Source organism: Varroa destructor, unplaced genomic scaffold, assembly GCF_002443255.2.
Source record: "Varroa destructor unplaced genomic scaffold, Vdes_3.0 BEIS01000003.1, whole genome shotgun sequence".
Lineage (NCBI taxonomy): Eukaryota > Metazoa > Arthropoda > Arachnida > Mesostigmata > Varroidae > Varroa > Varroa destructor.
Genome location: NW_019211456.1, coordinates 36,892,586 through 36,964,674, shown reverse-complemented (window position 1 = coordinate 36,964,674; position 72,089 = coordinate 36,892,586). Strand labels below are relative to the sequence as shown.

Sequence of the window (72,089 nt, the reverse complement as noted above, 5' to 3'; positions counted from 1 at the left end):
ATGGGGGAATACGCCATCACAGCAAAGTCGGGAGAATAGGCTCGTCCAGCTGGCCTCGCTGGACGACGAGCGTGCTCGAGGGAATGGGTAAACGATGCCGAGAAATGCGCCTACGGTAACCTGCAAGCTTTAGGATCAGCCTAAGTCAACAACTGCACCTGGATGGACCCTGTCTGTGATGCAAAGGTCCAGTGAAAAAGCTGCATTTATGTAGATTACGTAGAAAAAATTCTATATTATTCAGTGAAAGTGGGTGGCCGACCCCTAATTCTGTCTATGCATAACCTTTCGTAATAACCTATATTTTATCATAGATCTATATCACATGTTCATATGCTAGCATAACAAATGAATGAACAAGGATCACACAGACTAACAGGAAACATGGGACATTTTTGATATAAACAACAAATTCTTAGCCACTAGAGTTTTTACTAGGGATCTACGAAGCACGACCGAGTTCCAGCATGCATTATTATTGGCCGCTTACCTTTTTGCAATAACTTTTACACTTCGAGTAAGGTTCTAAGTATACATTTTGGTTCTCCTTTGTTTCTATTTTAGGCATCATGTCTAATTTATTTACATGCGGCACCACTAAGTGCTATCAAAGTCCCTCAAAACGGCGGCGTCTATACGTGTGACCCGCTGACCTAGGTTGTCGCTAGGCCAGTGGACCGATTGCCAGGTGCATAGGGGTCCTAGTTTTCCGGTCGACGTCGTGCCTCATTTCGTTTAAAGGACCAACGCGCGACCATCTAACTGACAAAAGGGGAGCTTAGCAGATATCGTGTAACGCACAAAATCTCGATGAACTGGGTAGTTCCAGGCTGCTTAGTCTACGCCAAAAGAAAGCAGTCTTCCAGGTCGCTGCCTGCTGTCTGACGCCACCGTCGGGCGCGACGTGCTTCGCGACGTATCCTATATACTAAGTTCATTTTAGTCAGGCACAGGAAATACTCACGAACCACTACGAGGAGCCTGAACGGTTGGTTTGGAAGAGCGTCCGCATGGCTTTTGACTAGGTTGTCTGTTCGGTCTTGCGTCGTGAGACGGATCTGTTTGGCCAATCGACTATAGTAGTGCCACCAAGTCAGATTCGTGAGCAGAATTCGTGTATTTGCACCGAAAGGCTGTCTTTCTGCAGCTATCTTCGTCCGGTTGCGCAGTATAGCGCCAATTGCGTTATGACTGTTTTCGACAATGGCAATAAAAAGGAATGATAATAGCGACCAAAAAAGTGCCTATATAGATATACAACTATAGAGTGAAAAGCGTGTGGTGATAACTCAACGGGAAGTGTTTAGCCCAATTCTAATAACGCTTTATGTAACAAATCGTGAAATATCCAAACGGGTAAATGTTACACGTAATATGTGTAAACAGCTTTCATTTTTGCTAAAAATCAATGCTGCAAACCAGAGCATAAGTAAATACCAGTCATATTCTATTGTGAAATTGTATTTCCGCTACTAGTTCTATTAAAAACAATATCAGAAAGAACCACTTTGAGAACGAGGCTCACCGTCTCGTGATAGAATAAATACGATGTACGCTTTATAACGTACCACAAACAACCGAGAAGAGCTTCCTCCTTACGATTGTACCATAAGCGATTTTCTGTAAACTCATACTGTCAGCAAGGACGACAAACTGCGGCAGAAGGTTTCGTTCGCCCATTTGTTAACATTAATACCGCTATCGATCGTGTTGATGCCGATACCTCGGCGGGCGTTTCAGCGGATGACTCCAGAAGGCAAAGCGGGAAGGATTACCTGGTGTCCAATGTTCTTTTCAGGCCCATGAAAATATTTCAGACTTATTGTTAGACTTGGAATAATCGTGTGGTCAAACAGCTCGAAACAACCGCCATTACCACTCCCGCGGTCGACTGGAAGGCGGTACGTCATAACATAAAATAATCTGAAGTCACAAATGGCACGGTGTGTTGACGCCAACAGACAGGGGCGACGGTATACAATAAATAAGCGATGGCATTTAATTTCGTAGGGGGATTATGGATTAGCTTAAATGGGGGGTATGATGGTACAATACACAAAGGGATTTACTTAGCTCTTAACAGGCAGAGTGCGTGCCATGTGAGATGTTATGCTTTTCCCAGTAGGAAGCACCAGTACAGATTGCTTTTTTTGGAAACATTGGTGATAAGTGAAAGGCTCCCCCTAGGCGATTCTCGCTAGCGTCAAGCCTATCATGCTATAATAGTTCGAGATAATGTTTAGATAGCATTATTAGTAGACAATCTAAACGTTGACGCTAATTATTTAATCATGTACGTAATGTAACTTGAAATATGTAAAAAAAAAAAAGCAAAGCTCTAAGCTATCTTTGATGGAGCGCTTCAAGATAACTGAGTCGCCAACAGCCTTAACCATCGCGTCATTTAAGGTCTGTTAACCTGTTCATTGATCGGACGTAGTTGGATGACTTGTACATAACAGTGTCTTGTTCGAAAGCTTTGAGCGACAACACCAGCTTGAATGGAAATCGCGCTCAAAAAAAGGGTTGCCGCCCATCATACTGCAAAATGCCATGGTAACAAACAAGGACAATTTACCTCCTCGGCTCCTTGCCTCCTGTAAAGTTTTGCGATCTAGACTCTCCTTTACTTATTTAAGGTGACAGCAACGTAGCGACGATGTATGAGCGAGATTACTATATTTTGGTCTAAGTCCAGTTTTCAGACAGAGACAAGCTGTCATTTGGATTGTTGAATTGACGTCGTTTGCGCGTCATTTAATTAGTGGTTTAGCTACATAAGTCGCCAGAACTGTGGCGTTGTCGTTCCTAATGTCAGTCGGTCGGTTCGCGCCCTATCCGGCTCCATAGTAAATTTGTGTTAGATGAGCACAAAATAATGAAATATATTCATTAGTTTACGAAGCATACCCACCTCGCGTTGGCTATTTTACATCTTTTTTACGTACCGTCGTAGCGTATCATTGTCATCGCCTTGAGAAAATGCCGCTTTCAAACGATCGTCTTCTCGCCTTCAATGGCGTCACTTCGTCGGATCGTTCCCAAGTTGGAGCGGACGCCAACGGCAATACATGCACTGTCAAGGGGCAATCGAGCATTGACAATTATGGTCATACAGAGCGACTAGCCACAGCCTCCAGGTAAGCTTAATCATCATTGCTGTTGGCAGAATCACATGGCACAACCGCTTTTCTCTGATGACCGGGACTGCTCATGCTGCGATTGTTCGCTGACTGAATGACGCGTCGACTAACGACGCTGACGCTGTTACAGGACGAAACCCGCCCTCCGAGGTGTTTATGTGATAAGGTGCGGAAAAGCCCTCTGCCGATCGTGGGTCAAACGAGACGTATGTTGTGGACGGTATCTGTGAGCACACATCCTGGTTCTGTAATATGTAATGCGGGTGTGACGCTAAGTGGCATCGGTTGAAGATATCATCTTTTGGAGAGGTCGATTATGTATAGCTCTTACAAGGTAATCGGGTGCCTTGATCCAACGGGGGTAGTTGGTACAGATGGCCCTTTAATACCTCTCCGCAGTAATTGAGTTTTCATTTGTTCATCCGCGATGCGCTCTGGGATGATAAGATGGTTACGTGTGTTAAATGGTATAGCACACCGATAAGGTGATATCGCGTTCGAGAGTTCCGATTCAACTTCATTTTCCCTTGGTGGAATATGGAACACTACTTATTAGCTATGTCTTATATCAGTAGGCTGCAAGTGAACCTATCCGCTGCGCACCCTCTACCGTCGTGGTAGTTTCCGATCGCCAACACTGATGACTGCTCATAGGACGGAGAACTTATTTTAAAGGTGGCTAGGAATTTAGTACGCAAGTTCCCAAAGTGTAGGGATCAAGCCTACGTAATATCCTACCATTGCCAGTACCTAGTAATGGATGTGGATATTTATCGAGTTTATAAAATGGTAAAGATGCGGGATTGATGTGCGTGAATCGTGCAAGGTATAAGCTCCCTATAAGCGTGAATACTACGTTGCGTTTCGTCCACGATACGGTTCGCGGAGATTCCGTAAGTTGTACGCGAACTGGCGGTGCAATTGCAACTTTGTACCTAATCAAGTTCATCATTTAATTTACTAGTTATAGACTGATGATCTGCTACCGTTACAGAAATAGCTAAATGTTTGCTCCTAGTGAATAGTTTCCTATGATCAGCGTTACTACAAGGAGAACAAGATTCCCGACAATGACGTGATCGTTGGCGTCGGTAAGCTATCGGCTCTTTTTATACAAACTATTCTAATGCAGCGCAGAGCAATTAATTGTTTTTTTTTTTAAGCCCAACGTATATAGCATCTATACTAGACGAATTTGCCCTATGCTCCCTAAAAGTAAAGCTTCCAAAACAGAACAAACGCAGAGACGTTCAGAGTTCTTCGAAACTAAAAAAAAAAAACCTGCGTATATCGGCTGTTATCCTACGTGGCAAAGTCTATGACTTAGGCGCATTATATTGGTAATCAGGTTTGATCAGTTTCTATTAACTTGTAAGCAACTTGTTTCTCATCCGTGCACGAGCTCGCTGCATGAGCTTTTTGCATGTACGGTTGTTCTTTTTATTGTCGCTACCTGTTTTGTTGTTGACGCTGGTGGTAAGGATGAAAATCTTAATTAATCTATCTACGGTACCGAGTGTTCTTGGTTGTTCATCGATTATTTATCGCGACTTCGAAACGACCACGAACTCCATTGATTCACCTGTGCTCTTACAGCCGCCTGTTCGTACCTGCCGCTGCAGCCACTATTTCAGTACTCTTACTATTTCAGTTGTTTCTGCCATTACACCGATGATCCCTGCAACATGTTTCTTACCACGTTTTCGATTCACTCGACTGCGAGCTACAAACGGACTCACTACGTTAGCAAAGTTACTTGTGTTAGCGGCCGTATTGGCAGAGGTGCCGGACCGTTGGCGTCACGCGTCGTGCCCTATGTGTGATAAACGCCTTTTCCGTGTATAGCTGTCGGAGCACGCGCGTTTGCCGAAATGAGTTACAACCATTAGAATCATCATGATTACCGCCGTCATCATCGTCGACGATAGCGACAACAACACCGTCGTCGTCGGATACGTACCTATACACGAATCCAAATATATAGTGGAAAGTTAAAGAGCAAGAGAATCGGGGGAGCATATTGGGAAGAGGAGTGGATTGCAGCCGATTGGATAAATGAGCGAGCACGTCTGCCTGTTCATCGTTGCCTATGAAGTTTGGCCAATCGACGATAACGGTGGAATCGTTGACGAATCAACAATTATATACACTATACAACTCAATCATTTGTTTTCAATCCGCGCTTGATTGCGTACGACGTCAGTTATATTGGAAAAAAAAAAGAGAACAGATAGAAAACATATAGGGAGAGAGATAAAGGGGGGAGTCACGTAAAATTATTATAGAAACGAGCGTAAAACATGATGTGATGAGGGACAAATTTACTTCTCCTTAGAATTGGGACTATGTTGTGTCACTAGAAGTTTCCCATCTAAAGTTCATCAACTTGGCCACAAATTCTGTTCTCGCTTATAAAAGCTAACAAATAACGCACGCTCAACGACTAGTATAGCACTATTATTCTATTGATTCCTGGGTAATGTTTATAGCTTTCCAATAGAGAATACTATATATATTGATCGATATTAACGTATTCAGAGTATAGCTGTTCGCTATGATTTGGTTAAAATCAATACAAGTCTTGATCACAAACTAGCCACAGGCGACAAGATCGTTTGTTAGTTAACCAGCCGGCTGTGATTAAATGCTGTTCTTTGTCTGACGCAGAAACAAAAAAATTTAGAAAAAATATACCTGGCGTAATCATTTCAACGGGAACTCATACCATCGAAGGTTTCTCTCGCAGACACCATGTCTTTTTTGCTAATGTTTTTTCTTTGATACGTTACGTAACACTGACTTCGTAGCTTCCAGACCGAGCATAGGCACCCCATCATTTCCAGCGAACGCCGTTTCTCTATTACGAAACTGGGTAGCATTGGGGGTCTGCCCGACATCGAACAGACCGGCAAAGACATCTGGCCAAATATATTGTGGAAACTAGTTGAATTATTGTTCGTTTCAAAACCGCTTTTATTTAAGAAACGCTGAAAGCGTCCTCGTATTTGAGGAAAAACAGCTCTTGGCCTTCCCTGAAATGCCAGCGTAAAAATAAAAAATTACACGTAAGTACAGGTATCTCGGATCCATTACGACCCTCACGCTGACACCGTTCTTTAACTTAGGGAAAAATGTTTTTTTGTTTTTTTTTTATTAAACGATCTATTGCAGTCGTATCACTGTAATTTTTTATGTTTGCAGTTTTCCCTGAGGTATGAACTGTGCGCTCTCCCAGGACCATGAAGCCATTCGGTGAATCTTGTTTTCGCTTTTGCGTCGGTACAAAAGATCGCCGCTATTTTTTTCCCAGTTGTCCATCTAATCCGTTATAATCACGATGCAAATTAATACAAAACCGAACATATTGTTTGTTGTTTTTTTTTACCTGATTCTTTAAACTTGTGATCTACTCGCTAGGCTTGTTTGAACAGTTGTTTCAGGCGACGCTAGCAAAAAAACAACGATAGAAATGTCATCAATTGTCTCTCGATTGATTTAAGCTGATCTTACTGATACTGCTAATAAAACTAACGGTGATATTCGACATGTTAGATATCGCTCCAAAAAGTATAGAAAAAAGAACATTTCTATACTGATTTTCACGCGAGCACTGCGTTCCGCCCTGGCCCCGTCATCGGCACCGAAACGAGCTCGACGACCAGTACGAACGTTGCATAGACGTCCAACTAAAATTGAACGCTGACCAAAATCTTTTAATAGGCGGAAGTTTAGCGTCGTAAAATCGTCACTCTTTTTATTTTTAACCAACACTGACGACTGGCGCTACTGTTGCTATAGCCGATAGACGACGCTACCTGATTGGAGGCACACAACAGCTTAACTAGTCTTCGTACAATGGCGCGTATTCTCTGCGCTACCCCCGAAGTGTCAGGGCTGTCTTTCAGCAGAGTTTTGCTTTTATGTCATTTATTGCTTTCTACGAAGCATAGAGGCCGTCAACACACCGAGCAAAGGACAACTACGGTACATTGTGCGTGGGGCAAATGTCACCTTAATTACCTAAGGGTCTTCATTTAAGATAGCAGAAAATGCTCAAATTATTTCAATCCATTGAGAGACTCTGCTTTACTCTGTATAATAATAATAATACACAGTAGAGAAAAAAAACGGTCACATCTGTCATAAAGCACAGCTAAATATCAACAACAGCCCTTATCTAATATTTGCTTATAATACAAGCAGCGTATCTATGCAGCAATGAAGTTTGTGCATATACACTGTTTGTACTGTCTTGCGTACACGACTTCAAAGAAACCGTAGTTAAAATGGGTGAATCTCAACTTCAAACGCCGCGTGCTTTTCATACGAAGTTGCGGCCCTGGAAAACCTCGTTTGGGCTTTTCCATGCCATTGCAATAGTCGAGCAGGGATCTTACGAAGGGTTTTCTCTTTGTTGAGCCGCTAAGTCGTGGCCCCGTGTCCCCGGACGAAATTCGAAGTCTAGCTCCGTCTACATTGTTTTTGGTTGAGTCTATTCATCAGTGTGACGTTCGTTAACTGCTGCGCACAACCGGTTTTGTCTGTGGGACGTTCTACAGATGGGTTTGCCACCATTGTTGTAGTCTTTCGTTTTAATTTATTGCGATACTGTTCGAAATGGGCCAATTTCGACCAGAAAAATGCTGCAGTCTAAGCTTGTCACTCGTCTGGCACAAGCTCACTGCTCTCAAAGAAAGACAGACTTATGTCGCTCGCTGAGTGTGCGATCCGGAGGAGACACTGAGGAGAACTAGTCTTTGAACACGGGTACAGTGAGTAGCTGCCCGCCGTGCTGGGCAGACAAAATCTAAATACATTACCACTATATCCTATACATAGGCAGATGTGTAATAACGTTTATTCTGCGCGGGCACACCTGCTAAGTAAATCAATAAGAAGGAGCTGGAAAATCTGCATTAAGAGCCAAGTCAGGAACCTAATGTTTGTTTGTCTGTCTGGAATCTTTCCTTCTCTACCTATATATTGTACAATTCCTTGCTACGAGTTCTAGCCAAACCATTGTACGCCGCGAAGAAAGTAGATTATCAATAATCTACTATATTATTCAGACAGCCATCACACAGAAATCTCGTCGTTTGTAGAGTAACGTATTAGTTTAGTTCATCACGGAAACATACTGATCTGAGCGTCAGCTACTGTTACGTCCGCATGGGCTCCGTTCCCATCGACCGTCCGACCGACCAACCACAACCATTCAATGCAATCAGCAGCAGCAGACGACGTTGATAGACGTCGTTGTAATGTGCAAGGGTTCCGGCATCGTCTCCCGGACGCGCAGGTTCAGAACCTATTGGCGCAGCTAAGGACATGCCGCCACCGCTGCCGATGCGTAGTAGCGTGTCCATTACCGTCAATGGCGTTGTTATCGCTTCACCAACCAATTAATGGTAGAGCGCTAGCGACGCTGGTACAGGCAGCCACAAGGTCTAAAATAGGAAATCTATCTGGGCTCTCATCAGAACTGCTGCCGCCACCGCCACCGCCGTCGCCGCTGCTCTTAACAACAATCTGCTAGTACGACTACCTGTGCTCTGGCTACCTGTCCAAAGTCCATTGCCGCACCACTCCAAGAGATCGTTTCTCTCTCGTCGTTGCTCTATTGGTGTCTCTGTCTTTCCTATCGCTTGTTAGCCTTATGATTTCATGAAGCAGAACGGCCTTCTTGCCAGAATGACATTGACGCCGCTGCATACGAAGAAGGAGCCTTTGTGCTGGCCGTGTTTATGCTAGTAATGTTAACTGTGACCATGAAACTCATTCAACAGTACGGACGACCGATGACGGATGGTGATACTCGTAATGATAGTGGTAACATCAGCGGATTTTTAGCGATCGAAAGGCTGATCGCCCGCTTTGGCAGCGCGCGTTCCTTCGCACGTGCGCACAGGCCGACGAATGGCGCGCGGGACCAGGACACCACAACCGTTAACAACAACAATGACGCCAGCAATAGGAGTAGTAGTTGTAGCAGCGATTATAGCGGCGGAAGTCGAAGACTCGCATATAGCTATGCACGTACGTGCCAATCGTGCAACACTTTCTAAAAGATAAGGAACAACCACGAGCTGAAGAGTCAGTAGCATCGACACCAACAGCGGCGGTATCTCTGGCGGTTATGGGAGCAGCAGCCGTGGCAACAACTAATCCGCCATGCTGATAGTGATGATCATGAAGATGAAAGGACGTTGCTGGCGGAGGCGGTGTGGGCAGTCAATCCGAATTATTAGCATTGCCTTACCGCCACAACCATCACCCCCCGCTGTTTAGCGTTGTGATAGCAACAACGCCGACAGCAATCGCTTCAACGTAATGATCACTAAGAGTAATATCAATAGCGTCAAAGTAAAAGTGTATTGTACACGACAGATACATACACAGCCGCGGCTCCGCTGTGCTTTCTCCCGACCGGTAAATACTATTATTCTACGTCAAACACTCCTATCTATCGCTTCGCGCAAGCTCTATTAGTGCGAATTGAAACGACACAGCGACAACGAATCTAAGGCCGAAGGGCCTGACGGCGACAGGGAGCCTGCAAGCACTGGGCGCCAAAAAATCCGCTACATAGCCGAGTGTTGTACAACTATTTTGTGTGTATGATGATTTTGACCCGTACAGCGTCTCCTTGAATTGGTATGCTGTTCTATTGATGTTATTAAACTCTAATAATAGGTTGCATCGTATTAGATTGAAAATACATGAGACAAACGCATTCGCTAGTCTGTGGGTTGCGTAGAAGACTTCCTGACTCGTTGAGGCCGTTTTCCTGAGACCTTTAGCCGCTACGCGTACACGAGATATGAATCTAGTCAAACAAAGAGTTATACATCATAGTATTCCTGTAGACCATATCTGCTAGAGTTAGGTTATCGCTATTGTTGCGTTTCTTAACGCGATAGCACCATGTTAATAATTACTATGTACTTACTAAACTAGATAATCTGCCTGCTTATGTATTATGGTTACCATACAGATGTACTACGGAGTAGAGCAGAATAAACCTCTTGTATTAGCTGCAGAGAAATCAATGGCACCTGGGGGAGCTTTTCGCTACATTGTCTAGCGTAGAAACAAGAAGTACAGAAGCAAAAAAAAAAACACATTATGGGGTGTGCAATCGAACCATTTTCAGCTTCCGTCCCCTCGACAGTGACAAACGACCGAGTTCAGCGCGTACAAACGGGAAGCTAATTTACACCTTTTCTTTGATATAATACTTGTATCGCAGCTGTTTTAGGGCAACGTTCAATATGTTCGAGATAATTAGCCGTACTCACTTAGATTGTATGTCAGTAGATACTGTTACCGTAGAAACTATAAAAACACGAGATTTGCCGAAATCAACCTGACAATGGAAATCAATTCACCCCCCACTAGCCCAGCAGTTGTAGGACAAATAAAGTCGATTAATTATCTTATTAAGTGCTTATATAAAGTGAGAGGTCGATTTTTACTGATTTTTTTTCCGATACTTATACCTTTTTCCATGAGTGTCTTCCATGTACCTCAGCCGAGCGATAAAACTCGTTGATCAATTGGGCGAACTAAGCGCCGGCATCTACGAGGAACTGAAATGAAGCGAGCTCAAGATGAACAGTGCGCACATTAAGAACGAAGCTAAATTGATGTCCACTCAGCAAACGTTCTTTCTGGCGTCCGGCCTAGGTAGGCCATCGTCAACCCACACTTTCTCAGCCACCCACCAGCATACGTGCCTTTTCGCCAGTTTACCATAGTGACACTGAAACTAAAGTCTGCGGTATCGGGGTCCAAGCCCATTCGGTTGCAACTGAATGGCTGAACAGCTTGCATTCATAAGACGCCTCTGTTGTTATGACAGACATCATCTTCTTCGTCAATACCTTGGTCGACTGTTATTAGAGATAGTGTTGTTGTCCAGTACCCGTTCGTCGCCGCTGCTACTCATTGCATCATAATGCGTCTGCGCACGCCTTCGGGCGTCAGCGGCACCTCAGCAGCCACTGGCGAGCCCGGAGAGGAACTTCGATTAAAGCAGCAACAACCGACGCAGCGATCCCCGACACGAGGGATGTCCATCGGCCTCTTTGCTGTTTGCCATTGGCTCTAGAGGATAATGGAGCAAAATGAACATAAAGAAAGATCAGGATGCATTTCCTTTGTGTTTATCTGTCCGTCAGCCAGATGTTTCGTCTAAGCGTCCCTACGTCTATGGATCGACGGTTTTCTCTATCGCTCCTTTATTCATCCTTTCGTTTTGCGGCCGTCGTTCGCCGCGCTCTTAGCTTGCTTATGAGTGCGGCTCTACGCGACTGTCAGGGTGTGCATTGCTCTTTTTGCGCACTTGAGACACGCACTGACTACAACACGGATAGCCGGAATAACGGAAGCAGCCAGAATCGATCAACTGGTACGGGAACGATCTGGCAGTCAGGTCTTGACAAAAACAGCCGGTGGTAAAAATAACAGCTGCTTAAGATATGGCTTTGCTAATACTTTGTTACCATGGTAGCCGTCAATAGGCTAAGCGGCCTTTGGGACGCAGCGCTCTACCCCCGACCTAATGTTCCACAATCATTTTGACATATATAATTCGTTCCAATCTTACACCGGGGGGGGGGAGGGGGGGTCCGCAGACAGCAGTTGCGCTAGCGCTGATGGCGGCCTCATTCCTTATTTATTTCTTCCCAAAACCTTCGATCCCCTGTAGATCATTGGTGATTGAATGACATTTTCGCAGAGAATTAGAAAGGACAGTTTTTGGCAGCGGCAGCAGCAGCAGCAGCACGAGTAAACAAGAGGAGTTCACAGCTGGGCCAAAGCTGCCATCCCTGCGCCCGATGTTATTGGGTTGTCTTTAGTCAAGTTCGAATCGAGACAAGGCAGCTTGTGACGTTTACTAACTTAATTGGTTGTTATTCCACGACTTTTGTTAGATGTAGTCTACGAAGAGGGATCGTCATCTAGGAACTACAGAAACGCGGCTTGACGGCCCTTCGCAGTGGTGATGGCTATACCGATGACAGTTCTGCCGTTGGTTTTGATGACACCGGCGTTGCTGTTACATCCAGTCGTGGATAGTGGTGGCATTCAACGTAAGACGAACTACGAGAATGAAGTATACACCTGTCGATAGAAATGAGCTTTTACCCGACAGCCCGCCTTCGTCCATTCTGCTGGGATGCAGCGTCGATTTCCAGTTACGTTTTGCGTTTTGTTCACTCACATATATCGTATTTCTGGAACATCATATTGTATGGGGCACGCAGTTCAGAGAGATCGGCCACGAAAACGAGAGCTGCTTTAGGGCTTCAGCAACGCCTCAGTGACAACCGGTCAACCACTTGGTACCGTTGTAACAGAAATGCACAATAGAAACAGTAGTAAGTCCAGCAGCAGCAATAGTAACAACAAGTTTGGCCTGGCAGCATGCCGCGAAGGCTAAACAGATCGCAGCGTCAAAGGATAGCGTCGATAAAAGCGACGTAGAAGATTAATGCGATCATCACCTGAAGCTAAGGGAGCAACAACAGTATGAGACTCGCGAAATGTACGTGAGTTACGGCGCGATTTGGACGTCTATAGGTTTTCTCTTGCCGTGATGGATGTCGCTGAATTGATGAAATCTTCGGTCGTCGTCTTGCGCGCGTGCCAGTGGCCGCCGATTGACATTGCGCCACGTCAACATCAGTGCCGTACTTATATAGCCGTCCATCATTGCAGTAAGTGGTGCTATCGATATCGTTAGCAGTTGCTAGGTGATCTCATGGCGTCAAACGAATGCACGACCTTTCATCGTCTTGAGTAAACAATGATAAACCTACGCATTGATAGGTTCACCAGTCAATCGCCAATCGACCCAGTCGTGTCTTGGTCATCATCAACGTCGTGGCTAAGCCAACTTAATCGAAATCGAACGCTCCCAATGGCCACTCATCACGGAAACTTTCAAACGAGAAAGACAGATCCCGGTGCTTATGACGCGTCAGCAAATCAACGTTTTACAGAACTCTTCTGTCGGCATTCTTTTCTCTGCTGTTAATAGCTTCTACTGATTCAGTCTACTACCAGAGGTGTCAATAGAGCAACATGTAGCATAACTGTTTACGTTTACATATTGCACACGATATCACAATTATCGCGGAAATCAGCGATCGTAGTCGTCATGTCTGACCCATTCCGAACAATCATTCGTGTTGCAGCTTCTTCAGTAGGAAATCGCTTAGCCATATTATAAAAGGCCATTGATATAGCTAACTGTTACACATAAGTATTTATCTTAACGCTACTACAACAACTGTTGCATGAAGATGCTGATTGCTCACGGCGACTACTGTTACGGTAGCTTTTCATAGCGATGGTGACTCTAGCACGATGAAAGAGACGGCGGTGAAGTATGAAGGGGAAGGGGGCAACGGCCAGCAATGGGCGGCACCATTTGAAGGTGTTTTACTTCGTTTACTCAGTCAGTTAGTCACCTAGCCAGTCGGCCTGTGTTGGCTTCATTGAAAACCATGGGTTTCCGGTGATCTCCCGGTCACCCAGCCGGTGGGTAGCATACTTGCTACTTATCTTCACGTTTAAACGGAGGTGGTGCCAACGTCGAACCAGCTAGCAGCCATTGAGGGTGCTGCGTGAAGAAGACCGACACCCTTTACGACGACCGCAACTGTTGCTTTCATTGGTGCTGCTCGTGTTCGAGGCGCCATCGCTGATTGTCGTCATCATCATCGACGATACTTGTTTAACAACAACAAAGGCGGTAGAAGCGACGACACACTAACACACCGAGGATCAGGATTGGCCAGCGGACGCACACCCGCAGGCCACAGTAACAATAGAATCGAGGGCGAGACAAGAGGCGGTAGCAAATGTCCTGTCATAGTGGACAGCAGAAGCCTATTGACTACCGCCGCGGCAAGCACTGCCAACTGCGGGCGGATGCTGATACTGCTAGTCTCATTCTAATCGTCGTCTGCGTCGCTTGGATATAGTTATCTATTATATTGGCCTTCGGTCGTGACGGGCGCATCCCCACTCAGCATCAGGAATCGATCAGCACAATTCTATCTCCCCCTTCCCCCAGTAACACGGTTGAACATTAAATCCTTCTATTGACGGTAACAGGAACGATGACAGGAATGGTGCGACGGCAATGGTGACGGCAATCGGTGTTCCCCTCGGGAACGCGCGAATTAGGACAAGCACATAAACTTGCCCGCAGACCTGCCTGTTGCTGTCGATCGGAACTGTCTGCAGGCGGATTAGGAAAAGATGGACTTACTGAAGGCAAAATGTGGGGGGTAAAGTTCGTTCCGTACGAAGAGCGTGGGCCAATGAGACATGGACAACAACCTATACGAAGCGAAGCGGATGTCGCTAGGTTTTGCGAAGGGAACCATAAAAGAAACTGTAGAGGGAAAATAGCTTTATGTTCGGGCGTGAAGTTGCGAAGATCATTACGCTAGAGGTACAGAACGCAGCAACATTATGACCGAGCTAGAATGGTCCTCGTTTACGACGACTATATATTGCGGTAGCACATTACAAGTTTCGATAGTTTATTACCTTTAAATCGACATGAGTCAAGGACAACTATATCGTAACAAAATACGAATCGCGGACGTATTACCATTAATGCTAACGTGAAAAAAGTTTAGCTGATCAAAACAGAGAAGCGTACGTTTAACAATCGCGTAGTCGATAGATATTCATTATCTCGAATGAAGTCACAATTCAGCCGCGTATCTAAGCAGGTACAGCTGAAAAATTAACTCGTACATCAGACGGCTTGAATTCTATCAGATCACAACTTCACTAGATGGGTAAAGGTTGGCTTAAAACAAAATAGAAAACAACCGTATGGGATAGCGGAGAAAAATTTATTTACCAATTAAAAAAGATCCCGTATCGACATCGTACTTCCCTCTGCCTCTATTGATTACATCTTGTATACGATAAATGACCAAGTTTGCACAAATAGGAATAAATATGGGTAAAACAAATCAGCGTAGCGTTATCTTATTACACAGAATTGGTATCAATCTTCTGGGAAAAGGCCTTTAGCCCTCCCCATCATCAATTTGTCAGTTATACATACTCACACATACCATATATTCGATTTGGGGGGCTATGATTTTAGTTAGAAAACCGCTGCAGGTACAGCGCTGCTACCCTAAGCCGGTAATGAACAGAATATAGCAAACCGGTGTTATAGGGGTGATTCTCACACGACCGACCGTTAGCTGTATGTCTTCTACTTTAGGCGCGACTGCACGTCGACGGCCTTCGTCCGTTGACGAAGGCGGCCTGCTTTTTCATTTAGAACTTGAAACGTATCTGTCTATACATACACGGTACATGCATTTAAGGCCGACGACAACTTTGTCGTTGTAATCGTTGCACGTAGTGCACACCCGCGACTATCGAATGAAACGAAACTATTATCACACACTGAAAGCTTAATTGATCCGCTGACAGGTCTGATCGCCGTTAACCTTAGGCAATCGTTTTTACCGTACGCACAAAAATGTTTCCGTCTGAGATTCTCTCTGTTCCGAAGAACGGTCACAACAATCCTGATCGCTGCTATCACTACAATGAACGTAACCTAATTACTATTGTCATCTCAAGCGAAAGTGAACTAGAAATATAGATCGACAGACGTAAATGAATGGATAAATAGATTAACGAGCGCGCCGGCTGAGCGTTAATTAAGCGTTGTCGCTTGCTGTGGCGGCGGCCACGTCAGCGTCAAAGGAACGACGCGGAGCTGGCAAAGTTCTGATCAGCGACACGAATGAATTATGTATATATTGTTAATAGTCATCGTTACATTTTGACGCTGCATTGGCGTCGAAGGGAGCTTTTATGGCAGCGTCATACCGTACGACGACACCGTCAATAAGACGGAAACACGCATTTGGATAACTCGTGCGCTCCAAGTATAGAAAAAGTCAAGCTTTTTCTTGCCTCATCTTTAGAATCGTGGATCGGCTTTACGCCGACAATAGTCATATGAAGACTACACCTATTAGGGGACTGAACGTGCCTATTGTTCGTACTACAGATCGTCAAACCAACGCCTATTAGTCAGCCGGCCTTTTCGCTATATCAAAAAGTAATGGCTTAAACTAACTGTAACTGTACATATGGCGAAACTCGGTACCAAGAAAAATACCGTTAGATGAAGAACGACGCCGACTGACTGATATCTCTTATCGATATTTCATATTATACATATAATGCTACATTATTGTTATCCGTCGGATAAGCCCATAAAAAATAATAACAACAAGAACATACCAACGGGACCCGGAGCAATCAATTGACTTATCTTCTACAACTGACAGCCACACACACACACACACACACAAACACAAACACCCTCTCTCCCTCCTTTTATTCTGCCTTTTATGCCTGACTCTAGGGGCGCGTTAGTCGACCCCAATGTTCAACGCCATGGTGCTATTCTATTTCGCCTGAACATAGACCTTCATTGTCCTGTCTGTCACCCGCACTTCACGTCTGCCTTCCCAAAGCTCGTTTGTAGCTTCTGAACGAGAAAAAAACGTGGCCAGCCGGATAGATGCGGATGGATGAGTGGTCGCAGTTGTGCTGATGAGTAGTGGAGGGAACGAACCGACTGACCAAGCTGACGGACGCCGCTACTGCTTGAAATTACTTACCGACTTCGACGATCACGGCAACGGTCACTGGTCGCGTCGACGCGAGCATCCATATCCCGTAACCCGTACCCGGTTAGACTGAATGATGCCCGAACGCGGTGCGGTATCCGCGGCGGCTCGATCGTATGGCAACGGCTGCAGCGGGCGTTGGTGAGCAACCGAGACCGATTTACCTGTTTCAGTCGACGGGAGATCTGCGCTAGCTGGTTCGGACTAGTCGAGATTTAAGTTAGACTGACAATCCACTGGCAACCGAGTGACGAGTCGAAATGGAAGCCGGCATGCGAGATCGTATCGGGGCCGTAACGAATGTAGACCCTATCTTAGCTGCTCGCTCGTTTGGTTAATTAGTCTGTTGCCGCAGTCTGTTCGATGATGGCGTCTTTTTCTTCTGTATCTTTGTCGTCGGCTGCTCTTGTTTCGAGCCCCATCTTTCCGAAGTCTGAAATCCCATCGCGACCTTTTCTGTCAGGGCAGTTGCCTCGTGGATGAACTGAGCCAGACATGAGTTGAACAGCTGGAATTTCCGTAAGCGACTTTTCAACAAAAAAATATCGATATGTAACCCGCAGCTGACATTCGTTTTTGGTGCCTTTTCTCGTACAAGCTCAAACTAGGCGCTAGAGTGAACGGCGCCATAAAAATCTCTCGTGCTCATTTTTGAAAAATGCAAGGTCTAGCTCAAGCACGAATTAACTATGATTTGTATGATCATATAGAACTTCCGCAAAACACTTTCGGCCGAATAGGCGATGGCATAATGACTTGCAGTTAGGAGGTTCTTTACCTACATCAATGCCGTTCGACGGTTTTAAACGTTAAGATTCCACTAGAAGTGTAGTATCGGATGTATGTGACCGAGAGTCAAAGTGTACTCAAAACATATAGAGTAACAGGGCGGAACATCGACAAACCATTGAACGTTTTCCACAGATCTTCGTACGCCCCGGCTTTTGATCTCAATAACTAGTAAGCCACATGGTAGATGCCCTACCAGGTGTAGCAGACAATCAATATTCTTTGTAGATGTAATTTTATATAAGCCTAGTATACTTGGATAATGAAAATCTTCTTGTCAGCAATCAAGCGCCAGATTGAGCGTCTGTCAGAACAGCTGTGCTTCTTTTTGCCTGTGTCAAACGTCATTGGTAACGCCCATTGTATCTTATAAAATATTTTGATGAATTTTAAAGTTCACCAATCACATCTATCTGCTTATGCGTCATACTCAAATAAGGGTTCTTCCCTTCGGATCAGGCCTCGTTACGCTACACAGATCAATTTAATACGTAGGTCATCGAAATCGACAGTTTCGCTTTTCATTCCATATTTCAAACATTTGCTGGTTAAAACATGCCACCCTACCATAGTTGTCATGTATAGTTCTTTTTAATGTTATCATGAATGTGCTTAGGCAGTTCGTAGTACCTTCTCACTCGTTTTTTCTTCGTATTTTTCTTACTCGCACTCGTAGGCGAGAATATGTTTCAAGACAGAGCCAAACAATTGGAGAAATGTCCGCAAGATATACGTGCTCGATTTGTTGAACCCTGTAACATATGACACGTAATACAAAAAGTACGTCAGTGATATTACATGATGGTCCTGCCTTATGATCGTTGGATGATCCCTGCTGGCAACAAACTTGCTAGCTTCAAATCGTTCTGTACGCTATCGAAAAAAAACCTATGCTATAGTTGCAAAGCACGAGGGCACACTACAAACAATTACTGAAGTGTACGATGGCAAAAAACCGTGCGCCCGAAGAGATCAACGATAATATTGAATATCATTGTTATATAGAGAAATAATACACTAACGACAGCGGTTGCCGCCCTATTCTCACAGGAATTACTTCTTCAACAACAAGAGCAGTGAAACAACGACGACGAACCAGAATGTAACACGGTTGCCCAAACCCCAGCGGCGTCGTCTAACCCAACGCTTTTCCATCCTCCAAAAAAAATCTTGAATCAGTTGTACACAAACAGGTTTTTTTCACTGCTTGTATCTCACATGACATCTCTTGCATGGTAAGGGTAGTATTGGTGCTGGCGCGTATTGCGACGGCACTGATATCACAACAACGCTAACCGTATCGGCGAGCTAGACAAATATATATATATATATAGTGCTAAGTGCAGCAACGGCAGTTCTAGCCGATATAGTAGAGATTCAGACGGTGTGCGAAGTAGGAGGATTTCTGAAGGTGAAGAAGCGAGTGATACTATTACGGCTGCTTGGCTGGCTGGCAATGCCGTGTGTCCGGGGCCCGGTTTGTTTCTACTGCATTTCCAGCAGCTAGTCGGGCTTGACTGGTCACCTTTATTGCTTATATACATATATATATATATAAAAGCAAGAGAAAGAGATCAAGCAAAGAATAAGTCGAAGGACCTATCGACTATGTTTGTACAATATATATATATATATACACCATAAGACCACATCTCCGTGTGCGTGTCTATCTGTATATGTCTTGTCTGCGTTACGCCGCGGCTCGATAGTATCTTCATGATATCCGGCGTTATCGCTGACGAACATCTTCACGCATCTCTAGATCTTTTCGCCGCCGATGAGCTCTTCTTCTTCCACTCGTTTTCCCCTGGCTTTTTTTTCGTCGATGCTCACCTTCTAAGTTCTATCTTCTTATTTTCCTTTAATATATATATATATAACTTTTTTTGCGTGTACACGTCGGCGTCAAGGGAGATCCGCGCAAATAAAGACACTCACACACGAACAAAGATGTTCCGAAGCACCTACACATTTGCATTTAGTGAAATTCCAAATGTTCGACGGTTGTGCTTGAGGTCCGAGCTAGGTCATATCTGTAACGTCAAGGTGTTGTCGCCAAGCTTCTTAAGCTAAATGTAGAATCCACATTTGGAACTGGATATATATATATATATATACAGGTTGGAGTGTAAGCTGCGGGTAGAGGAAAATTGGCTGGCATGCGAGTCTGAAAATGCACGCGACATTTCGAACATACCTGACCTGATAGGCAGGCGTGCGAGCAGACGTCATTCGCAACAGATCAGGCCAACACTTGCTGACCACTTAGAGACCAAAGCTATAATTTGCTTTTCGTTAAGAAAGTAAGCAAGATAACTGCTACATACAACATTCTCTGCTGCTATTACTACCGTGTCGTAGGTGAACATGATGACGATGACCCAGGCCAGCACAAATTCTAATTGGTCAGCCGGCTAGTCAGTTGCCGCTGTGGCATCCGAGGTTAGAATGTCACCTTTACTGAACATTTGCATGATGCCCTCGTAGTTCTCACCCTTCGAGCATTTGGACGATAGGCAACAGGCCGTCGACCAAATCGCTTCGACCCGCCCCTTCTGCAAGAGCCGGTCGGCTCACGTAATCGTGTCTACTGCGGAGATCACAACAGGTTCTTTCCTTGACGGACATCTGCCTCGTCAACTTCGATATCTGAAGAATGAACATTAAGAGGAGCAAAGATAGAAAGCGAGCGAGCGAGCGAGTGAGCGAACGAACGAACTGCATAGAATAAACTGAACACAAGCTTCAGCCTTCAGCTCCTACTCTAGATGATCCTCTCCGAACTAACCTAGGCCGGTTTGCGTCTGCTATGAGGTTCAACTTCCATCATGAGTACCGACAAGTAAAATACGTAAGTAAGTCCATTTTGAAATTGCCGATTTCAGTATCTTTTTTCTAATATCTTTAGGCGTTGTATGGTCTGCATGTGGATCCATATATGCGTATATATGTCTACGGTAAGCGTGTGTCTTGTGATTACAACCATAACAAGGACGGGCACGAGGTCAGCAGTCTTGCTTTTCTCCAAGCCTGCGTTTATGTAGCCAGCACAGTCCTGTTCCAGGAGTTCGGTCTGAGAGGACCAGCGACCGATACGACGATGGCTGTGGATAATCAGTCAATCTGCATTTTCTGGTGTTAGCTTTTCTCCATTATTCCCCTTCTGTCGCTTCGGTGTGGGCAGCGACAAAAATCGGGAGTCAGGCGCGAGCAGCCGTCAACGTTCAGCGGACGACGGACAGCAGTCTGTCGATACTATTTCGAATTAGGTTGAATCATCAGTACTTGTCCTAATCATCACAGGGATACGCGTAGTTGAAACTAAACACCCGCCGCCGTGTAATTGGCTACAGCAGATATCGATGAGAGTCAAGTCTGACGGTCCGCTTTCTGGTGATGTACCGTCATGTTGTATCTACCTGTCTTCTCTTCTACGGAGCCACGACCTAATGGTTACCGACTGTACGAACGCGGTGCTATTGATTTTGCCAGGCACCAATGTGACCAGCAAACGAGTATTTGATAGAGGACCTGCTTCAGATATACCATTGCTAAGCAAGATTTCTATTTGGCATGATTTGCTAAACTATGACTTTTTTTTTTGCTTTCAGAGCAGCAATATGTATAATTGGAGATATCTTAGCTGACCAGCCTTTGGTTCACTCGGTAATCACACAAAGTGCCTATTCTCTAGATGATAACTAATAAGCTCGAAGAGAACTGTATGTGCGTGTGTGGCTAAATTAAAGTTTTTTATACCCAACTTTAAATGCGGAGAGTAAGAAAATTGGCGAAAAAAAGAGCCGGATTATTACTCTTGAAACTCTGAATCGAAGCCAACAGCTTGGTTTTTCTGTATTGTACTTATTAATTTCGCAGCCAGTCGTTTACCGCTGTGGCTACGTACGACTCTGGCGGACCAGCCTGAATACTAACTAGAAACGTTTAACAAAATATACAGGTTTATTCTTCTTCTATAGATCTATTCTTCAATTAGATACTGTCAGTCGCTAGTATCGAAAACAAGTTCGTGGCATCGGAGCTACGAACGTATGTGCGGGTGGTCATTTATCTGTCTGCCATCACGACGCCGGAAGCGACGTGGAATCACTAAAAATAAAAATTGGCCAATGCTAAGTAGCTTCAAATGAGTAAGTGTGCTTTACCTGTACGTTACCTAAGTGAAGCTTTTACTTTGAGTTCCCTTTGAAAACTGGGTATGTGTTCGAACGTCACTTGTTGTAAATGATGAGACACGAACCCTAACTGTCTGTATGAAAGTCGTCTGATACATGATAGTTCGGTCTAACATATCCTGAACGCCCTAAGACCGGCCAGTATTTTTGGTTCAGACTTATGTTCGACGTACCCTAGAAGGATGATTACGGAATTCACTAGCTGATTAATTAACATTTTGTTTGGCCAATCTCTTTATCATCTTCTAAATAGATGTCTGAAAATCGACAATCTCGTCACAGTATAGACGCGTGTATCTTGCTAAGACAAAATATTCTGTTCAATACAATGAAGCCGCTCTAGTTTCTTGCAGCAGAAACAGTTCCGCCACCGTTTCTGCCGTGAGAGCGAGTCATGGATCAGTTATTGCGGCGCGGCAAACTCTTGACTAGTGGTGAAGAATCTCTCTTTGTATTAGCGCTACAATCTCATGCATATGTTCAAAGACAACTGAATTTAAAGTTCGCTAGTTAGGACATCATGTCATCCCTTACCGGCCTACTGATTATTCGCTTTAATCCATTGATGTGGTAATTTCCGTCATTATTTCTTATTGTGGCAACTTTCGGCTCACCTGGCCGCGAATAGGCCAGCCAATACCGGCAAAGAAGAACGAAGTGTCTGAAAAAAAGCAGGCGCAAGTGCTAAATTCACCGACCGACCGACCGACCGACCGACCGACCGACCGACCGACCGACCGACCGACCGACCGACCGACCGACCGACCGACCGACGGACCGACCGACCGACCGACCGACCGACCGACCGACCGACCGACCGACCGACCGACCGACCGACCGACCGACCGACCGACCGACCGACCGACCGACCGACCGACCGACCGACCGACCGACCGACCGACCGACCGACCGACCGACCGACCGACCGACCGACCGACCGACCGACCGACCGACCGACCGCGACCGACCGACCGACCGACCGACCGACCGACCGACCGACCGACCGACCGACCGACCGACCGACCGCGACCGACCGACCGACCGACCGACCGACCGACCGACCGACCGACCGACCGACCGACCGACCGACCGACCGACCGACCGACCGCCCGACCGACCGACCGACCGACCGACCGACCGACCGACCGACCGACCGACCGACCGACCGACCGACCGACCGACCGACCGACCGACCGACCGACCGACCGACCGACCGACCGACCGACCGACCGACCGACCGACCGACCGACCGACCGACCGACCGACCGACCGACCGACCGACCGACCGACCGACCGACCGACCGACCGACCGACCGACCGACCGACCGACCGACCGACCGACCGACCGACCGACCGACCGACCGACCGACCGACCGACCGACCGACCGACCGACCGACCGACCGACCGACCGACCGACCGACCGACCGACCGACCGACCGACCGACCGACCGACCGACCGACCGACCGACCGACCGACCGACCGACCGACCGACCGACCGACCGACCGACCGACCGACCGACCGACCGACCGACCGACCGACCGACCGACCGACCGACCGACCGACCGACCGACCGACCGACCGACCGACCGACCGACCGACCGACCGACCGACCGACCGACCGACCGACCGACCCGACCGACCGACCGACCGACCGACCGACCGACCGACCGACCGACCGACCGACCGACCGACCGACCGACCGACCGACCGACCGACCGACCGACCGACCGACCGACCGACCGACCGACCGACCGACCGACCGACCGACCGACCGACCGACCGACCGACCGACCGACCGACCGACCGACCGACCGCTGTGCTTCAACAAAAGTGCACAAAACAGAAAGAAAGATGTATCATAGCCATGAGCTATAATGCAAGGGTAACGGCGGCAGCTGAGCGAAGTAGTACGTATCTTTAGTGTGTGATAGCTTTACGCGTTATTGTATAAGCCATAACGGTGGCACATTAGCGAAGCCGCAACGAGAGGGGAGACGGAAAGAAAAATCAAGATGAAAAAGATATGAGACAAACGTCCAGGCCGTTGTAATGCTAGAACTCTCTTCCTCTCTCTGCATGGTTCTGACGTAATGCAATGTGGCGGCGCTGCGGCCGTTGACTACGACGATCTTGTTGTTGATGCTGCCTGCGATGGCGGTGGCGGTGGCGGTGGCGCTGGCGCCGGCGATGGCGATGGGAATGCCAATTAAAAGAACCAATTTACCGCGCTCTGCGTCGTCAGCATAGGGAGAAGATATCACACACTGTTCGTTTTCGTCGTCTTCGGCGTCGTTGTCGTCCTATAGTTGCGGCTACGGCTGTGCTGGTGATAAACGCCGATCGTTGGACCTGTAACGTCACAATCGTCAACGGTGTAACATGAACAGTCGTACGATTTCGGCTCGCTACGAGTGGTTGATTGTTTAAGTAGTTGCTTGATCGGTCCTGTCTGTTACTATTTAAGGTAACTGTGACGGTTCGTCCTGGCGAACGGCCGAGGCTGGATGGGGCAGCGAGTTGAAGAAAGACAATAGGACAAACACAACAATAGTTGTATTTCTCATATGTGTATTTAGACAAACACATACGTACCGTGAGTGCTATCTTCATCATAGACAAAAATATTGCTATCAGCACCAACAACATATGAATACAAGACAATTTCTCTAGCATCATATCGAATGCCATCTGGTTCGGTGGAAGTAGAAAGACTAAAAATTGTACCCATCATTAATATTATCGATTCACTTGGAGTGAAAGCGAGCGGGGGGGGGGGCAGGCGAATGATCGGGTGGGCATGTCCTCGCAATAATACAATAATAACGTCAATACCCCTGCTGACGGCTCCTCAATGATTCAGCAGACCCAACAGCTGCGGTGTTGCCTCTGGTTTCGACCCGGCCGGTAGATTCTCTGGGTTATATATCCACGTGTACTCATATGCATTTCTATTGTGAAACGTTTCCTAACTGACTGGCAGGCTGGCTGAGCAGCTGACCGCGGCACATTCCCCACTCCTATAATTAGAAAAGAAGATTATTGTTACAATGTTATAGTAGCGTTTGAAATCAGTTAGACCGGGGATGCTACCGTTCAACCATACAAATCCCCAAAACACCCAAATCCACAAATAGTACGTTCGTAGACGGTCTGTCTGTTGGTCGGTCACATACACGATGCGTAAAGCATTACAGCCAACGCAGCAAAGATAATGTAATAAAATCATCCGAACTAAACCAAGGCTTTCACATGAACGAACGAATGGAACGTCTACCGACTGATAGTGTAATACCAACAGAGCGTCAGTGATAGCAACATGAATAACAAGAGGCTGTATATATTTCTCTGGTTTGGTATCGGTTAAGAGTAGTGACGGTGCTCCGAAGACCTGATCTGAACTGGTAGGTCAGGACGGACGGCATAGACATGTTGCGAAGGGCAAGGAAGTTTCTATGGCTGCTAGCGTATTCGACTATTAATCTCTCTGAATTAACGCATTTTCAAGCGAATCGTTTCCCATCTTATTTAGTCTCGTCTTCATTAGCTTTGAGGTCCAGCTCATCATCTACTTCATAAGTTGCACAAGTTAGTCTGATTCCAGCGCACGATTCGTTTTGATAATTAGCGACAAAACAGGAACGTAACATACATGCTGTAAAAGTATAATTCTGTTTCTCATTTTAACGTCATATTGCTTCTGTTTGATTGGTTTTCAACAGAGATTGTGGTAACCATAAAGTTGTTACGTCTGTTCCGTGAAAATGATAGAATCTATCTATAGGGTAGCTGTCTTTGATTTATTTCAGACAATGAACCCCAACCGTATGGGCAAATAACTCTGATATATTCGCCATAATATGTACGTATATAAAGGGGGAAGGATGCATTTCTCGTCTTCCGTAATTTAATTTTGGCCTGCTGTGCTAGGTTCGCACAATCTAGTGCGACTGTTAGATTCATAAATTAAGTTCAGAAGTTCGGCCTAATTATCGTATCGATATATTATTATATAATTTGTGAGTATTGTTCATTGGCATATCAAATGAAATGCTTCGAGTTTTACATCCAGATCACGTTAGACGTTACACAGCGCGCGCATTCTCTGCCCGTATAAGTTGTTCCGGCGAGTGTGTATTCATCAAATACGTGGACCTTTTTCAATGACGTCATTAGAAAAAGGGTGGCGTCTTAAAAGTTGCTTGGCCTCCATTGAGGAAAATCGGGTTGAGACATGTGAAAGTTGTATCTGTTTAACTAGAGTCCAACGGATTATCACTACACCAGGTGTTTAATATTCTGTTTCCGTAGCATGATCAATCGCATTAACCAGTGTCTTGTCTGGCCGCTGTCCTGTACCCTGCCATGTCATGCTTACTGCTTTACGAGCTTTGCATTATCTAGTCGAACCAAAGGAACCCAGTGACGTACAGGGTGCAATGGCCGACACATATGATGACTTCGTCATCAACAACGTGAGAACGATGAGGATAACATCAGCCACTTAAAACAGCCGGATCATGCTCTGCCGCTCTTTGCTCTACAGTTAACGAGAGAGGCGGGCAATAGTCGGATAGGCCAGTAACTAGATGGTAGCAGGACCGGCCCTTGCGTAGTGTTGGGAACACAAGCCGTTAGACACACGAACCTCTCTGCTGCTAAGCCCACTATCTGCTTGTATACCTATAGCATTCGGTGTACCCCAAGTTTCATTGACTCTACTTGGCTCATCCTCCAGTATTACTATCAACAGCGACCTACATATCAAGCTAATCGTTGATCATGTCCCAGTTGCTGCTCACTCCTGCCCCATACAATATCATAAATGAGAAAACAGAATGCTTAACGTCTCAGTATCGTTAAACACTGGACCGTTATTCTACCTCGACTCCAATAGTTTTCCTTCTTGGATACGTTTTCTCTCGCTCGGTTTCCTTCGTCCCCATTTCCCCCCATATTGTGTTCATACAACATATTGTGTTCGAGTTAGCGACTTCCTCGGACTGTAGACTCCAGAAGCAGCCGTTCTATCTTACTTGTATCTGTTTTTTTTTTTATTATCCCTAAGTTATAGATTCATCTTGTCGACGTTCGACGGGTTCGAACAGGTCGATCAACGAATTGCTATTACAATAGCGTCGGACAGTTGTTTCTTCTAGCTATTAACACTATGGTCGATTGTAGTTGCTACCGCTGTTGCCAGCTGCGGCGACTACTAGCGTAAATTAGCTAGAGAGCCATGTCAGAGCGTCCGCGAGGTAGCATAGCGACAGCCTTGCTTAAGCTATGCTTTAATAGAAATAGACAGATGAATGGGTTTGACTCAGCAAGCATTGCGAGTGTCGCATATATCGGCGTGTGATGTTTACAGCCACGATAGCGGTGGCGACCGCTGTTGGCGGTTTGTGCACAATGAAAGTGACCTCTCAGTCACGCGTCGTCCAAGGTCGCGTCATCTACACTGCGCTAGTCAGTATTGTGCGGTATGGCGTGTTACGACAACTGCGCCCTCTGCCGTGGCGATTGGCCGTTGTGCGGGCGTCGACGGGTTTCGCTTCTGTAGGTATTGTCGCCGTCATGACTGCTGCCCCTGTTGGAATTTCTGCCGTTGTTGTCATCGTCTTCTATTTGTAATTACGAAATCGATAGGCAGGCAGGCAGGCAGACTGACTGACTGGTACCGGTAAGCTGGGATCGGTAGCTGCTACATTGGATCGCTGAGCACTAGACTCGATTCGTGTGATGGTGCAGTATACAATTTATCCGGCATGTACATTGACTGTTATATGTGAATTGTATACAGGTTTTGTAGGCTTGTATAGGACCGACGCATGACATAACAGAACTCGTTGGCTTACAGCGGACAGAATAGGAAAAATGCGCGCCTCACGAAGACGACCACGAACGCGGCCTAAGGAATCGCGACACAGTGTCGTTGCAAAATAGTACTTGCATTTATTAGCTAGCAGCTATAAAAAAAAAAAAAAAAAAAAAAAAAAAAAAAAGCTATATGATGCGTTTTACGTTGATCGGGCACCGTTTCTATTTTGACAGTACATAATTCTATTTCGTACTGTTGGCCAATGGTTGCATGCTTAAACTTGATCAAATATTTGTTGTATACATAACCCATCCGCTTGTTTTACAGTTGCAGCGTCTGTAAGCTGTAAAAACGTCTCGTCTTCGTTGAAATTTAGAGATATAAACAGCGGCAGCAGCAGCAGCAGCAGCAGCAGCAGCAGCAATGGATCGTCACCACCATTATCGACCGCAATCGAAGTCTCCAAATTGGTCATCGTAATCTTTCTGAGCTACTGCCGTTGCTAGTGCGGCTATAGTTACGGCTGCTGCTGCAGGTTCATCTATGTAAAAACTTTCAGGCGGTACCGCGTTGAAAAGTTACGCGACCAGCAATGGTAAGTTAAGGGCTGTTGTTGTTATTGAGCTAACCGCCAAGGTCCCACACTCACAGACACCTGTCTCGAACGTTGGATGATGTGCGACGTCGGTCGCCGCTTTTTGCCTGTCTAACTTCTTCGGGTACAACATGGATATATAAGCACACGGCAGAACTTGTTTGTCGCCTTGTCGCCCGCGGCTAAGTTTCGCTAGCCCAAAATTTGTTCTTTCTGTCGGCGCGCTAATGTCGGTTCTTCCCCGAACTACGGCGCTTGTCAGCGTAATGGGCCCGAATGGGTTAAAGAAGTGGCCACCTCCCGAAAGTACCAAAAAGTATTATTTTCTGCCAGGCGGGACAGCACAGAACGACAAAGTGGCATCTGATTCGGCGACTCGGTTCCGAAGACCGAATTCAACCTGCGACCTACCCGTGAGAAGGACCAATAATCAGGGGGTTTGGTTGGATACACGTAACATCATCATAATACGCACAAAATTAAGTAAGATAGCGAATGGGAGACGTATAGTATACGGTGGAGATGATCTGGAACCTCGTTGGCCTGCCTGCCTGTCTGTCTGTACGGACTATCGTTTCTATATCTACATGGACAGCGCTGGGTGATTTTTGAAGTTCCGAAGAGACCGAACCCTTCTGATCAGTGTGGCGACCCGGCATTATAATGTGGTCACGGAAACGCTTCGCAGAAGGTCGCAGTGTGGCCTTTTTACAGGCACTTAAAGCCAAATCGCCACAGCCAAACAATTGGTGACGTGATGCTGTTGTTTGGTTCGTCTAGCTTCGTTCGCTGAGAATCCGATGAAATCTAAATATACGATGGCGGCAAGCGGTATAACTCGTATCTGACCTAGGGTATGTTCACGATAATGTGTATTTATCCGTGCAGTATCGGATTCGTAAACAGAGTCGATATGATGATACATCTTTTAGATATGAGCGTAAATTCGAAGAACACAGAGTTTGCTGCAATGGCCTAATTCCTAACGAAACACGAAGCAAACATAGATTTAGATCCATGCAAGAGCCTTGTTGAAAATTTAAAAGGCAAAGCCATTTTCTTATTCTACAAAAAAATAGTTATCTCCATTGCCTACAACGAACCGAAATAACATTAATTAGCAGATTAAGTAGTATCAAGGTCAATTCAATCGTGATGTAAGACTCTGCGGATCACAAAGATTTATTAAGTGAATCGACGAACGCCTATATCGACTGAAGTAATATGTACATTATTAATCGTTTTTCTTAATTTAGTACTTCAAAGCTAATGAGGTAGACAAACTGGTATACACACATACACTCTAACGATTTCGTCGTCTTTACCTTTGCTTGATTTTAAATATAATAAGAAGATATTAGATATTAACAAAGTATCATATTATTTAATCGGTTGAATGCTTGGGCAACCATCGACGCTTCATTTCAGTTTGACATCTACGTATAATTTTAGGCGTTAATTATCTAGTGCAGTACGCCACGGTCACATGACTGCTATTTTCCGGAACACATACATATATGTATATATAGCTACTGTGAAAATGACAGTAGCTCATCAGCACCGCTATTTGCCGAACGGGCAGACGCTCTGACTATTTACCTTAACTGTAACATAGTTTTTTTTTTTTTTTTTTTTTTTCACTTACGTCGATTGTGTGTTACTCTTCGTCCGGATCTTTTACTTTCCGCTAATCTTCTGTGTAGCAGTAAAACGTTGAGATTCCGGATTTTGTCACCGGGGCGCAGTTACCAGTATCATCAAGAAATCTGCGCAGAACCAGCGGTATCTTCTTACGTTCGACCTCTGTTATGTCTTTGTGGACGACCGCGTATAGCCAGCCATAGCTCGCATTTGCGAACGCGGATGTAAAAACGAAGGAAGGCTGAAACGCAATAGACACTACATCGGGCAACCCTCCGAAAAACACTGCTGCCAACAGGATCAAGAAAGACTAGATCGGCGTCCACTACCTGAAAGGTCTTCCTGAAGTTAGAAGTGCAAATGGTTGGCTGGCTGGCTGGCTTTATTTTTCGTCCTGAGGGACACTCCCGGTTGCGTCTCGCAACATTTCGTCAGACGTCTAATCCAGCTACGTCCCTCTGTCATTCCATGTAGCCCTCTCATTGTCGGTGTGACAGTTCCACACCAAACGCCTGTCGTCGGATCACTGTGTTGATATTGTCCAGGTATGAGTGGTGCGCACTCGGTCTCGCGCGACGCCTGACGGCGAAGTTGTTTGCCGCTCATCGGTACGACAACAGCGGCGTTGGTGGAGAGAGCCACGGTAATGACGGCTTCGGTGCTCGTCGCACAGCATCAGTCCCGACAGAGACATTTTCCTGGGGCCATTTCGATACCGATGCTTCGCTCGACCTTGGAGTGGGCATAAAAATAAGAGGAAAAAAGCAAACGAAGTCGTCGTCGTCGTCGTCGATGCCGATGACGACAATGACGCGGCGGCGGTAACCGCATTTTCGATATTTTGTCATTGCAGCCTCTCAAAGTATATGGAGAGATAACAGTAGCCAAAACGCGCACGATCCGGCGAACTGTTCAGCGACTGTTGGGTACCTATCAGGCCGTCGGTGTGTAGGCTAAAGTATCCATGTGTGTCTCTGCGCGAGTATGTTGACTTGTTGGCTGTGCCGATATTTTACCGCTCTGCCGACGCCAGGGACCCTAATAGATAGTAAATTGAACGATCGCTGGTCGCGACCAGCGAATCCATCGTCGATGAATGTTACTGCTGCTGCTTGGTATTGCCTGTTGTTACCGAATTTTGTAGTCAAGCGAGAACTTATACGCATATATCATATGAGAAAGACAAGCGTTGTATTCTATTATACAAACATAGACTGATAATGGTAGAATATATTGCGTTCGCTGTCATATAATAATAATAATAAATAATTTACTTAATAATAAATAAATAATTTACTAATAGTAATTCTTGCATTGTCGGTACCAGTGGACGTAGGAGCTGCGATGACGCACTGCAAACGTCGGAAGGTCTGTAATCTGTTTCCAGGACAGCAACCTTTCTGACGTTGATTTCTTCCTTATTGAACTCAAGTGGTAGAAATCGACATAAAACAGCTGGTTTATTCGGCCTATTGTGAGGCATTTATGTTGAAACTAGAAAAATAGTATACGATACGAGCCGTGTGTGTGTGTGTGTGTGCCAATGGGAAATCGGTATATGAGTATACTATTAACATCGTATAATATTAGCGACCTTCTAGGAACGTGCACGTTGGAGGGCGTGAACGTATATGTAACTACACATACACATACACGCATGCACACATGTCTATACGTTATAGAAAAGTGCCACTATGTGTATCATTGAAGAGGTGCTGAAGGTGATACGGAATCGCGTCACGGAGCTCTGATCTTACAGCGCGCATGCTGCCTGACCCTCAACCTCGTCTATACAAATTCGCCGCGTGAAAACAAAGTAATTAAGCCATTAAACGAGCCATGCACAGTTGGCCACGGCGGTTGACTTGTCACCACGAACGTCACAGAGGGCCAGCCGTCGTTCGTTGTTTTTCGTGCGCATGACACCTTGCGAACATGGAGTTTACCACTGCAAACGCTACGTACGCGCACCAGTATAGAAAACAGACCAGGACCAGATGATACCGGCTCAGCTGAAACATAAGTTCGACGACAGCATGGCCCGGCTGTCAACATGAGTTCACTTGCCATTGTGGCACTTGTCAAAATGACGGACGAGCAGCTCAAAGTTAGGGGCAGGTGTATATAGCTAGAAGCAGGCTAGAGTAAAAGATAATGTTTTGCGGGAGCGATATCAGTGTTCATTCAGCCGTTCCATTCATAACAGGGAGTAAAACCTATGCTATAGGTTAATACGCCTAGGAACGAAGCGCACGACAACGAGCTGCATTTGTGACCATCGTATCAGCATCAAACAGACGTACGACAAAACAGATTTCCCGTTGAGCAGTAGGCCATCCTCTATATCATCATCCCAAATTTACCTAAGGCTTGGCTGAACCGGATGATTATGTCGCTCAGTCTCCAACATGTCTGATCGCTTCCTTACCTAATTCCACTTAATGCTTACTGTGGTACATTTTTAAGAATTGAAACATCGTTGTCAGACGAGTCTAATGTGTCCAGGCAGCAACTGGTCGGCCGTAATCGGTTATGGCACCTTACATGGTCTTTTCACCACCATACCTTTTCTACATCTGCATTATAGGTGCATTCAGGTCATATATATATATATATAAACGCGTGATTACCGTGGCATATCTGAGCTAAACCAAAAAAAAGCAGCATATGCCACTAGGATACTGCTTCTATTGTTCGCGTTGCTTATTGTAAGCTTGTTTATAGTAGCAGTAGCATTTGATGCTCATCCTCATTATCAGCTTCTGCACTGACTTTCTGCTCCAATTCGTATCGATCCGCCGCACGTCGTGGTACTGATATGGCTCCGCCACGTTGAACGTGTGCGCCAATAGGACGACAGAAGCCATGCCTCTCAGTGCGCTGTTGGAGCAATGAGCACCTGGACAGTGTGGAGCATCCGATAATCAACCCGATACCACAATTGTTCGTTTGGGAAAAAGCAAATCAGCCCCTTACTGCGAGCTGGAAAGCATATATGTGCGTCTTGTTATAACCGACTAGCTGAAACAGAAAGATGGTTAATAGCAATGAGCATGAGTGAGTACCGATTCAAAGGATCAAACTGATAAGTACGTGCCGTTATAACAACATCGAACACCTACTTAGAAAATGAACTCTGTGGGGAAAAATATATCGCGCTGACGTGAGATAGCGTTTCGTTACTATCGACGGAGGCAATGTAACCTCCCACTTCATATTTCAGAAGATGCCGTGTAGGACCCGGGCACACGTCTGGATTTCGCTCAACTGCGATAGTGCGCTTAGTTAAATCGTTTGGTATATCTAGACATTTGTTAAACGGCCGAACTGCGACCATTTGTATATATATATATATATATGTATATATTTCTATGCTTTAGAAATGTTTGACATGGTGAGGCCGAAGAGTTAAAGGACGGAATAAGGGTAATAAGAGTAATTAACCTATGTCACGCATCGGACGAAAATTTGCGCGTTCGGTTGACGCGACGTAATCGTTTGTCTCTGTGTGCTTCATCCTTATATTACTGTTGTCTTTCCTGATGTCTAGTGATGACGATGTATATAGAAAATAAAAGGAAGACCGAATCGGAATCCGCGAAATTGATAAGACGTTCAGTGATCCACGGTGTGCGATGGCGTTCCTCCTATGCAAGTGGATGTATTCGACGCATATAGTTATCATGACGGCGGCAGTGCGCCATTACAGACGTAAAAGTTTGCTTTGATAATTATAGTTGTACGCAATGAGAGCCAGCGAACAGATTCAAAAATTGCGCCAATGTACTTGTTTGCCACGACGCTATTAGAATCATCAGAACTTCACTTTTGCTTTTTATTGCAAGAGATCAGGTCAGATCAACATCCACATGATTCTTGAAGCTTTTTTCCACCCCCATCTGACCCAGCTGGGCCTAGATACCATTGTGTACTACGTTTATTGTCCCCGCAGGGAAGGCTGGCGTTAAGGGACCGGGGCGAAGCTGCCGAATCGAACGTGACCTGATCAGAGCGACTCTGATGTCCGACGGTTTGATGCAACCCTCAGGCCTATAACATTCGATGGAAAGCTTAAGGCAGTAGGTTGCCCGTGCTGCAATACCTGGGTATCATACGATAAGGGTCTTGCGGCCATATTCCTCCTGCCATAGCGTTTGGCTGAAAAATTCCGACTGCGATATGTACATGTAAACGGCTTGAATTTTCTACTTTAAAAGAAACTTTTTTTTTTTTTTCACTAACTTAACTAGTTAAATGTAGATATGAGTTGTTGAAATGAAAAAAATGCTAGTGAGGATTATACGAGCTATTCAGCCGTTACAAGCATTTGCATAGATAGAACGTACTTCGAGTATGTATAATAGCTATTCGATAGTGTGCCTAGAAGACCAACTACTCTGCTAACGAAAACTGAGTCGTGACTCCCACATTAGATCCTGGTCACTAACTGACTAATAAGAAACTATAAAGGCCGTAAGCAGAATTGACGACTGAGCCAACTTCATAAGTTATCATTTTTACGAAAGCGAACGCCGGCTAGTACGAGTATACATTGACGTGAATATATATATATATGTATGTATATTGCCTTAGCAACTTACCGCTTACTTAAACTCTTGCTGCACAACGCAAAACCAATGAATACTGCAGTTATTATTATTATTTAAAGCAAACGGTTCCCAACATTTCTTTTATGCGGCTGGGATGAACTTAATCTACCTCGCTATCATGACGAATCATTTGAGAGGCTAATTCGTAACATTAGCCCTTCAGGCCTTAACATACACGTATGTGCATGCGTACGTAATAAGCGAATAAGACTTGATCCTGCCGTTCACCTGATCCAATTTATCCTTACACTGAAAGAAGGAATCGACCCTCTCCGCAGCAAAAACCGTTTCCCGCCACAAGCACGGCCACTACCTATCAAGATGGCGCTAGTGGGACAAAATCAGTTTATGCCCGGAAACAAACAACATTTTTTTGTCGCCGCCCCCACCTCGTCCGAACGCTAACCTCACAGATCACCGCTGGTTACAGGCGACATTTTTGTCTACCATTGTGACAGGGTGAGTAGCAGACGCAATGGTACCGCCAGCGGTTGTTTAGCGCCACGATGTCCCATCGTAGTAAGCATAACTTTTTTTATTGGAGTTCTTAGCATGAACGACAGCGACGGCGACTCGATACCGGCTGTTGTTGACCGACCGATATTCGATGTCAAGGCGGCGGAGGATTTCGCCTGAAAGGCACGGTGGGCCACGCTAGCGACCTATTAGTCACTCACAACAGTCAGCAGGCACGTTAACCTAACTCACTTTTCGTTAAGTCGGCCTCGCTATTTTGTTACCTTCAACGTTGTAGAGGCGGCCGCGAGCCAGCCCTGCAGTTGTTGTTGCTGCCGATCGCCTGGGCAACCATACGACAAATGTATGCGCAGTCACGGACCGCCAACAAGCGGTTTTCCTGCCTTTACTACCAGGGCGTCTGGCGTTTAGCTATGTACATCGAACCAATACCTATTAGAGCAAACGAGTCCTAACGTGAAGCTGTAGACAGCAGCAGCAGCAGTTATTGTACGTTGTGTTATAAGGACGATGTCGTGGCGCCGGTAGCCAAGTGGCCTCGTGCGTCCTACAACGTCGCTGCCCGGCCGGATCAGGCACTACCAGGCGAACACGTAACACTAGTTTCTGCTGTCTATTTCTGTGCCTTTTGCTTTGGCCGGCAGATTGTGGGACCAGAGGGCCACTGCACCGTACTCTATTGTTTCTGGCCGTCTTCGACGTTTTCGGTGGTAGCAACAGCAGCAGCTGAGGGAATAGAAAATCGAGACGGAACGCGACGTCCTACAATATTGCCACCAACAGCGCATCGGTCGCGAAAGGGCAATCACATCACGGGCTTGAACACAACAGCAATCTGTCACGCAGCGGCGGTGGTTACAACATGATGCGTACGACAAGAGACAAACGCTACCTTAGATGGGACGCGCCAGCCGGAATAGAATGACGAGGGCAGCCGCGTCCGGATGGATGGACAGATGAAGGATACCAACATCTTTGTAAACGCGTTTCTTTGGCTTTGAACGTGCTCGAAATTAATGTAGTGGTACAAGGAACATATAATATGAGCCGGCATTTCTGAACGAACTTTCTAGTTCTTTTTAAAAAGAGAAAATTTATTTCCATATCTGCCGTGTGTGACATATGAAAACGACAATTTACACGTGCGATTAAGATCTGAAAGAAAATTCTTCTTTAATAGAATAAGATCTTCCTAGCGCATTCATCAATGGTCTCTTGCTTTAAGACTGGATACAGAGATTCTTCGAAACATTTATTAAGAGGAACCATACTCATGTAACAGATTATTTTCTATTTTCTGATCAAAAAGCCGTTCAGCGCAGATCAGTTTTTCTTCGGCGAGACTAAAACTGTTGCGAAACTTTAGATACTCTCGTTAATTTCATTAAATCATTAAATATGTTGTTAGTCAAGCACACATGTGTAACGTAACACATACTTGTTGTGTACGTTTGACGCGTATCAGCCCCTTGTGAGCAAACTATAATTATAATAATGATACAAAAACACCCCATGGTTGTTTGCTATGAGCAGCGTTTTAGGCAAAGCTGGAAACATTTCTTCCGTCTGCTTATTCAAAAGATATGTCGTTTTTTTATGTATGCATTCCATACATACAGATGTCTATGTATACAGATTTATACTATCGGTAGAGGACATGCTTGTTGCACTCATTCAAGGACACAACGCTATCCAACACAGTTCGGGCGCTAGCCGCCAACCATTATGTGTTAAACCGTTTGGTACCTCATATTGAATGATATTACAGATAGGTCCATAGGATGTGCCTCCGTTAATACCTGCGCGTAGGACTTTCTCGGCCTAATTACTACTGTTTCTACTTAATGGAAAACAACCGAATACTTTATACAGGAAAGTGCTGTCACATTGCACTTATGAACGTCGCGTTAGCGGAGGCGTTTCTGGAAACGTCTGTAATTGATTTTTTTTTAGCGCTAATTTAATATGAACCGAAGGTGCTATACGATGAGGTGCTGTGGAGCAGCGGGAGCGTTTCATTAATGGAGTGCCCCATGTTGGAACCCAGCAATAGTGCACACGGTGTTCTACAACGTAAAATTACAAGCAATAGTAATAATGATAATAACACTGGTTACAGGCGTTACACACTGTCAGTAGATGAACTGTATACTATACGGTACAGCGTCACTAGGTCACTATAGACTAGTAGCTTTGCAAAACCGCCCGCGCACCCGCGGGCGCAGCCCTTTTTTCGCTACGTCGGCCCTGCTGCAAAATTTACCAAATAACAGAAGAATAAAGACCGATCGAAACGACCTGCAACAAGAATCATTCGGAGCTCAAGGAACAGTAACGTCAACGACACCACCGTCACTAACAGCAACAGTCGCCGTACATACGCTGTTCTGACTCTTGTTGTTGTTATTGTTAACTCAAGGCAACGTCGAACGTCATGACCACACCGTCAACGAAGACGCAAATACGGTTCTCAAACAGCGATGCGCCACAACCACCATTAGCAGTATTACGGCAATATTACTAGCAATGATGCGGTGGGGGGTGTCTCGCCAACGTGAAACTAAAACACTACTTTTACTTCCACTACTACTGCCAATATTAATGCCAGTACAGCCAACTGTATGGGTACATAAGTCGCTTGCTATTGTAGAAGCTGGTTGCTGTTTGATTATATGGATACTGATGTTGTTCTGAAGAAGATAGCAGTAACCGAACGACGACTGAAATCAAAGTCGTTGTCGAAAAGCCATCCAAACTCCGTCACATCGGCCAGCCTGCCTGCCGATCCCGACGGTGCCGTCCCGCACAATCAACTACCACGCAGGCATGCCACGGGCGGCGGCAACAGGCCTTGCGCGTCAGATGGACCAATGGACAAACAAATAGACAGACAGATAGAGACAGGCACGCATATACGACCGAACAGGCATCTGCTACTATAAGAACCACAGCGTCGTCGTCGTCGGCGGCGGTGGCGGCGGCAACAGTGCGGGGACACGATAGCGGTACAGCGTGGCAAAGTACGCACTCACGCAAAGAACGGTAGTAGAAGACTGTCGTAGTCTTCATGGCTGGCTTCGTCGTCGTTGTCATCGCCGTTGTCACAGTCATTGAAGTAGAACCACCTCACTCACCGCCGAGGCTCTTCGGGTCTTCAGTCATTCGATTCATCGTCGTAATGTAGGACGAAGCAACTGCTAAGGAGAAGAAGCGTCGATCGTAGTTCTTCTAACAACTGACGACAGCTTCAATGATACACCTTTGATAGTATGTGTGCGTGCGTGTTTCTGTGTGTATATGTGAGATATTCCTCGATTTAACTAGATAGAACAAGCTGTACGTACGTTGTGTTATGATTGTGTAGTGGTGGAATGCGACGGGATGGAACGAAGTCACTTGAAGTAGACGACGATGAGGGTCTGAATTCAAGAATCCTTCCGTTGCTGAGGGTTGTTACATGCGCTACCTTAAGTCTAGTTTTACCTAAGATGGGTGAATCTGCCCGCTCATTGCGACAAATCGAACAGATATTAGGGGTAAGCTCTTGACTGTGTAAACTATCTCCGCTATTCTGATAACAGGCATCTTGTTAAGAATCCATAATCTAGCTTCTTTCTGACAAAGGCCATCAGGCTCAGAAAGTCTAGAATCAGCGAACGAATTGAAAGATCGAACCTATTCTAACAGTTACGCTATGTAGCTCATTATGCATGCACGTACGGTGACTGGTTGCGGGAATAAAAATACATGGCTGTACATGGAGCCCACATGGGCCAGAAGTTTATTTGGTTTTTGAATTATTTTGCACCTGAACAAACGTTGCTGCAGTTGTTTACGTTTTTGTGTTTTTTCTCAGTGTCTTTCTTTTATCATCATCATCATCATCATCATCAGTTTAATCATCAATCACCATCTTCTTCAATCTCCACCTTTTATATTTTATATCTCAAGCTCATTTCATCACGTTTTTCATCTAGTGTCATCTTTATATAATAATAATAATAATAATAATAATAATAATTATTATTATTATTATTATTAATAGTTTTATTATTAGCATCATTATAATCGTTATCGTCGTCATCATCATCATCATCGTCGTTCTGTTCGCATTGACAACTGTTTGCCTTTATCCAATCGCAGTTTGGTGCTCTTCCCCCGCCTTTGTCGTTCTTGCTACTTTTCTTCTATTTACATGGGTCGTCGCTCTACCTACGTTAGCGGGTATCCGTTGTCGTTTCCCCACAAGTACTCATATCGTACCCCAACCTCAGGCCCACCCCTTATTGTTATTCCTCGACTTGGGTATTCCATGTTTCTATTTTGTTTGTCTTCGTCAGTATGTATTTCAGTCTTTCTCGTTCGGTCTCTTTCCGTAGCTCTTTGTTGCACGGTTCCTTTGTGTTTCCATAACGTCGTCATTTGCAGACATTATAGAGTTTCTATTGTGTTCACCTATTTTTCGTCGTGATCACACACAATTCTTTAATAACGGCCTATAGATGTAGTAATCGTCATTAATAATAATATCAAAGGTAGCATGGTGTGAGGACAGGAAGATTTGAACGCGACCATCAACTAACTCTTCGACTCGTCTTACGAAAACACGGCGATACGCACCTTTACTGGCGGCCGACGCTTGAAGCTCTTCTTGACTATATATATATATATATATATATATATATATATGGGGCAGTGCTCCCTGCACGAAACATGTACCGTAGCAGTTTACATATCCTATTTAGTAGTCAACAGATCAGTTAAAAGCTAAGTGGAAGTGCGCTAGAACAGAATCATAGGTAACGTTTTGCCTGATCAATAACTTTACTTATGGAAACACTTAGGAATATAACTTTATCAGATTCCTTGATCACGGAAATGAATGAATAAACGTGAAAAGCACAATTTCAACGGGTAATACAGATGTAATCAGCAGTGAGCTTGGCCAAAAGACGTCGAAGCCATCAGAGGCAGCGTCCTGATACGTACATCACCTTCAGTGGATATACCTGATCAGGAGTCGGTGACATATTTACGAATTGAAATAATAAATTAATTAACATAACACATGCCACCGTTGCCCGTTCTCAGTTTTTACTACTCCGATCCCCAATCGCTTCCGTTCGTATCGACAAGTTATTATTCTGTTGAGATGGGTTCCTGTTACTGTTGTTGTTGTTGCTGCTGCTGCTGCTAATGGCTTAGTTTAATAAAAGCAATTAACTTTTCAAGTAGACAACCTTCCATCAGGGTTGCCTTGCTCCGGAATGTGTTGTATGGGAAAGTTTCTTTATATCTTTTTTTTCTAAATATACTGCTTTTGTAATTCGACATTACAGTAAAGGACAGATCATATTTACAGTGTATTTATATACTTATATATATATATATATATATATAGCAGTTATTATTTCGGTCGTATCCTTTATAGCGCCATAGGCGTCTCCATGCTATGTGTCCATTGTTTTTCCCTCTCTCCATATATATATATATATATATGCGAAGGGATTTGTCTGTTTGGATGACACTGTGTTTGTACGTGTTTTCGTGTTCTTTTCTTTAGTTATCTGCTGGGGTTGCCTTGTTTTGCGTAGTAGTGTACGATACAATGTTATTATCATTATTGTTAGGTATTTATGTTACAAGCACCTAGACTGAGTACTATCGAGGTGCGTCGTTCAACTCGAATCTAATAGAAAGCATCACATTAGCAATAACCGCTGTAATGAAAATAACACCGCAATGTGCAATACGGTACAGATAAAGCGTCAACCCTCAGGTTGTACCGCAGTAGCAACACGGTAGACACCCTGATGATAATATCTCGAACAATGATCGGGGCATCTTTGTTGCCGGTTGCCCACTGATGCTGCTGCTGCTGCTGCTGCTGCCGCCGTTGACGAAACTAGCGGCGGCGGCGGCAGCAGCAGCGGCGGCGACGGCGGCGGCGGCGGCGGTGGCAGCAGCAGCAGCTTCATCCGTGACATAAACCGTGTTGTCTATTTATTCCCGTGCACTATATGTTTTCTATCACTACGACGAGTACTAGCATCACCATGACAATTGGCGTTTGGTGCTTTTTACGTCGGCCCAAGGGCCACTGGATCGGCTTAAATTGGCTTGGCCGGCCTGCTACTGTCCTTCTTACTGCCTCTAACGGCGCAATTCATAACGCAATAGCGTCTCTGCTGTTGTCGCTGTCGCTGCTGTTGTTGTTGGCGGTGACGGAGGGTGTTGCTGTTGTCGCTGCTGCCGTTGCTGTTGTAGTGTCCGCTGGCAGCTTCGCTACGAGAACGGCGAAAACGAACAGGGTGCTGTACATCTTTCCTTTACTTCATCGAATCAGCAGCAGTATCACCACCATCACCCTTGGTAGCGAACGTTGACGCTGCTGCAGCCACAAACTTGGCAGGCTTCGTTTTCGTCTCGAGTAACAGCAGCAACAACGCCGTACCAGCTAGCATACCTAGACCGACATCACCACCATGAATCAACAACAGCTCCTAGTCAGCGCTCGCGTTCGTCGTTGTTAGCGTCAACGCCGGCACAACCGTCGCTGCTACTGCTTTCGAACCTTCGGTAGATCACGTACTGTTTCGACCACGTTCGCCTGCCAGCGTCGTCGTTGTTGTTAAGCTTGCCGCCTGATGGTGGCTGATGTCTGCTCGATGTGGCATGCAACGCGCGAAGCGCGTCACTGCTGTTCCGACGCAGACGAACCACCGACACCACTGCCATTAGCAGTGGCAGCAATTCTAGCAGCACCGCTGCCACGACGGTTAGGCCACTTCTCCCTGCAGCAACGATGATCATCGTCCGTACCAGCAGCACGGCCACCAGCAGCTAAAAGGCAGGTAAACGAACAACTTGCGTTCGTTGCTTCGGCAGACATTCACATGCACAGATAGGCAGACAACGACGAAGACGCCGCTTCGTAGCAGTGGCGACGGCGGCGGCGGCGGCGGCGGCAGAAACGATCGATCGTTCGGTCGGCTGGTGGTAAACGCGCCACGATCCACGTACGACACCGTCACATGGGAGAAAGGAGTAAGTGGAAAGCTCGACGTAAAAGCTGCTCTGCGGCGACAAGTCATCTTGTTCCTATCGCCGCTGCAGCTACGAATTGTTATTATTGTTCGACGATGACAACAGCAACAACGACAACTGGTCACCAGCGTCGATCGCATCGCACGTTTATTATTGTTATCGTACTAGCAACAAATCGTTCGAATTATGAGCCCGACTGTAGAACACGCTACTTAATCATTGTAGCCGTAGTGGTCGTCGAAGTAGAAAAAGACCACTATCGTTGGAGAATCGTATGTAATAGATGGATCGATCTGTTACACTTCGGTTCGGACACGTATTGCAGGTGCGGTATATAAACGTCTTACTTGCTTACACGTTCTCCATTGAGGCAATCATGTAAGCCACACGATGGTTTGTGTGACCAGCCAAGCTATGGCCATGTGCATTGTACGGCATGAACCCTCAGCAATCACAGCCTGTACACAATTGTCACAGAATAATAACCAATCTATTATGTTATCCGTAAGACATAGCGTGGAAACGACAAACTAGTTTTGTTTCAACACCAACCGAAAAGAGAAAGTATGTTCACTGACCCGCGTATACACTGGTAGCCAAATACGATAATGATACGCTTATTAAAATAGAAATTCCAATTGGGCTTTTTCCCGGTTATTAGCCCCATTGGTTAACTGTACAAAATAGGGAAACGTCAGCCGAAACTGGGCTGTCTCACTTGAATTCGTTTTTCTGTTGAAACTGTTCGAGAGTTGAACAACGCCCCGAAGATCACAAAGATGAGCGCCCCCTTGAACGTCGGGGGGCGGAGGAACCTGGCCCAACATACGCGGTCGAGTTTAATATTATTCTATTGAAGTGGCACCTGAGCCGCCCAATTTTTTTTGATAAACTCAGACTTACACTATGTATCTTTTGCTTGTTCTTACGACCGATCATGATACGACTGCTTCTTACACTCGTCGGGATCGTAATCGCTTCGCAATGACCCCCCACACTTGTCGTGGTCTAGCGCTCGAAATTACTCCAGAGCCGTGTTTATCGAAGAATAACGCTCAATGATAAGTACAGCAGTGTCGGATTGGTATTGAGAGACTTATTGTTGTTATTATTATCATTATTAGCACACAAAAACGGTTTGTATTTGTTTGTTTGTTTGTTTGTTTGTTTACTTGCTATCTGTCTTTCTTGTGTTTCGCTGACTGCCTGTCTAGGCTGAGATCTAGGTTAGGGCGACGCAGGGCCTGGTCGTGTGCCGCAGCAAAGGTTAGCTTTTCATACTCCCCAAACTCGTTTTTATCATAATGAATACTACACGTATTGTCCATGTCAACGTTGAAACTTTAGGTTTGTGAGCATGTCTGTACACTAAAAAATATGTCTTTCCGTGTCTCCACGAATGAACGCATTCATATTGCTGCTTTTGGTAGCGTTTCAGCTGATTCTTTCATTCCTTGTAATGTTCTGAAATCGTCTGTTTCCTTGCTAGTTATTATCTATTGTTGCGTAGGTGCGTCATCATTGTGGTCTACTATTGTGTCGTTTTTTGGTTCTATTTGATTTAGTCACTGCCAACGAGAATAACGCCAAGTTGCTATCTCGACGCATTAATATAATAATAGTAACTATTATTAGTAACTTAATATTATTATTATTATTATTATCGATGTCACTGTTAAACTTGTTCGCGACATGTACGGCGTCCGGCAACCACTTTGAATTTCTACGTATAGATTTCTTCATTATAATCCTTATCATCACCTCCTTCACATTTACCAACGGAGGTACTCTTCACGTTATTACCACCATTAGTCAGCCGTGATCTTACTCATTTTACGACTTTTTCCTAGAGTCTTTCATCATCGCGCGATGAAGTTAGCAAACTTCAGTTAGTTATCGTATCTGTTAATACGTCACGTATGGCTGTGTAATGTGTCGTGTCTCAAACACAAATAGTAAAAATCTTCTCTTTTTCGTTTTCTACCCTAAGATCCAACTATTCGCATTCAGCCTCTCGATTGGTCACAAACCTGTAACATTACGTTCACCGTCATCCTGTTACCATTACGACTTCGACCTATATTGCACTTATTTTTTTCATGGTCAGCATCTTTGTAATGCTATTCAAATTCCATATAGCCGTGTCAATTCTACCAGAGTAATCAGAAGTGTGCCATTGACATCCGTCATACAATAGGCAGCATCAGAGTAATCATAGTAATACTATACCAGTATTTATAGCGTATTTGTTGTCTGTTTCCCTACCCACAGGGTCTTCAGCATTCATGGACAGACCTTATGAGATTTACTTGCTGATCATTCCGACACAAAATTCGATGAAAAATAATTTCGTAAACTCTAGCTAATTTTTTTTTGTCTTTTTTATAGCTTTTTTTTTTTTTTTTTTTTTAGCCGGGCATAAATGGAATTTGGTAAAGAAAGCGAGTGAGCGAGAAGCTTGAGGACCGCTGTATATTTTAATTTTAAAAAAATTAAAACCAGCTTGAGGACCGCTGTATATTTTAATTTTAAAAAAATTAAAAACAGCTTGAGGTTACGCTCAGTATTGTTTTGTCTATGAATTATGGTAGACCCACTTTGAGGGAGTGGGTGTTCGATAAAAGCGGCCACAATCCGCGCACACGAATTATCTACCATAGGAAATATTGACAACGAAAGATGTAACTGACCCAGAAAAAAGCCTTGTCCATATTCCAGGTAAATGAAGAGAGGAAAGCTTTTGCTCCTGATCTTGTTGTTGTTGTTGTTGAGCGTATGTGTGGACGTGTATCTATCTGTGTGCCTGTTTGTATTTCGCTTTGTCAATTATTGGCAGGAATCAAATTGAGATTGTTGTTTCTAGTGAGCGACTGCTGGCGTATTGCTCCGTTGTTAGTTGTGTCCACATCAGTAACCCGGTAGAATTGTGCCAAGAAGTATACCAACCAGTAAAATTAGGGTGTATTCTATCATTTCAGTATCCTGAAGCCGCTCCTTGCTATCTCAGGACTTGATGATCAAACGCTATTATTTAGATTAGTATTATTACTATTAATTAGGTAGCTGGACTAGTCTGGTCTCGAGTCGACACAAACACATATAGAGCACAGTGTCTTCGCGTCTATCTTTTTCGTATTCTGTTGGATTCATATTGTTCGAGTGTGTTGGTGTATTTTTATTCAAAGTACTCCACCTTATATTACTCTATAGTCTCTCTATCGTAGAACGGTTTCAAATTTTCCATCTTGCTCTTTGTATCGATTTCCCTATAGCCTTGTTTTGTATTCTGACCAAATTGAACTAATTAGTAGCCAATCTTGGCAGCCCCTTTCTGGCCGCCCATTGCAGCTATGTGGTATTTGACAATCTATCATGTTTTTAATCATTGCCTCATTAACAGCGCAGGTCTCCTACGCACGCAGGGACTACAGAGGAAAAATTTCAATAGTAGCAGCAGAAAATAAACCTTAACACAAAACGATATTCGTAGAACCGCAACATTATAGATCGATGCTTAGAATGTAGGACAACGTTCAAAACCTAACGAAGGACGACGTTCTTGCCAACGTTACGACCCCTTGTATGTGCTTCTGTATATCTCTCTTTCACTTGATCTTCTTATCATCTTTAGCATATCGATCAATACGCGTATTTCATCAATCCATTCTCACGTTCTCTCTACTACAATTGAGGCTTGCGCTTACAATATAATAGACGTTGTTATTGTATCATTATCATCATCATTGTATCGTATTGGTATGTATCATCTTTATACACAATAGTCTCTGTACAGAACGTGCTGTCATTGAGTGTCTGTAGCACTTAGTCATTAGCATTAATAATAATGGTGTGCACGTTATATTTATCATCACCGCTTCCAATGTTTGTTGTTGTCCTGTGTTTTTTAACGATGGTAGACGGCTGATGTTTCTTTTTTAGCTAACGCAGTGTGTGATTATTTATTGTTGTTTGTTGTTGTTTGTTGCGCTAGCAAGCTCCCCTCTGAATTTGTTCCCTTGGCTCTCTCTCGAGACTTTTGTTTTGCACACAGTTATTTTCTTGTTACTGTATTGATATTTTGTGCTTAGATGGACCTTCACGTTTGATTAACGCGATGATGCTGTCATCGATAGGTAAACGATGACGTGTGCACATGAGCTTTTCAATTCGGGTTAAAGATGAGAAGGACAAACGACGTAGAACCTCGTCGCACCGCAAAAGCACGTGCTGGTTAGTCAAGGCCGTCTCATCATTTGCTTGCACCTTTTCTGAGCTGTCTACTGAAAAGGCAGCAGCCGACGTCGACTCTGAGGACGCACCAAATAGCTCGTATTAATATATACTTCTCGCGTGTTCTTGTGTGGTTCTGCCGATGTTGTATAGGTATTGCTCAGCTGGCGACATTGCGATAATCTGATTCGTTACCCTAAAAGCAACTATAGAGGTAGGACAAAATGAAGTAAGTGACTGAAGTAAATTAGTTCAGGTTTCCTCTCTGGCTTAGTGGAAGCAGCAGCAGTGCTAATGATACTTGTAACTGTTGTTGTGTTTTCCAGAGTCTGTCGCAACAGTATCATGCATACCGTGCTACTATTCTTCCGGCGAACTAACGAGGTTAGTTGTCATGGATGCGGTCTTTCCTGATGTGATGGTCGTCTTCATCGTCGTCGTCGTCGTCGTCGTCGTTGTTGTTGCTTGTCATCGTTGTTGTTGTTGAGGTAACGGTGCTTTTCGTGTCAGACGGATGGGTACTTGACAGGGACTTGCTATATGCACAGGCCATGCATACAGTCAGGTAGATCCGTGTGGCCAGTCGTGGCTTGGCTCGGCGGGTCAGAGGCGGACGGCACTTGGGCTATTGTTTGTGAAGGAAAAAAGAATTGATTCCCCCCAGATCTCGTAGTCAGATCGTCGCAGTCTGCTAGAGTCATTTCGAGTCTGGCCAGTACGAGTATGTAAGTACGCTTGCTTCGTCATGATAAGGCGGCCTGGGTGCGATGACCTACATCCCGTACATTCGAGTACTCTCCGCTGCTGCAGCTGCTGTTAACGTTGCAGAATCATTCGTTTTCTACAGCGACAAATTCGTTTTGCCTTTATCTTACTATTCCGTACTATCATGGTCTGTTCAGCATTTGCTTATTTCGCTTCCTTTCTCCTGTTTATTAGCTCTGCCTGTGTTTTTCTTTTAAAATTCTGTTTATATGTTTTTCTTTTGTGCTCTCCGCTAGATGGCGTCGTACGCGAGCTGACGGAATGCCGGTTTTTTCGAAAAGCTGTCGATGCGGCGGTCCCACCAACGTCGCGGACTCTCAGGGTTCGTATGAGTCGAAAAAGCGACAAACCACGTTGGTTCAACGTTGAACAACGTTGCTTGCCAACGTCGTTGGCTTACGTAACTGATAGTTCACTGTTGGCGTTTCCAATCCCGAGGTCTCGGTCTGCCAGGAGGGTTGAGAGGGCTCGTTCCCCGGCGGCTGCGCATGCCACCCACGCCATCACACCTCAGCATCCATCCACCAAAAACTTGTTGCTCTCGTTTATTGTTACTTGGCTTTTTGCTTCTGTTTTATCTGTAATCGTTCTTATCGTTGCTGCAATTTCTGTTGTTATTGCAATCTTTGCCTAGCTCAGTCGCTGCTAACTAGGCTTTGCGCACTCATCAAATCGTCGGCTTTCTCATCTCCTCTTTCGTCTCCCCACAACACTTTCAGCTATTTCAACTCCTTTGCCGTTCCCTCACCGTCACTTTATGGCACCATTCCTCGCAATGTCGGAAGGACAACATTCACGTCAGCCATGCTATCACCACTGCCGTCAACACGCCATATGTGTCCCTAGCATCGGGACTGGCTGTCGGGATTTAGCGGGCTGCCGTTCTGCGAGGACTGCGCCGAGTTCGGGGGCTGCGACTGGGGCGTCTGGGGATTGCACGACGTCAACGAGGGCAGAGCAACCTGCTGCTGTTGCGACTGCTGCTGCCCTGTTTGGGTATTCTGGTTATTCTGAGCTTGTTGCTGCTGTTGTTGTTGTTGTTGTTGCAGGCTCTGCTGCAGGCTTTGCTGGTGGGTTGGCTGTTGTGTTTGGTGGGCTAGTGTATCGTGGGGGTTGAAAAATGGAGGCCCGCCGGGGTACAGCGGGGGTCAGTGGGCAGCTAATGACTGGTGCGGGCCCCCTAGCGAGTGCAGATGGCTCTGATGATGGGCCATCGCCATTGCCGCATGTGCTGCGGCTGCACTATGAGCGCTGTGCGTTGGCAGACCCCCGGCGAGGCTACTCGACAGGCCGTGGGGTCCTCCGTGGTGGTGGGGACTATGGTGTGGGGGATGCCCGTGCGGGCTGTGACTGTGATGATGGGTCGGTGGTGGCGAGGGGTGGTTGAGATGGTGGTGCTGCATCGGCAGGTGGTGGTCGGAGCTGGCCGGCGAGCAGGGGGAAGTTGACATAAGCAAATGGTCAGGAGTACCCGTAGAACCGGGACCACCGTTAATAGGAGGCGTCATACGCTTCTCCTTTTGACGACGATTGCAGAACCACACTCTAACCACCTCCTTCTCCAACTGCAGGCTGTCGGCCAGACTCGCAATCTCCTGGGCAGACGGCTTGGGCTGCTTGTGGAAATGCGACTCGAGGGCGCCCTTCACCGAGACCTCGATGCTTGTCCTTTTCTTCCGCTTGCGACCCTGTGCGGCGATCTTGTCGATGCTGGTTGGGGATCCCGTCGTGCTGTCCGCCTCCTCGAGCCACTTGGCCAGCAGAGGTTTAAGCTTGCACATGTTCTTGAAGCTCAACTGCAGCGCCTCGAAGCGGCATATCGTTGTCTGACTGAACACGTTACCGTACAGCGTGCCGAGAGCTAAACCGACATCGGCCTGCGTGAAGCCTAGCTTGATTCGGCGCTGTTTGAACTGCTTCGCAAACTGTTCCAGGTCGTCCGAACTAGGAGCTTCTTCTTCGCCGCTCTCAGGACCTCGGGGGTCACCCAGAAGTCTTGAATGGAGCGGGGATAGCTCGTTGTGAATGCTCGTCGGTGTCGGCGAAGACAACGAGCCCCCGCTCAGCTGTGAAGTCACCTGGTCGGAATGAGAAGGGACCGATTCGCGACCGCTCATATGGCCTACGTGGCCGAGCATGCCGTACACGCCGCCCATACCGCCAACGCCCATGCTCCCGACTCCAACGCCGACTCCGACACCAACCGCCTGCTGATGCTGCTGGTGAAATGTCGGCGGGGGCGAATGGCCTGCGGCAGCAGCGGCGGCCATGTGCCAACCAGCCATTGCTTGGGCCTGGGCTTGCGCCTGAACCTGTTGACGCTGATGAGCACTGAGCGCGCCCGGCATATCCATTGTTGGCTGGCCTCCGCCAGCTGTGGGTGGCTTGATGTCCTGGATGGCCGGCGCCCACATCGACTCGACGGCCCATTGGTGGTGTTGTTGGGTGGCGGGCATATATTTCATTTCAGGCGGTTCTCGTCCATAGCCCCCGGGCGCCTGTGTCATACTGCTGAAGTGCGAGAGGCTGGACACGGCGCTGGTGGCCAGATACGGGTTGGAGCCAGCGGCCATCTCGCCGCCACCACCGCCACCCCCACCGGCCAGTTCACCGGCGGTCCCGTCGGCGTCGCGCTCCGTCTTCACTTCGACGCCGCTGCTCTTCCACCACTCCAACTCCAACGTGGCGCCGAATCGTGGGGCTTAGTTCGCGAGGCACCTTGCTCACACCAACACGACGACGACCGGCGTCGCGGCAGACGGCTTTGCGGCCGCGCAACGTTGGCTGGACACCAACACACAATGTTTCCGTAGGATCACTTGCGTCAGGTTCGCTTTGATGAGATTGGGTTTTTTTCAATTAGGTTCGTGCCGTCTACTTGCGACGGGCAAAATGACGGCGTCCCGTTCAATACGCAATGCGCACTGATACAGATGTTCGTAGGTTTCTGTTTTCTACCACAACAACAACGACGCACTACGTGTCCGTGTACGAGGGCGAAGATCGAGTAGATCGCATACACCGATCAACTTTACACTTACTTAGTTTCATTCACCTTTTTTGTTGTTGTCGTTGCCGAAGTTGATGCCGCTGCTGATGTTGCCGTTGTTATAGTAATGGTCTCTGTACACTGCACAGGTAATAAGCACACACACATACATACGCACGATTTTTTTCGTATTACTAGTATAATAATAATAATAGTAATTATTATTATTATTATGAATGAGACTATTTTGAATTTAGACGTCGTTTTTCCACCGCACACACTTCTTTCTTTTTTTATCGTTGCACGAGACAACAATGATGACGCGACCAAAACAAGGCTTTGAGAAATATCTATATGTCACACACTCCGTACGATGGGCATACGTTGGCTCGAACTGTCCGTAATTGGGTTCACTAACACCATCAACGATAGCGGAGTACGGCAGTGATGTCGAAAAAGATGATGGTCAAGTATCGCGGTAGTCATTACACCGGAGTACCCTTGCTAACATTTGTACACATATATATGGGGAGATAGAGAGAGAGAGAGAGAGAGAGAGAGGGAGGGAGAGAGAGAGAGAGAGAGAGAGCGATATGAATGCGCGCACTATATTTCGTATTTATCTCAGTGGTTTCTCGATCTCACCCGACTCTCACTTAAACAATAAATCACGACACACTTAGAATTCACCTGCTATTGTTGCATTTTGAAAATTTTAAAGATCAGATGACGCAAATCACAATTAGGTAGATTATCAATCAGGTCGTCCGATTACCTGCCGGATTGATCCACAATTCAGAAGTGGGCTATCGTAATGATCAATGGGTTGTATTGATTGAGCTCGTCGACATTCACCACAACGCACTGATTTTGTAGTAGTGGTGAACGCTGTAATTGTAGTAGCTCTCGTTGCTCGAACCTGGTCATCACACCGAAGGTACGGATATCAGATGGGCTCCCGGATCAAGAAATGGTCACTCACTTATAGTTGCTGTCATTTCCCTTTTAGATTTCTATTTATTACGTTTTTCTCATTTGTTTGTTATCAAAACCGACTTGCAGGAGTCTCGTATAGTCTTTTCGTTGCTGTTCCTTTCTTCTGAATTTTTTTACCTTCACGCGTTTCAGTTTTGTCGACTCTCCCAACGTCGTCAGCAAACAACAACGGTTTGTTTGCTGTTGTGTTGTCAGGACGTAGTTGGGTACGAGACGATGGCCTGATTGATAGAAACTGTGAGTCCACCGCGCGACGAACACGACTACCACGATCAGCGCCCAGACATCACTATCTTCCGCGAACACCTTCTCTGTAACTCGTCAGCCAGGCGCCGCCAGAGGGAGCTATCGGCGCGCGGCCAGCGATTGGCGTTTCGGCGGGTGACGTCAGCTAAAGGCGGTCCGCCGGGCGGAGCCTGGGAGAGCGAGCTCTTGTCCGCCCGCTCACCCGGAGCAATGGAGGAACTCGCTGATCTAACGCTCCTCGAGCGAAGAAGCAACGCCAGCAACGACGAGAGCTAGCCTTCGTTCATTCGCTCGCTTCCTCGCTAACTCGCGCTCTTTCGGCGGTTGTTCGACCGCCAGCAGCAAACTGTTCGTTCGTCGACAGCAGCAGCAGCAGCAGCTTCGAACCTGGAACTGCCGCAGACTCGAAAGAACCTCCCGCTGTTGTCCTACACTAGCCTACTAGGCACCCAGTCAGCGTGCCAGCCAACCTAGCTGCTAGCCAAACCTTACTCACTCGCCTGCCTGCTCTACCGCTAGTAATACTACTACGACAACTCGCAGCGGCGGCGGCAGCAGCAGCAGCAGCAGAAGTCTGACGGCTCACTCCCCACTCAACTCGCCATACACTGTCCAACGGTGGCGTGTTATAGCTACCTATGTATTAAACCACACTAGACGACCGGTCGGCCTAACTGTTACCGGCGCGGTACGGCAACTCTGCAGCGGCCATCTAGCAGGCCAGTCGCCGCTGCCATCATCAGCACCGCCGGTTGCTGCTTAGGCTGCAAGCAGCGTGGCTATTTGTGTATTTGTGTGGACGGTGGCCTGCTGTTATCGAGGGCTGAAGTCTGCGGAGGCAACAAGAGCAGACCAAGAGTCCGCAGCGCCCGACAGGCTCTTCTGTACAACAGACTGATGCAGCACTGCCACCGCCACTCCTATTACACTAGTGGCAGCAATGGTGGCTTTCGATGTAGTAATATAAGTGAGGGTAGTAGGGTCGGAGTCGCGGGCCTTGAAGTCGGCAGGCCGTTCAATCGCTGCTTCGCAGCAGAGAATTGTGCTCACAGACAAACACTGACTTATACACGCGCACATTACTGCAAGCTCGCTAGCCCAGATACTCACAGAAGCAGCTTCGAGGCCAGTCTCGTAGACAAACGTCTCGTTCTCTATATGTACATATATATGTGTGTGTACGAACCGTATGAGCTTGTGGACCCAGACGCAGTGTAGAAGGGTGCAAAGCCATAAGAATAGCATATGATGCTGGCTAATAGCCGCAGCGGTTCCGCTAGCACTGGCAAAACTAGGTCCAAGCGTCGGAGTAAGGGAATTCTGGCGTAATATCAAGAAAAGCTGTACTATCTAATCGTAGTAATAGAAGTAAACAAGCATCGGACTTTTAGGCCCGACAGCAATGGCCATTGGGAGTTTTAGCTCGCTTCCTTTGGATGTGCTAGAGTAAGAGAAGCTTAGTCAAAGACTATAGCTATTCGCTTACCGGCAGCTCTAATAGCTACAGCGGTGAAACACGAATCGAGCTCAGTCGACTACCATAAAGAGAATCCGGATCCTAGAAAATTATGAACTCCATGCTCAAAAAGCCGGTACAAGATACGATGGTTCCTACACGATCCGGAACCAGCGAAAATTGCCAAATCTGCAGCTATTGGTGCCGGCCAGGACAGACGTACACACGATAGAGCAGCTAGTTAGCATTACACATAACAAACGCTGACAAGACAGCATGCAAAGAAGTTTTTTCAGCTTCTGAATCATCAGCTGAAAAATCAGTCAACGAACCAGATCCGCCGATGTAAAGGTATTATCCGTCATCGTTTTCACCGAACGAAGAAAGGAACCACGAACTAACTGTTTTTTTTCTTTTGTTTCATATTTGTATTATTACATGCTAAATGCAAGGCAACTTAGATTTTAGATAGCTACCTTCATTTGATCGACATAAAGTTGTGTGTACACTTGTAACAAACTAAAGTAAAATAACTTGCTCTAAAAAAATTCTATAGAGATAACTTGTACAATCGTCCACTGAACGACAAGCTTTTCTGTAGGATATACAAGTCACGCCTAACAAATACGTTTTACTCATATAACAGTAGAGTTATTCAGTAGATCCCTAGTCAAAAGCTATTAATCTGACGTGTGATTTTTTATGCAAACTGAAAAGATAAGCCATTGCTTAGCACTCTTTCTAGCAACATAAGATGTACCGATTTTTTTTTTCTAAATTGTCTTTAATAACATTTCAGAAGCTTTACTTGTTTCGTGCTGGTCTAACGAAACCATTTTCTCTTGACCTCCCTGCTTAATATAAGCTAAAGTCATTCACTGTCTTTTACAAACGTAGCTGCCATCTGCAGAACTGAGGACAACCGTAATGTGCTGATCATAGCAGCCTGATCTGCTGAAAATACTGAAAAAGCCGTTTTTCACGTCGGACAAAAGCTTTGATGGCTACCAACGGAATTCTGGTCTGGCAAGTATCCGGCCACATATCATATGCCGCAGGGGGGTAAGGCCGCACAGGCCTTAGGGGTGCACAAAGGAAAAAATTAAGCCGCTGCATCCAATCGAGCAACGAAGTACCAATGCATCTCCATTCCCCAGCAAAGGTCTCGGATTACCCTATGTTCTCGATGGCTGACGCTTATTGGGCTGTCACCCCTGATGGTAATAGTAACACCAGTGGTAGCATTAGTCCCAGTGGGGGCAGACATATCGACTTCAATGTGAGGGTCCTATCTGCTGATTGCTGTTTCTATGACTGCTGTGGCTTCTGCTGTTTTTGCTGGACCTGTAGTTTACTTCTGTGCGTTTGTGTCTGTATATATCTTTGTGTGCGTGTGTGTGTGTGTCTGTGACGGTCGGCGACTAGCGCGATAACGACAATGAGACCTCCCGGCGTCTAGCGGCAACAACTATGACGCTAATATCGACAACGACCATCGCCGTAACGATGGGGATCGTCCCAGTCTGTTTGTAGTCTGATGGCCTGGTTGTCTCCATGGTCAGCCGACGATTCATGGATGCTCGATCGTGTGGACTAACAACGATGGCAACAGCGACTACAGCATCAACAGTAGCCCGCTTGCCCGGATGAACTGTTATCCTTATCGTGGCTTTGATATGCAAATGCTGCTCTATGGACTTGCGAGGCAGGCCAGCCGCCTGGCCTGTGTCACTTCGGCGCCATCACAGACGCATCGCTTCAGCAGCAGCAGCAGCAAATTGCTCTCTTGCGTTGAGAGCGAACGCAAGCGATGCGATGATCGTAGCTTTGACGCTACTGTCCAGAGCAATAGCGGCAACCAACAATGACGGGAGCATCCAGAGCCCACCGTCACTGCAGCTGGTGACGTCGTTGTTGTTGTATCCAACTGTTATAGTTGTCCTTGTCGTCGTTATTGTTACTATTGCTTATGATGCGGCTGTCAGATGCTGCTGCCAATTCCTGCACCTTTGCCTTTACTACGGGACAGAAACAACTGCGAGAGAAAGTCAGTCTTTCGGTGACTCTCGGATCGCTTGTAGGGTACGCTACGGTCGAGACGCGACCACCTAAACAAGGGCTGGCTTCTCACCCGGCGGTTCTCAACGGTGCCGAGGACAAAGAACGGTGAGCACTAAGCGAGAAGTACTCGATGGATGGGTAACCCCAATGGCCCAAGCCCCGATTCTAATCTCCTCTAACGCGAATATAGACAAGACAGAGTGACGGCAACACAAGCAGGTCTTCACGTTGTCCACCGTTCGACCGAGTGTGAAGGCGGTGCGTCAAGTCACAGAAGCCGGATAAGTATTATCTTGGTGTATATGATAAAGTCCAAACGCGCCAAATCGCCGAAGCATCTGTTCATTCGTCAAGTGTTCGTTGAATGGATGGAGAATAATTTCACTATATTATGATTGTCATCACCGTTCTCTCGACAAAAACTTCTGCTGCATTTGGACATTAGTTCATAGATATCCTCTCGATAGGACTAACTACATGAAGCTTTGGATATCCACTACGACTACAGATAAAAGCCTTAAGGACTAACTAGAGTAAACAAGTATATGAAATAGATACATTAGTTAAGTTGATCGAAACGTAACCCGACTATATCGAAATAAATATATCTTGGAAGATAATTAAAAACTGATAAGATATAATGATGTAATTACTAATTTTTTGCATCAACTGTACCAGACACTTCAATTTGTATTATTCATCATTATTTAGATGGCAACTATATTTCCGATATGATATTGCTATAGATGCTAGGCTAGCACCATTAATTTGCAGGGTAATAAAAGTCAATTTCCAAAAAAGAGACGCATTATCAGGCCTTTGTCCTACTTTTATATTAGATTGGCCTAAAGCCTTTTGAAGATCCCTAGGCACTCAGCGTGTTCACAACACTCCATAGAAATAACAACTGATAATTGCCACCAATAGATTGCCTTGTATACCCACACTGAAAGACATAAAGGAGGTAGAGAAGTTATGAAAAATTCTACTCTCATTTCGAACTTTTAATATCAAAATTGCAAAACTTCAGAAACTCATACTGGTGTCGAAGCAAGAATGGTCGATATGTTATTTATAAGCGGTATTTTCTCATTTATTTTATTTGTAAGTATTTTATCAGCTTTTTTCTCATTGGAGGTGCCAACTTGATAGCTATGACTAGTTGGCTGAATATACTCCGTCTCACGCTGAATGGCTTGAGGCAGTTTGATTAAGAGATTAGTTTGGAAAGGGATGTGTATATCAAAGTTAAGGAAACGCAGGTTTGATTTAAGTTTGTTTTACTTAGTGACAAAATTAATTATCATTTATGGCACAGCTCAACTAATCACAACAAGGGAATATACTAATGAAATAATGTTTCGGTTTGTCCTAGTTAGGACGTAGGCTTAGCGAAGCCTGGCTTTGCAATGGTTGACACTACGGCCCAAGTGAAACAGTGGGCTCTCTTTAAGCAGGTCAAGCAACTCTGTGAAGACTAAGAACCAGAATCCTGATTTGCGCTCTTACACCACTGAGCCCATATCAGTACGCTAGGCTAAAGTTATTATGTATTTAATCATGTATAATAATGAGGACAACCAAAATTCTGCATAAAAACGTCGTCCTTTAAGCAGACGCATGTAAACGTAATCGTTTATATCTCAGCAATTCACGCCTGCCAACGCAGGTGCCGAACATCTTTTGTCAATGTGAGGGTAACTATTGGAATAGGACCCTGAATCAACAACTAAGTGTGGCTATACTATGTTTGTTTACATTAAGCATTGCCAATCCCTTGTCCGCGACGTCCGTCCACCGAAATGTCGTATGTATATGTTTATGTGCGTTTGCATTTCTATACCAATTCTTAATCCACTGGTCAACGACTATGTTCCTCTTAGTCCAACCTAGCTTGCACGACCAATAGAAATTCGGAAGTACATGGGGTCCAATTGTTAGCAGCTGATTTATATCGCTTATTCTATTTGTGTTTGGACGATGCCGATTAGCGAAATAGACGGGCTGTTTTGGCACCTCATACAACTGAGAAAACACTTAGCAGAAGTAGCGTGTCTGCGGCCATCTCTGGCGTAGCTGGAGTCTTAGGAAAGCACTGGAATCACAAACGAATTCTAGCGGTCTCCACCAGTCATCCGATTAGAAGGTTCAGTAACTGCCGCCGTCGCCATAGCCAATGGCATCACATCAGCGACTCAACAAAACTATTGACGTGACTAGGGGCGCCCTTGACGGATGTTCTCACCGCAAGAACCTTTCAGCAAATATCTGCAGACAGGCGCCACCATCGCCGCGGACGTATTCCTCCGCGAATAAGAAAAATCGTTCCCATTAACATTAAAATATATTCGACGTTTCACAACAACAACAGCGGCGATGTCGTCGTCTTGTCGTTCGGCCGTTCCTCATCCTGCTACAGTAATAATACGTCTAGATGGCTCGACCTGTGTATAAGTTGTAGCAAGTATCTGACTTCGACTTTGTCGGACTGTTTGAATAACACTTTAATGACAATCCCGGTGAAAATACTCTTCGTGAGATGGAGCCGAATGCAGTACTAGCATCGGTGGAAAGCGGCATTAGTCGCAGGCAGGCCGAAAAGATCCACGCTGTGGATTTGTGCTGGCCGGCTGACAAAAACAACCACAAGCGATCAACCCCTGCCCATTTCAGTATATGCATATAATGTTATTGAATGCTCCATGTTTATCACTATTTGTTATTGTTCAATGATACAATGTATTATATTGCGATTCACATTGATCACCACTACGGGATCGTTGGGTGATTATTCAAACTATTGCCTAACTTAGAGGTCCAACGACTGTGTCAGAAGTTTGTCTACATAGAAAGCATGCAATAGTAGTAGTAGTAGAAAAATATCATGTAACTCCTACATTTTTTAGAGAATTTTCAAAAGATCGTTATTTTTGGAGAGCAGTTTCCATATGCTGGCAACATTGTTGTTCCAGTCTCTGCGTAAGGAGCAGAACTTCGCAGCCCTCGTCAGAGATGATCACAGCCTTCAACGTTACTCGCTAGAAAGCGAGCCCATTAAACTCCACACTGAAATCGAGAATCGGAATTCTCTACTCTACAATGCTCAGAAAATGTCCGTAGCAGTTCAGACTAGAGCCGGTGGTGCCCTCGGTGGCAGGTCGTCAAAACTTTTAAGCTTCCCAATACAAAGCCAACTGAAAGCTTCGCCTTACGCTCCATTAGGCTTTTTAGAAGTTTCTATCAACTAGTGGAAGATCTTCCTACTTTTCTCATTTCAAGTCTGTTTTGAGCTGACTGAGACCGAACAAATCATCGTTAGCATCATAGAGGAGTAATGTTTTTTGATCATCATTCGTAGTTTCTACATGGTCTATCCTGGTGTGGCTAAAGATACATCGAGTCCTACATCGCTGTTAGCTCGGTTGCCGTCTTTAACAGCTGCAGGTCAGAAATAAGCAATTACCTCAACGCGTTAAAAGGTTGTCTTGTTGAAGCAATTTGGCTTGGATGGCCAAACCTCTCGTTGAAAGGGAGCAGGTTGTCACACAGAAGCGAGGGAGGGCCCAGCGGCGGCACGCAAACATTACATAATTTCTATGAATAAAGAAAGTCATTTCATAAATTCAATATAATTGTCATCATGATTATAATGTAGAACCAGTGAGTTTTCCGGTAGAGAAAAACGCCAAATACTAGCCATTTTGATTGTAGTCCTGCTTAAGTGGAACAACAAAGTACTTGTTGATAAACGTTTCTCTTACTTGTTTTTATTAATTAATTAATAATTTATTTAAGCTTATAACGATAAGGCATTCCGAAGTTGACATTGAGTTAGGTAGGCAACTGCGGAACTCCATTGACAAGCTTCTAGATGGTATCATTATAGCTGCTCTCAAATGTATAATAATCCGCGTTAAAAATCTTGCGATGATTATCCATACTGGCCAATTCCGATTGATCCGAGTTATTGTAACTAGATATCAGTACTAGTCGACCTATTGCCGATTATCACTGACCATCAATCAGCCAGCCCTGTATATGCGTAGTAAAGACTATTACGCCGGTCTCTATAGAAGCATCGCCATCTCTAAGTACATTGATTGCTCTAAGGTTTCATCTTTATCTGATAAGCATGTCCAGATGAATGAACTCATGCAACCATGAATAATTAGAAAAGTATACTTTGCAAAGTGCACTTAGTTTTAAATCTAGTTTATCAAGCAGACAATTCAAACGAGACCGCCAAACTGCCAGTCTCATAACGTCAGTCCCATGTTACATTCATCCTGTAATAGGTGACATCACCAAAAGGCATTGAAGGCATTGATGAGCCTAACAAAAACGCGGCGTGTCATTTGAATTCCACGATTTAATGAATGTATCAAGTGTCACTCTCTGCGTCGATGGAGATCTGACTTAATCGAGGCTAAGACGTATGTCCCTGGGTTGGCCAGTTTTATCTCTGCTTCATATTGACGCGGAGATTTCGCTTCTGGCCATCCGTAACAATCCTGTGCTACATTGCCACTCGTGTCATTCGAAGTACTGAGAGGTAATCATAAGGCACAGACTTCTTCAGTAGTTCGAAAAAGACGAAACACAAAAGCACTTTCTTCAGCAAGAATAGCTACTTTTAGAGCTTGAAATAAATCCATTTACTACACAATAGAATTAAAAAAGACAAACAAAAAAGTATTATTTAAGCAGTCTACAATCTAAATAAATATATGTTTGAAGGTGACATTCGTTAAGCCTGGCCTTAAATGGCTGATTTCCTTTTCGGTAAAAGCCGGACCACCATACATGTACCTAATCTCGCTAGGCGCATCTTACGGCTTCTGTAATAGCATCTAAATAACCTCTAGAACTCGAAGCTGTACGACATTCTGGCGATAGAAGGCCTAATCAAATACGCTACCGTTAAACAATCACAGGGCCCCTTTCTGAGTAACCTAAAATAAATGAGCCTTCATTGAACTTGAAGTAGGCGATACGCAATTTAAAACTACTGCATCCATAATGATGTAGCTACGTACTCGTTAGATTCACTAGATATCCTTCTAAACAGGCCAAATGAATATAAGATGGGTGATGCTTTTTGGCCACATTTATGAAATTATGCCAGCACAAACATAGTTTCGTTCAAAACATTTTGTAATCAACCCATTATTTGAGTGTGCAGTCGTCGAAAAATCACTAGAAAAGCGATCGTAACAAATCGGCTTGGGAGATCAGGGAGAAATTAAAGAAAAAATTGTCCATAGATGAAAACGTATAGATTAACAGAATAGGTTAACAAGCCATTATACTGAGTCATTTCTACACCTCTCGTCGCTTCTGGGCCGCCGTAGATAATTAGTTTTGACAAAAAAAATTCGTTGTATTGGACAGCCAGATGGTGCCGCGTGATTATGGCACCGAACTATATGTAATTGCGAATACTATGTTAAATGGTAGAACGATCCCCTATTGCGTACCCATATCATAACCTTTCTACTCCTACCTACTGGCAGTGTCTAATGTACGACAAAAGAAGATGACGTCTAAAAAACGTCCTGGTGTTATCAAAGTTACGTTATCAATTGATTTGGTTAAGGAGAGCAACAAAGCTGACGTGCAAATAAATGTTAGATGATGGTTCAGTATAAAACCTGATAAGCATCCCTCAACATGGTGCTACTTCATGACGGTGCGACATTTCACGGCACTCATGTTGCGTTCAAATCTGGCACGGTTCATTCGGATATCGTCACCCGGACTTCAGCAGGCAAGTTCTATGCCGTTGCTTGAACCGTTCTTGAGAAGGAACTTTCCAACTGGGTTTTGTCGAAAATTCGCTGTGAAATTGAATGGGAGCTAGGCAGGAGAGCTAGCCATTTCCAAGTGCACCGCTGTTCGCAATCAAGTTTGGTGCATGCAAAGGTACCTCATTGAAGGACATGTTCACTTCAGTCAAATGAACAGAATAGAAAAAATCGGCTTCAGCAAGGATTAAATAGGGAATTGTAGCGACGCTTACTTTTCTTTGCATGGACGTTTGCCTGGTTAATCTAATTATCCAAGGTAAATTCATGATTTACTGTCGACAATAAACTAAACGAGCTAATGTTAGCGGCAACGTGTCGCAATGGCAAAAACACAACGGTTACAGTTGAGTGTAAACAGCCATTCACTAAACGTTGCTCTAATATACGATCACTTTTGATTGAGGAGAAAATTGCTTTTTGTAACATACCCTAAATTTATTGAAAAAGCCAGATAAGTAAGTTATCGTGCCGAAGGCAGAAGGTCGCCAGTCATGATGGTGTATGCTCCGATTGTAAGCAGAAGAACTAAGCGTGGCAAAACTTTGAAAAGTTAAAATTAACTATTCCAACGTACGTTCGACAGCTTTTCTAATTTTGCGAGCTAAAACGGATCCTATCGGATGTCACATACGCCCGATCTGAGATCCGATGATTTCGTGAATGAATCTGGAACGTTTGTCTTATCGAATACTGTGTGCGCGGCGTGTGCGTTCCCTTGTATTGTGTAGGCTGACACCTCACGTGTCAGATGGCTTCATTTATAGGTTAGTTGAAGCCAGTTACGAGTACGGTTCAACGGGTAGTGTACTGAAAATTGTTCGAACTTTGGCTGAGCGACGCTAGCATTCAACTTGAATACACAGTGTAGCGAGACTGCCACATCATCATTGAAACAAATGACTCCGCTACTATTATAACAGTCTCATATGCGCTTATATTCTATGCTGGATAAGAATGTTGAATGAGACGATAACGTGAGCCCTTCAGATGTTGATAAGTAGGGCTAACTAAGCTATCAATTCCGTTGGTAGGTTCTATTCTTGACCTGCAATCGTTGGGAAGTGCGAATGTATTTAATGAAAAGTAAAATGCCGTATTTGCCATCTAGAAACCGTACAAGTGAAAACGTTGTAGACGTTTCGTACAGTAAGGAGGAAATAAGCCACTGATCTGTTTTCCATTGACATCTAGTGATTGTAGTGGTACCGACCCCATCGCCAACATAAAGATCATTTACCAAACGTACCTTGGAAATCCTGCATTTTCACATAGACCTATTCAGTGTGCAGTCTTCAGAGTGAGAATAGCAGAGTGACTGCGCTCAAAGGATCATTGGCCTTTGATATTTCAATAGCTTTGGCAATTGGCTTTAGTATTTCGATGGGAGCTTACGAGCAAGATTCGATATTCTTTTGACTGATGGCGGGGCGCTGGCAGCGCCATCTTGTCTCACAGTCTATAGAGATGTAGCTGCTTTGCGTCCATCGAAGCCTTTAGAACAAGACAAATTTATGGGTTAGTCGAGCATCACTTGACCCAGGCATATATATTACTTCACTAGGCTGTATTGATTAGTGTATTAAATTTCTACACATTTCTTACTTACATCCCACTACTGGTCTATTTCGATTTCGGGTTGCTGAACATCAAATGGTGTTCGACGAGACTTACCGCTCGCCGGCATAAGCTCTCGGCTAAAAGGCGATGACGTCGCGATAGCTGTCCGATCATTACCACAGGTCCTATTAAGGACAGGCATTTAAAAAAAGAATCTTGCAAGATTCTATTTGTTTTCTCTTAGCTAGCCAACTGGAATATGGACGCTGAAAGCTGTTTCCGCTACGAATGAGGCAAAAATACACGAATCGATGTAAGAGAATTAAAGTTGATTATTTTGTATTTGTTATTAGCGCCCTGGGTACACAGATTCCACTAACTTTCACCGAACGAAGTGTTGTTGACCAGCGCAGTTACTGAATTAAGAGTCATATAATCATCTGAAGGCGTCGTCAAGTGTCGCAATGCCTTTATTTAGATTTAAGATAGAAATATGAGGAAAATTTTTGCCAGAGTTTATAATGATCATACGAAAAAGTACGTGTGTTGTCCAGCCTTATAAACAATTCTATGCTGTCTTCAATCACGGTGCTCTATCGAAAGAAATGGGCCGAAAATTGTTACTATAGAAATTGTTCCATAGTCCTCGTTCTGGGAATGTCGACGCAAAAGATACCCCTTGTGATAGGGGACAACAACGGAAAGAAGTTAGGTAAAAATTATTACCGAAGCTAAGTGAACTAAAGTGTGTGTGTGTGCATTTGCAATATTACCAGAGAACCAAACTTTTACCAAGAAACTGTTCTGAGTTAGTTGAAAGAAGTTAACCACTAAAAGAGAATTCGCTGTTTGGATACCACAAATTGACGTGAATGAATACAATAGATCGTATTTTCGTCTGCGAAACTTCACAGGAACCCGACGAAGTCGAGCCGTTTGTAACGCGCTTTATCATCGATGATTAAACGTGGATCACACACGGTAATAATGTGCAAATAAAAAAGCTATGCTCCACAATCTGCGGCCAAACATGACACTTGGGCCAAGCAGGTTTACGCTTTGGTGGCATTGGGGAAAGAGTCGTGCTTCGTTAGTCCTATTTGTGGTGAAACTATTGATTCGGATCTCTACTGTCCACAACCAACAAGATGAAAAGAAGCCATTGAAAAAAAGATTTCAATTGCGATTATAATGTCAGACGACACACATCTTGAGCTACTCGCTAAAAATTCAAAGAACTTGGATTAGAAACTTTCATGCAACCGCCGCGGATCTTGTACCATCCGACTGTTAACTGTTTCAGTCTCTGCAAAGCTTTGTCACCATTTTCTACCCAACAACCTCAAAAGTCTCACAGTGACAGGATTGTGGTACTAGCGGAAAAATTATCGATCGAAACGACCTATATTTTGTTTAATAATATTATAGAAAAATATTTCTACTTCAATTTTGTCTCAAGAATGACCAACGTTTTTTCAATATATATATATATAATGAGCAATAAACAGAAATCTGCCAAGTTAAGCTTCGTCTATGCGTCTTTTTGGATAACCCCAACAAGAATCGTACTAAATAAATTGAACATCAACATATGATTAATGGTTTATTATAGAAAAAATGAGGCTTAATCTGAAAATGGACGCGCGGCAGAATGTGTCACAAGAGCTGTTCTGTTACCCCTGGTGTCCTGCAGGTGACACTCATAACGCTCCTTAGTTCTATCCTTCTTTAAATAAATATTTGCGTCTTTTCACTCTCGCGCAGCCGCTCTATATATCGCATGCCTGTAACCCTGCAGTGTACTCATCTGTTTTCTATTTGCTTCAGCAAGGCGCAATATAAAAACCCCTCATCAGCTCATTATTAATTCGACCCGAAAAGAGGAAAAGGTCTTCTTCCTACTTCACAGGGTAGCGCAAATACGACAAAATTCGGTCTTTGTTTTTTGAAAGTGTGCAATTGTATGTGCGAATGATACAGTACAGATGCGTTGAAATTTATAGCAAAAAAATTCTAAGTAGCGATATACTTAAATGATTTGTATTCATATTATCACGGATCGAGGGCGCAATTCGTTTCGACCTATTGTATGAGAAAGACATTGACAGTTTCCTGATACATGCAGCTAAGCTTATGTCACCGTGTGAAGAGATTTAGAGGATTTAAGGGCTGACCAGATCTATTAGACTACATTTCTCGTAATACGTCTTTAAGAAAATGACACTCCCTAATATCTACATACGTTTTCCATTATTATACTGAATACGCGTATACACCATCGACATTTTTTTCTTAAATCTGCTCCTCCCCAACTCTTTTTACGCCTAAAACATTATCGAGCGCTTGCTACGAATTTCGCTCTATTCCGTTTCGCATCGTCTGATCCCAAGCGAGTTTTGCATTTGATCAGATAACGTCCAGCCGCTAACACCGGGGAGAGGAAAAGGGACAGAGGGAGTCATTGCAGTTTGACCGCATAAAAACGGCCTGACCATTATAACGGAGGATATTCTGGCGGCAACGGCAACAGCAGCGGCGGCTGGAATTGAAGGACGAAAACTAGACACCGCCACCAGTTACGGCCACTCCTCTGTGATCAAGGACAGGACCGTCTGAGTGGAAATGATGGAAGCGTCGAATAGGAAGACACAATGCGAATGTGCTGCGAATGAGGGTAAAATTAGAAGCTTAAAGCTCTTCTTTCAGCTGGGCGTGTGAGTTAGTTGCTGGCATGCGACGGCGGCAGCAGCAGTGGTAAGGCTACCGGTTCTCGTGCTGGAGGCGGATTCGAAAACGTGGCAGGCGCTTGGTTCGGTTCAACGATTGGCCTTCGTTGGTTGGTGTTGAGCTTAACGGTGGTGACGGCGGCGAATGGCTATGACTAGCCGTGGGTTTCCCTTACGCCATCTCAGCCGATCTCTATCGCTACCAGTCGCATCGGGAGTGAGAAATAGTCGTTGAGAGGTCCGTCTCTCTCGCTGTCTCTTTTCGTTGCTTCTCCGTTCCGCTCGTTGCCTCCGCGCCTTAACGCCTTTTCGAAGCAGATGCGTCCTGCTGCAGGACTGCAGTGGTGGGCGGGAACTGCACTTGGCTACAGACCTTAGCCTCTCTTCAGTGGCAGAGTTGTTGATGGTATCCGTGATGATGGTGCCCAGGAGTAGAATGGTAACGGCGAGGGGGCTGGCAGGATGATGATGATGATTATGGCGGTGATCTTGATGGCGATGATGCTCCCGGTGATTCTGCTGATGATGATGGAAGATTTGGAGGCAAACTTTACGAAAGCTTTACGAAGAAGCTCACAGAGAAAGCGTGGGAAGGAGGAAGTTCACGGGTACACACCCAAATATCAGAAGAAGGGGAACCGTAGCCTGGATAGAGCTAAGGACCAGCCCGAGCTCCTCCCGAGGGTGACTGATGTGCAGTCGATGGCTGCAGTGCCAGCGTCTACGAGATCTTTAGAAATAGAGGAGCACGGCGGATCAGAAGCAGGAGACAGTAGAAGTAGCAATCGTCGTCGTCGTGGGAGTTATGCGGACTCAGAAGAGGAGAGTGAAGGCGAGGTCAGAGGCAATGAAAGTGCCCATTGTGGTGTACGCTCCACTGCTACTGGACAAAATGGCAGATCGTTTCAATGGAGTACCGCCCACACACGGTTCGGAATAAGCCAAGCTGGATTCGATATATAAAGGATGGAGCTCCGCCGCTGGGTGAGAGGGGTGTCTGAAGAAGTTGTTTTACGAGGAGTAAAGCAACGACGGGCAACTGTCCTGTGCGATCGTTTAGCCGAACAGCTTTCTCTGAAAGTAAAAAAAACAAAGCTGCACGCCCATTTCATAAAATGCTATAGACTTGTTGGTAGGCACCAACCGGCATCGCGCCATCAGAATAAAATCATCCGTATAAACAAGGTTGTACTATTTAGGGCAAGTTGTATTTTGCGGATATTACATAGAGAATCGTCTATTAAAGCCTGAAATTTTGTCTGTTTTGGCTTTTTCTTTTTACTACTAGATAATAACTAAACTTTTGCACTGTTCCAATGCATTTACCGAGGAACGCCATATAAAATCAGAGTGACTTCCAGTCAGTAATAAATTAAATTAGTTTGCCTTATTTCAGTGATAGTGGTAGGATAACTGGCAATATGGTCGAAATCACGTAAGGGTAACTGGAAATATCTATTTACATGTTGAAGCGTACTGGGTGAACTTTGCCACTGAATGGTAAGAACGGGCCCCTCATATTCCCCTTTTCTGATTCGATATAACTGCAGAAATGGGCAGAATTTTATGGCTAAAAGTACATTTTTCCGCTCGCACTAATAGTATATATAATCGTAGGTGTTCCTGTCACTATTACTATCTAATGTAGAGCAAATAAATTGCCTAAGATACGCTGCTATTACGATTAGAGGGGACGAGAGGAGGGTGAAGTTGAAAAGCTGACTAATTCGAGGATGGATGAAGTTGTTGACCACCCAACAACGTTGAGGTCTTGCCACTGCTTTTTTGGGAGATCGTAAATAGGATTATTACCAAAACTATCTCTTTTTCGGTCGACACGTGCTTTCAGCGTGCATAAGCGCACACAGTATTAGCGTCCGCGGAAAGATTTCAGGGTAAAGCAAAGTTACAACGAAAGCTCGACAATGTTGGCACGGTCTCGCTGAAGTAATTGGACAAAAGTCAGTGTTGAATCGCTTTGACAAAAGCTAATTGAGAACGCGGACAATTCTAGGCCGTATGTTAGCATATATACGCAAGTATCGTGTCGCTCTTAAAACCAAAATGGCTCAATACGCCTAGGTTTTTCATACGTACACTAATTGTCAGTTTTCCAAATTAGTCCAATTTTACATTCTAGTCCGTACATTTTTACCATAAATATAAAAATAATACGTTCTAAATGATGATACTCTTCTGCGCTTAAGTGCGTTCAAACTGCGTCGATAGCTAAAGCTGGCATATTTAAAATCAAGTTATATCTCTGATATTTAGCAGCGGTCATCAGGATGCGTTCGTATACAACAAAAGCCACCAACAAAATCCTAATCGTACTATATCTTATTTTTCCGTAGCCTATACGAAGACGTAACCTAACAATGAAGAACATAGCAACTCGATAGTTTAGTATTTGATGGTACCATGAGCTGTGAAGCTTATCTGTTATACGGAGATTTGGACTCAAGTTCCAGTAGTATTTTACGTATGGCTACGTCAAATATATTGTTAAACGTATTATTCTCTAAAACTAAGATCAGGTGTGTTGTCGGAGATTAGTTTACACTTTGCCTGCAATAGTTACAAAGCTGTGAATAAAAAATATGGATTTCCTTAAATCTTTACATAGATCCCAGCCAGAATCGTTTGTAGTCGTGCGTATTTTTTTACATATCAAGCTAAAATACGGAGCACTCGTAAATTTGAAGTTTTGATTAATTTGTCGTGAACATCCGCTCTGACACTCAGCTGTCATTGGCCGTTTACTAAATATATATGTTGAAAACGATGATTTCTGGATTGAACGACCCTTCAGCGTCAACCTGTTCGGTTAGATGTGTATGTTTCTATCACCATTCAACACATCGCCATCTCTCTAAGGTACCATGTGATGCTGCGAATCCCAAGCAACGATGTCTTATGGGTTATCACCTAACAGTATAAAATTTTGTCCCACTTGAAGTATTTGGGAGCGAGACTTCGTCGATCGAAGCAACGTTACGGTCACTGAAGTGACTACCTTTTACAGCAAAGGGTATCCAACTAAAGCCTCACTCATAAATTAACGTGAATCAACCATTTTTAGCAAGAATATTTATTCAATTACTGCAGAAATAGTCATGTATGAGCGTAATATAATCGGAATTTATATATTATATACAGTACAATGTGGTCAAACATGTTTTCTATAGTGTCCTGTATGGAATAGCACGTTTGGAGTGCAGTAACCTGGGCGAAACGTACTGTCTAATAAAGAGCTTTATAAGGAAGGTCGAAAATGTTGTCTATGCCCTTGTGGTAATGCTTGTACCAAACCTGTGGCTTCTTACGGCGGAGGGGAACATGCGGCATCAGGAAGTCGTATCTGTAATACCAACACGAATTAATAATAATTATTATCGTTATTAGTGTTTGGTACTAATAATGTACGTAATTATTAAACATGCATGTACGTGGTGTAACTGCCCAATAGGAACCTGTATTATGACTTTTATCAAATTTACCATATATTCAAGACGTGACTGTTCAGTGATACGTACATATGTGACAAGGTAAAGAACTACGATAACGAACGAACAATAATTAATGAGACATATTCTTGGACGCCAAATTTGGGATTGTCTCGTGCCGATTTGCGGGAACTGATCGCGGATCTTATTTATTTATTTATTTAAACGAACTAAAATTACACGGGCGATGCAATCAATGGCTCGCAGTGACATCGCGCCACTTCACGGTTCCGTGTTGGACTAAAATGTCTTTGTAGAAAGACGACGACCCAAACAGAATTTCCTTGTCACGTTTTTTCCGCTCAACGCATAATATTATAGTTTAATTGTTTACAATAGCAAAATTTAGCGGCAATAACAAAAACTATGCTCCATTTCAAAGGTCGACGTGATCTAGAACTTCATCGCTGGCTCACTCTGTATTACTAAAATAGCTCTATACATTGTACTTGTAGCCTGGTTCACTTACCTCGAAGTTGTCAACGGGTATCGTTCGTAAACCTGTTTATTCCGTGCCATATCCTTCCGCCAGTATGTGAACTTCGTGTCCGGCATCTCACATTTTGCGTTGTACTTTCTGTGACGTTCGAGATCATAGTGACGCTGAATATCACGTGCCAGGTTAGAATGTGGTGCCAGCCCAGCGGCCAAATCATAGACTGAGGTGATCAGGGTAGATTTGGGCCGGCGATCAATGGGCCTGTAGGACGTCATCCTGAACAATTACACTGATCAACTAAGCAAGAAGTGTAATACAATTTTCATTAGAACTTTCACAACTCACACTTCAGCTGGATCACATTCTTTATCTTCCATTATTATTATTTCTGGTAGGTAAATAATCGAGGTATAAAGATGTGGCTTCTCAATAGCTCTGATACGATGAGCGCGATAATAACGCGTAATTCGGGGTCAGCTAGGACTCGCTATTGATTTTAACATATAGTAAGGATCACATTCGCATGGAGTTATTAAGTCGTGATTGGGAAGATGATTATGTAAAAAACAGAGGGTAAATTCAAGGTTTGAGTAAATTTGTGGTCAATTTAAGGTTGTTAATTATTTGGAAAACTATTGTTATCAAACGTGATATTTGTAATACACTTATCATTGAAACTGAAATACTCTATTTCGTTTAATACTAGCACAAGGCAAAAGCTAAGACTATGATGACAGAAGCTGAACCTACCAACGAATAAGATGAGCCTATCACATGAGCCTGTGACACGACACTGCGAACTCTAGGCGGCGCATTGTTGTCGACCTTAAGAAGGCATTCGATCAGAACCATCGACTGGCACACCCACAGACCCTCGCAGAGACGCAAGGAGGTCTCCTTTTAGGTTGACGACTAGGCTGTTTGGCCTTAAGCGCATCACAATACACAAGTAAAAGTTTGGTTAGGTATCTGCTCAAATAACTACACGAAAAGCATGGCACTTTTTCTCCGCAGAAAAACCATTAACCCTTGTGCAAGACGATACGATTTACCATGCAAGTGCAGGTGTTGTTACTTCAGCGTGATAGACAGCCATGAAACGATATTACGTAGCTGAAACTGACTCAAATACTGAAGGCCAAGCTTTCAAAGATCTAGACAGATCAGCTAGACAGAATGTACAGTCAAAGGTTTCATGCAGCTTGTTCTAACATAATCTGGTCGCATAATGTATATATCCCTAGGTTTTGAGTTTTTCGTCTGGTATCGCCCTTAGGCATTTCGTCAGACAGACGGCAGGCTCCCAGCCATCACGGGACGAATCTAGACCACAACATGTCTTTAACGTTAGCAGGCAAATACGTTACTTACTAAGCTATCACGGCATATCACAGGGTATATACAACCGACGCAGAATAAACCTGTGTAAAAAAAGAAAGTTATTGCTTTGATACAATACTATCTGGTGCCACAACGAGCGTTTAATGGTTTTCTTTTGTTTTTCTGTTACTTGATTTGTCTAAGCGCAATTCGATTAGAGTTGTATTGGCTGTATTTTGTAATTAACTATAATATATTAGCTTGAATTTTTCTCCGTTCTCTCTCAGACTTTTTTCTCCATTTGGCATTACACAGTTAATTTTGTCTTCGAAATTCACTTAAAATGCGTTTTTTGCATCACTCCTGCGCCAGTCTAACGTTGAGCTTTCCCAATTTAAAAATTGTTGATGTAGTGAAGCATAAGAAGATATTGGTTCCCGTGATTTATGCTGAAAATGGCCTGAACATACTATTTTGAAAATGTCTAATGTGTGTAGTTAAAAAAAAAATAGAATACTCATAAAAAATAGTTAATTGCGCGTCACTAAAAATAAATGGAGATTATAAGGACAGCTTTAGGCCATCGAAGCAGATTTGGACACTTTACCCAAAATCAACTACGTTTCGAGTCCCTAAAATAAACTATTGACCTAAAGATAATTTAATTTTAATTAATAAAAAAGACAGTTTACGGGCTGTTTAATTTATCTTACATTGTCTCGTTTTTGCTTTTTCTAATGGACTAATTAATTATTCTCAGTAAAAAATATATGAAGCTCTTCTGATTACTTTTTGGTTACAATGTTATAACGGCATTTTTATCACGTTTAGAAAGTTTTAATGAATAGCACCATTTGAAATAGCCAAATATCCTAGTTAAGCTAGGAAAAGATAGACGAATTCAGTCGAATCCGAAATTAGGGTACCCAGTTAGTGGTATAGGCTACAACTGTACGTTGTGCGAGCAACAGTCGTTGCGTCGAAGACAGACGATCGTACATGCAACCTTTCGATCTAATGAATTCCACAGCACACAGACCTACCCAGGTTTATTCGGGCTGGGCAAGGGCCTTTTACCGTATCCCAGGAACGTGCCAAACAGTGACGGTAACAAGAAATCTTGCCCACAAACCCAGATGCTCAGCTGGCGAATCATAATGGGGACCGGGTGGGTCAAAAACCTATCTCGGTACCTTTTCAGTAAGACGACAAAACTCAACAGCTGTTGTCGGTAAAAATAACCCAACTAAGCTCTATATTTTAGCCCTGCTACATAAGGCTTTAAGAAGGCACATATATATCGCAGGCGTTTTTTAAGTATTCTTATTTGTTTGCTGTTCGTCAAAAACAAATTCCGTTTCACTTTACGCAATTTCTTTTTTACTCTTCTAATAATTTACTATAATCACTGCATATTATACGTAAGAGCGTGAATAGACAATGTGTTTTCGATCTTTTACTGAATATAATTTCAGCGCTGAACTGGTGAAACATAGTCTATTTTAAGAAGCCAAATGAAAAATGTAAAACCAATGCATGCTTCGTCAGAGTATATGCAAGTGCGTAGTCGTAAAGTACATAAAACGATTCGACTTTTCAGGGATAAAACCCAGGTCGCAGAATCTATCTCCTCTATCAGCCGGTACGCATCGTTTGGCTACGACGAGCCATAGCTGACTTTTGATTCGCCCCAAGCTTTTCGTAAATGGGAGCGAAAATAGGCAGAGTACGTCAGCTTGTTAAGGAAAGGCTGAAGTCGAGATAGTCGAAATAAGATCTCTAGTCACTTCCATGCTTATCTGCGTGCAGATGAGCATGAAAGTGACGAGGATAATTAGGAAACCCTTTATATATATGATCATTACTTGATTCTGATATAACCATACAAACGTTATGAGGAAAATCTGGCAGCTAGAGAAGATCTCGTCGATATACTGGAACGTCCGTATTGTACGCGTAAGGTAAAACAGAGCGA

At 44.7% G+C, this 72,089-nt stretch overlaps 3 protein-coding genes and 1 long non-coding RNA gene across 5 annotated transcripts; all 4 read right to left on the bottom strand.

The window, feature by feature from the left end:
• Nucleotides 1–14,934: 14,934 nt before the first annotated feature.
• Nucleotides 14,935–30,607, bottom strand: LOC147756897 (uncharacterized). 2 transcript variants are annotated; one of them, XR_015323697.1, is made up of 6 exons: nt 29,887–30,607; nt 24,661–24,845; nt 23,863–24,177; nt 22,360–22,486; nt 18,260–18,381; nt 14,935–17,348 (listed from the first exon to the last, which is right to left on the bottom strand). It is a non-coding gene; the product is annotated as an uncharacterized LOC147756897 (long non-coding RNA). The 2 variants fall into 2 exon arrangements; XR_015323696.1 differs by having other exon boundaries at nt 14,936–17,367.
• An 8,116-nt stretch (nt 30,608–38,723) lies between these two features.
• Nucleotides 38,724–48,159, bottom strand: LOC147756896 (uncharacterized; the record flags this gene model as incomplete). The annotated part of the gene is made up of 1 exon (XM_086983421.1): nt 38,724–48,159. A coding segment is annotated over one exon (306 nt), but the record flags the coding sequence as incomplete, so codon positions are not given.
• On the bottom strand, nt 48,148–51,417 carry LOC111247008 (uncharacterized). The gene is made up of 2 exons (XM_086983420.1): nt 50,776–51,417; nt 48,148–50,141 (listed from the first exon to the last, which is right to left on the bottom strand). The coding sequence occupies exon 2, from the start codon at nt 49,582–49,584 to the stop codon at nt 48,160–48,162; it is 1,425 nt and encodes a 474-aa protein (XP_086839546.1). The 5' UTR covers nt 49,585–50,141; nt 50,776–51,417; the 3' UTR covers nt 48,148–48,159.
• Nucleotides 51,418–67,922: 16,505 nt separating this feature from the next.
• Nucleotides 67,923–69,703, bottom strand: LOC111247275 (uncharacterized). Its single transcript, XM_022797988.2, has 3 exons — nt 69,545–69,703; nt 68,825–69,091; nt 67,923–68,210 (listed from the first exon to the last, which is right to left on the bottom strand). Exons 2-3 carry the CDS (start codon nt 69,067–69,069, stop codon nt 68,093–68,095), a joined length of 363 nt encoding a protein of 120 aa, XP_022653723.1. The 5' UTR covers nt 69,070–69,091; nt 69,545–69,703; the 3' UTR covers nt 67,923–68,092.
• Between the last annotated feature and the right edge of the window lie 2,386 nt (nt 69,704–72,089).

Coding starts and splice junctions, on each gene's coding strand:
- LOC111247008 (XM_086983420.1), bottom strand. CDS start 49,584: ATGGCCGCTGGCTCCAACCCGTATCTGGCCACCAGCGCCGTGTCCAGC.
- LOC111247275 (XM_022797988.2), bottom strand. CDS start 69,069: ATGACGTCCTACAGGCCCATTGATCGCCGGCCCAAATCTACCCTGATC. Junction 68,211..68,824: donor TACCCGTTGACAACTTCGAG/GTAAGTGAACCA, acceptor TTGGTATTACAG/ATACGACTTCCTGATGCCGC.